The sequence below is a fragment of the Argentina anserina genome, chromosome 6, assembly GCF_933775445.1.
Source record: "Argentina anserina chromosome 6, drPotAnse1.1, whole genome shotgun sequence".
Taxonomy (NCBI): Eukaryota; Viridiplantae; Streptophyta; class Magnoliopsida; order Rosales; family Rosaceae; genus Argentina; species Argentina anserina.
This window is the reverse complement of record NC_065877.1, coordinates 32,135,681-32,207,769: the sequence shown is the minus strand read 5'-3', so window position 1 is coordinate 32,207,769 and position 72,089 is coordinate 32,135,681. Positions and strand designations below refer to the sequence as shown.

Below are 72,089 nucleotides of genomic sequence, written 5' to 3'. Positions count from 1 at the left end.
CGGTTTTGAATAGGTGGTTGGTAATTCGGTATATCAGTATTTAAATGCATGTGCCACCGGCCATCGGCAATATTTGATTTTCTTAGTACGTTCATCCGCAATGAATTTACGATGGTTCGATCTTATGCATAAACCGAACCCTTTAGGGTTGTGAGAGCAAGGTGGAGGCCGCACATCTTGCTTTGCTCCTAGTACGTCGGTAGGGACAACTCCGGTGTTGCGTTTTCAGATATAGAGACGAGGTCATCTAGCTAGCTTCTAATTATCATTCATGCGTTTCCTCAAAAGTTTGTTGTGACGGGGAGCGAGACTTTGCATTGAGCGACCTTGAGGTTCCGGCCAGTGGCGAACCTAGTCCGGGGTGGCTGGTCGCCGCCATATATACGGCTGAAGCAATCAGGGGGGTTGGATGTTCCCAGTCAGCTAGGTGATCGAACTGGATGTGGGAGAAAAGGGTTTGAGGAAGGGAGTTCGGGTCTCTGCCTTCGCTTGGTCTTGGGTCTGATTTATATCTTTTCGTGCCTCTTGGCTGGTCTTGGTTGTTCGTCGGCAATGGTCCTGCCATCGTGGAGGTGAAGATGCCTAGCTACACAATTGAATCAAGGTCTTCTGCCCTAACCTTAATTTGATGGACATGTATATACACCTTTGGGACGTCCCAAGTCTTGGAATTCGAATTTAGGGTTCCTTGACGTAGTTCGTGTAGGTTATTTGCTTGCTCGGTTGGATAAATCCTTTGTGCAGACGGTAGTTTCTTTTTTAGGTTAGTTTTTTGCTTTCGAAATCCTTATTCCACTGTGGTCTTGCAAACTGAGCATTGTACATGTAAAGATACTGGATACTCTAACAGTCTAACATGACTTTGTATGGCCGTATAATTATCATCAACAAATTCACTCCATTGTTGTTGTAGAACGAGAATCTGAAAAACAAAGAAGAATGCAGACACGTGTACAAATAAATGTAATTTATTGAATATCAAGCGCGGGGTTACAATCTTTGGCGAACTCCTCTGATTCTATCTCCGTATGTGATTTGGCTCAAGGGTGACATGCACTTGATCTTGAGGATTTGAGTTTGATTTGGATTTGATTTGGTGAAGAACGAGCGATTTGGCCGCTTGATGATTCTTCGTGGACTTGAGTTTGGATTGGATTTGGATTTGATGAAGAACGAGCGATTTGGCCGCTTGATGATTCTTCGTGGACTTGAGGTTGGATTTGGATTTGATGAAGAACGAGCGATTTGGCCGCTTGATGATTCTTCGTGGACTTGAGGTTGGATTTGGATTTGATGAAGAACGAGTGATTTGGTGGCTTGACGATTCTTCGTGGATTTGATGATCTTCGTGGACTTGAGAGACTTCGGGATTTGTCGAGAGTGATTCTTGCTCAAGTGATTTCTCTCCTCCTTCTCCGAGTCTAAAAAATCATCTTCTCTTCATGTTGAAGGGGTATATTTATAGTGTCAAGGTTTCTATTTTGTAGAATATTTTAATGACACTAAAATAATAAATTCTTTAATTGTATAATTAAATCAATATGTATTTTCCGATTAATTTAAAATTAGTTATTCTCATAACTAAATTAAACAGAAAATAATTGATTTAATTATGATCGTTAAGAAATTTATTAATTTAATCAAATGTCCGATTACCATTTCGAATCGTCAATGACATTCAATTTTCTGCTGCAATTCGGAATCACGTAGCTTCGATTGCGATCATCCGTTTATGTGCTGACACGAGTTTTATTTGGATCCGCACCAACTTTGTTGACTTTTGGCCACGTGTGCAATTTTGTCGGGCTCTTGGTCGATTTAATTATTTAACGAAGATAATTTACTTCATTAAATTTCATGTGTCTACAGTTGTGATAAACCAAAATAGGTTACATCATGAACGCAAATCATATTAGCGGGCAAACATTGAACCATACGAAAACATTTATCTTAAGCCATTTTAAAGTTGCAAGAACCTAAGATTCCTAAGATGACGCTCTCATCCAAATATTAAATGTTTGCACTTTTTTCAACAACTCAAACTTAGATTACAACCAATAAAAATTCTGTAATAAATGTTTAAGGTCAACAATATGAAATTATGAAATATATAATGGTTATGATAAATAATAAAATATAATATTTAATTGAAATAATAAATGTAAAAATCTGTAAAATAAAGAAGCTGTTGGAGTTGGAGCATAATTGTTTTTAGAGATTTTGAAGTTTGTTTCTCCATTTTAGAGAAAATATGGAAAAGATGTTGGAGATGCTCTAAGGATGCATCTCTAACAGTTCTTGTAAAACTATAATAATCTCTATTTTAGAGAAAATGAGCCTTTTCTAATAAGGATTAAGTTGTTAAGGACTTGGTGAAGACATTCAATATCAACCATAAGATTAAATGAATGGGTTTGATCTTAAAGAACAAAATAAGCTTGAAAGCACCAAATCAAACCCTCTCCCTCTGCCAAATAACTAGATAGTTATTGTTTTCTTTTTTCTCAAAAATAAAAGAAAGATAGTTACTATGTTCTTGTGATCTTTAATTATCGGTTATGTGCTCGTTGGTCTTCATCAAGTTGGAGCCTTGATTCCAATTTCCTATTTATTTAATGTTGTATTATACATGTCATATCCCGATTTTTCGAGTTTCATTTCTTGTAATGTCTCGTAAATTATTAGGTTTGGTAATTCGAGTAAATTTACATTCTACACATTCTTGTTGTTGTCTTTACAAAATGAAAGTGATTTCGGAAATGTAAGGTTGAAAAACATTATGTTTTCAGTGGCTTAAGAGTTGACTTTTAATATGTAGCTCATCTTTGAAAACTTCATTCACGAAAGTCGTAGAGCTCGTTGTTACGAGTTTGTAGACACGTGGCACGCCTTAATCAGACATTGTGTGAGAAAGTAATTAGCAACAGAAATTTGGTTTCCGATTTTGGAATGTTATAAGAAGACTTTTTTGGAAACTCAAAAAAATCAAAAATCAAAAGGGGAAAGCAGAGCGGCCGCCGCCCTGACTCCATCTCAGTCGATTTTGTCTCCTCCGGCGATCTCTGTCCTCCGGCCGCCGTGTTCGACACCACCGGTGTCATTAGAACTGTACGGCCAGGCCGCATCGACCGGTGGTGGTGGCGCCGCGCGCCTGGACTCTGATCAGCCGCAACGACGCCTTCCCATTTCGGCAAGTTTTGTCGCCGGTGTGTTCTAAGCTCAAAGTCTCTTGATATCACCCTTCTAGGATTGTTTTTCACTGATTTAGAACCCAAATCGAAGGTTTAAGCTACGAAGACGAAGCTTGGATCTGCCGGAACTTTCCGGTGACTTTCTGACCACTTCCAGGTGATCTGAGTCTTAACGCAAGTATGGTTATGTTCTCCTCCTTGTGATTTATGTTTTTGATGTTGAAAGTTTTGTGATTCAATGAAGTTTTGGGTGGAGTTTGTGGCGCGTGTGCCGCCGCCTAGAGCGGCGTGTGGGAGGAAGTGGGGCGGCAGAGAGAAGATATTAGGCCGTAGGTTTGATGCAGATGAAAAAATGGGTGGATTTGAGGGCTATGAGTGAGGTCACGCGCGGCTGTTTGTGGGGCAGCGTGTAAGCCCCACGCTTGGCCGTCTTTGGCGGCGCGTGAACAGTGTTTCGTGAATAATGTTTTCTACTGTATTTATTATTCACCTATTGTTATGCGGGTCATTTTCTAAGCACGTTGTTATGCCACTAGGTGACCGACGAAACAAGTGAGGGGATTTCTCTTGGTGTCACAGAAGTTGCACGCATGAAATAAAGTGAGTAAATCTCACTATGACAAGTCTACTCTTGACGATGACTTGCATTTATGTTAAGATACATTTAAGTTAATGAAACGATTTCTTAAAAATGAGTGAACTGTGACGTCGATATAATATACTGAGTTGTGTATGTGTACTAAAATGGTAAATACAATACATATATATGATTTGCTATATTATATAACGTTACAGTTTTTATTTAAATTATATAATTTTATTATTTCCGATTAATTGTGGCGGATGAGACCGGAATGGGAGATAATGTACCTTCTGGTATAATGGATTATTGGTGTGACTTGTTATATATTGTTGTGCATGAGTCGCTTGGTTGTAGTACTTAAACATGCGTGGATTGTTATAATGTACGTGGTTTTAACATTGAGTTTTGTTAAAACATTTTTTGGTCTTCGGACTAGGTGATGACATTTAAATCGGGAACCAAGTTTTGGCCGGGTGTTGGTTACGATCAGTTAGAGCTCTAGTCTGTCTGTCGTTGTACGACATGATGGGTAACTAGGTGGGCTGCCCGGGTCTCATGAGTACACATGTTTTAAAAATGTTATTTGTTACATTTCCCCTCTTCCGTTACTTGGATGATTACTGAGGGTTTCCCCTCTTCCGTTTTTGGTGAGGATCGAGTGAATGTTACATTTCCAATTGTTTTAATACTTGACTGTATAAATTGGTGATGTATTATTCAAGTCGACTGAGTCGTACACTCAGTTTCGATATACTGTTGTTGTAAGATAATTTTAATATATTTGAGATTATTTTAGAATTTTCATGATTTCGAATTCGAATTTTTATCATTCTAAATTTCAGAATTGTGACAATACATAACTGAGATCCTCTTGATTTTAAATTCGAATTTTTATCATTCTAAATTTCAGGATTGTGACAATACATAACTGAGATCCTCTTGTATGATTTCAACGAATTGGGAGATTAATTAATACTACTGTGTTTGCAAAACAATAGAGATGACACTAGGCTAATAAACCCTTCATATAGTAGTGCATAATTGCTATCTGATTCAAAACCTAAGTGACGTTTAAGTTTGTGCTATGTGATACACTTATACAACAGTTTTGAACTATCGTCTGAAGGCAATCACACGGCAGCATATTTTCTAACATATGTTGTTTGAGTAATTTCCAACTCTCCCAAAATGAGAGAACTCTTGTTTATATGCTGTGTGAATGCCATATACATATTATATGTGTTGTCTGAGTGATTTCCACCTCTATCAAAATAGGAAAAATCTAGTTCATCTATTTGATGGGAGCACTTTATGCGACGTTCTTAACATGTTTTTACCTCAATTTGTACTTTGCTTAACCCTTATTGTTGTACTATTGAGTTATTGAGTGGTAGTAAGAGTCTTGGGCGGTATTGGATGCATTTTTATGCTTACATGAGTTAAAAACGCATAATTGGTCTAGAGTCCTAGTTTGACTAGGAATCCTTGTTAGGTTTTGAAACTAATTATCTCTTACTTATGATTTAATTTTCTTATTTTCAGATTTTTGATTGAAGAGATAATTAAAGAAAAAGAGATTGAGCCAAGTCATACAACATTTAAATAGAAGATGATCATTAAAGGCATAAAACATGACATGTTTTTGGGAATAAAACATGGCATGTTTTAGGGATTAAAGTATGGCATGTTTTAGGGAACAAAATATGACATGATTTAAGGGATTAAAGCTTTGCATTATAATATGAGGAAAGATGCAACTACCCTCATTCTTTCCTCTATATATACATGGCTTCATCTCTTAAATAAGATCACTTCTCCTTTGCATTCAAGAGCCAAAACTCTACCAAAATACTACCTCAAACATCCTTCACAAAAACAACAAGCCATTTTCTCCCATATACAAATTCCATCTCCACCGAAATCACCATTGAAGACACACCTCCAAGGTTCCTACAACGTGTGATTCTCGCAACTCATCTCTATGGGTTTGTTCGTTTTTGATTTTTTTTACAATACTTTGTCTATAAAGATTGTAGTATGATGTTTGTGTGAGATTATTGTTTTGTATTAAGAATCAAAATTTTCAGATTGTTTTATTCGATTTTTGGATCTTTGCCGAATTGATGGTTTTATATAATTAATGGGTTTGTATTTCTATTGTTGTGTTCTAATCATCTTTCTCATACTTTTAGATAATTTTCAGATATGTGCATATGAATTTAGTGCTTGGATGTATTCCCTAAGATTGTGTTTGAGTGCTAGATTTATCAACTATATTGACACAAATCGACTCATGCCCTAAGTAGGTTCGATTTGTGTTAATTAAAAGTGGTAAAAATTCTGAAAATTTACATGTGAAACCATGGTGGGTGACGCCATACATGAAACATGTCTCTAACAAAGATTTGGTGCTTAAATGTAATCTTGTTTAATTTATACTCTAAGTGTTATTGAATTCGATTGCATGCAAATTTAGATTAGGCCCTAAGTCAATCTAAATATTAATTGAAATCTTGCACGATTAGATGATCCCCTAAGGCTCTAATTGTATTGGTGTCGAAAAAGTATGTAATTGGTCGAATTAGAATGCATGATAGGTTCGAACTTGTAATCATGTGGTGTAATTGTAAATTTAGTTTAAGTTTGTTAAAGAGAAGTCGATCATGTAAATAATAATTTAGGTTTTATTTTAGTAGTTAATAATCAATCTCAAACCCCCCATTATTTGTTAACACTAAAAATTTAGAATTCCATTCAATTCCCCGGACTGAACAATCCCTGTTTATTCTATACTAACAATGATGTTTTACAGGGTTTATTATAGACATTTTAATTAACGCTCTATCACTATTGTGTGAATGACATATACATGACATATATGTGTTGTCTGAGTGAGACTAAGACATTAATGGTTTTTTCCCCTAAATCTGAATTGGCACTATAAAAGCTCATTTAAATTTACAATAGACCTGCCATAATTAACAACACTCCATTCAAGCATCCAACAAAATCCAATTGTCATTACATTTCAACCCAAATATATTCAATCCATAGATAATTGACCATGAGCGTTAAAAAAGCATATGCCTAAACCAAAAAACTAAAAACATACAAGGTAGACAATAGATAAAGTAATTGCATGTATATAACTATTCAGTTACATGCACAAAAGCAGTTTCTAAGTCCTACTAGCTAGTCTACCATAAACACCACCTTGTCATCTTTAGAGATTGGGTGGCCTTCTCCAAAACACCATGACATGGGAAGCCCATTATTCTCAGACTTAATTAATATCATCAGCTTTGCTTGCAAGATTACAATGTTTGCTTATGAATTCCCACTGCAAGAAGCAAATCCAGCAAGTTACCAACAATGCTAATTATGAACATAAAAACAACAATAATAACATCAAAGTATATAAAATAGAAAAAAGATAGTCACGAACAACAAACAATAACAACATGGAAGTCTAAAGTCCATTCAACAAATATGAACAATAAATTGAATGGAGTTAGGAATGTTGGGAATGGTATAGTTTATGCTTTTATTAGCATATTAACCACAAAACATTAGGCATAGAGACTTATCATGGGAAAATGAGGAGCAAACAAAAAAAATAGAAATGACATCTAACTTATTACGGGAAAATAATGAACACAGTCACTGATTTTTGGAAACCAGTAAAAAAATGCATAGTTATTACTACCGCTCAAACTCTTGCACAATAAGAGAAAGAAAATGAGGCACACTTGCGTGCTCCTCAATAAGTGATGGTCTGCTGCATCTAGATGTAGTGGCTTGCCAATCAGTCTCTCTTGCGATTCTCTTTCCTTTTTCTCGGCTATCTAGTCTCCCTCTTATTTGGGCTTTGTGACTATAAAAGTCTGTTTCTGTTTGGCTTGGTCTGTGGGCTGAGCTCTATGTGCCTCTTGGCTCTTTTATGAAGTAGTTTAACGTCCAAAAAAAAAATCAGTCTCTGACTACTTGTGTTCACCAATGATCTTGTTCAATATCAACTGCAATAAACAAGCAAACCAAACATAAAAAGTAAGCTAACATGTAAAGTTTAAAATTCAAAAGGTGATCTTCCACTAGAAAATTCAACTCCATTAACTAGATCAAAATTGTGAGCTCAATGTGGCATTGACTTGTCAAACTCCCTAACAAAGAAGAAGAAAATAAGGTTTATCAATAGTACGTATTATGCTAGATAGTACCAGAACTTCGAAAGTAGAATAACAATAGTAGGCTAGTAGCCCATGAATACTTCACAAAGACAAAAATGAAATAACAATATGTTTATCAATACATTCCAAGCTAAACAATAGAAACATTAACATTCATAATATGTATATTTACCATGGGAATCTAGAACAAGAATATGTAATCATACTCACTTCTAATGAGTTGTAATCCCTGAGCCAAATTTTATTGGTTCAATTTTATTTTCTTTCTACATGCGAAACAGAAAACCATAAGAAAACAAGTCAAGTACAGAAAATTTGTAGAAAACAAAATTATAAGATACAACTGTAACAAGAAAGTCAAGATTAGCATAACTTAGATACATGGATCTAGCAACAAAACTTCTCCTACGCACCCTTTAGTATCAAGCAATCAAACTAATGCTATACACTTGTTACCTAGACACCACCTGTTACCAAACAACCTAGACACGAGAACCAAAAATTAATCATATAGCACTTTTTAGATGCTTAGAGTTAATTCATGAAGGGTTAGAAATATCATGAACCAAAATAAATCCAAAATTAGATACAATCTCACAAACCAGAATAATTTCGAAACCATCAATCATAGTAGCAAAATAACATATCTAAGAATAATCAAGGAACTAGAATTCGTAAATACCTGCCCAATATGGAAGAACCCCGCATAACAAAATGTAAAGAATGGCTCCTCCGAAACACACAAGAAAATCAAAATAAATAACCGGCAGATTCAATTTGTTGTCTTCAGTTTCACTATATTCGGATGCCTCCTCCGGTAGTTTCAACCTAACGACCTCTATCCACCTGAAACATAAAAAAAAATGAAAATTAATAACCAGTGCTTAACTGGAGCAAAGAAGAAGGCCAAGACGAAGCTTTACTGACTTTGTTGGCATCAACATACAGCCGTTTCAGGCGGCGCCACCAACGAGAGAGAGAGAGAGAGAGAGAGGTAATTGAAAAATTTAATAGTCCAGATCTGGAAATTAAGGAGAAACTCTAGGTTAGAAAGAGGAAATTTCGATAAAGAGTGTTACACCACCATCAAGCGCCTTTGATTCTTCTTTGTGGTTTTCGTGTCCTGCCATAATTTCTCGATTTCCTTGAACATTAGCTCAGCGGCGAGATCGAGTATGCATTCGTATCGTTGGGCAGCTGCAGAGGAAGATAAGTGGTGGGAGAGGGACGCAAACACATATCTCTGCATTTGGAGAGATAAGGCGAGGTCGAAGATTGAACCCCTGATTTGAAGATTGAGAGATTTTGGTTTGATGGGGGAGGCAAGTTATGGGTATTGAGCTGCTGGAGAGGGTTTGTTTTTTTATTGTGTAGGCAACGACACAGGATATTAGATACTTTGGGTTTTCAATTTTGTGAGAGTGGAGCGAAAATAATTTGTTTGTCCCGCCATTACATCTCTTATCATTCAGACAACATATATCGAAATATGTTGTCTGAACTTCTTAAAAAATTTATGTGTTATTATTCAGTCAGCACATACAAATTATATGTCGTATGAAGTTTCTCAAATTTCATAACATTTGAGAAACGTATAATCCATCCCAACTTCTTACTTTGCCAAACTTCTCAGACGACATATAATCATTAATATGCTATCTGAACAAGTTGAACAAAGTTCATACATCAGATACATATTTTTCGTTGTCTAAAAGGTGATGTCTAAAAAGATTTTGGCATATTGTGGTGAGGAATATTAATAGAAATTCATCTACCAAATTCAACCCTTTTGTTACATTCGAATTTGGAGTATGAGATGATGAAAGGTTTATTGGAAAGTTTGTATCCTTCAAATCTTTCATGCTCCTCCGTGTTTGTTCCGTGTTCCTCCTCAATTACTCATTACGGCTCTCTCTCTCTCTCTCTCTCTCTCTCTCTCTCTCTCTCTCAATCGTATGTTTTATCAGATCTTATTTTAAATTCCCTCTCTTGATTTCAATTATGATACAAAAACTCAATTCCGCCATGAATTCCAACATCAATTTTTGAATTTTCCATGGTTCATTGGTGTCCTTTTATTTTAGCCATGGTATAAAATCGGAGTGGAGTTGTGAGGCTGGGAAGATGGTTCTGAACTTCTAATGGAGGAAAGCAAGGTAAAAATGGTGATGAAGATGAGGACACAAATTTACAGAGGGGGAGGGTTTGATTGGGTGCTTTCAGCCTCATTTTTTTCTTTAAGATCTGACACATTCATTTAATTTGATGGCTAATATTGAAAGTCATCACCAAGTCCTTAACAACTTGGTTCTTATTGGAAATAGCTCCTTAAAAGGAAAAACAACATACTTTTGATCCAACATCTTACGTAAGCCATCCGAATCTGCTAAGTCCCACCTGCAAAACGATTTCCTACACCATCGAATTAGTGCACCGGGATTATAAACACAAACCCGGTAAGCTTTTAAGCCCGTATGAGTAAACCAACTGTATAAAATACATCGCAATCAAAAAGGCAATATGACAGATAACATTTAAAGACAAACGTACTCATGAGACACTGGACGACCCATCTGGTTATCCAATATTATTTAAAATATGTGTACTCATGAGACATTAGGCAATCCATCTGTTACCCAATATTATTTAAAAACATGGGTACTCATGAGACCCAAGTACCCATATGTTACCTCTCATGCAGTACACCGATAGACACTGGGCAACCCATCTGTTACCCAATATCAAACCGAAACATGGGTACTTATGAGACTCAGACAACCCATCTGTTACCCCTCATGCAGTACATCGGCAGACAGACTAGAGCTCTAACTGATCGTAACTCACACCCGGTCAAGGCTTGATTCCGATTATTGCCAACAACGTTTGAAGACCAGAAAACATTTTATCAAGACTCAATGTTAAAATCACGTACAATATAACAAACAACACATGTTTATTGTACTACAACTAAGCGACTCTTGCACGACAATATATATAGTCACCACAATATAATCTCATTTGGAAATAAAAACCGTAACATCATATAATATAGCAACCCATATATATATATATATATATCGTATTTACCATTTTTGTACACGTACACAACCCACTATATTATATAGATGTCACAGTTCACTCTTTTTAAGAAATCATAAATATAAGTCACCACCAAGGGTAGACTTGTCATCGTGAGATTTACTCACTTTATTTCCTGTGGGTGATTCCCTCACTCATTTCGTCGGCCACCTAATAGCACAACAACGTGCTTAGAAAACGATACGTAAAATCACAGGTGACGATTCATTATAGCTACATTATTGTTCATGAAACACTGTTCATGAACTACTGCACACAAAATTATGTTTATAAATTACTGTTCACGCGCCACCGCAGACGACTGCGCGTAGGTCTCACGCGCCACCCTCCGGTAGCCGCGTGTGGCGCTCACGCGCCGACCAAACAACCGAGCGTGAGCTTGTCTGTGGCCACCAATTTCACTTTATTCCCACCTGCTTCCTCCCACGGCCTAAGGCCGTGTCTCCGCCACCCCACTTCCTCCCACGGTGGCAAAATCTGCATAAATTTCAAATCACCGATCTGGCTTCAAGGCGACGAGGGGCGACATGTCGCGTTCAAGGGTTGGAGCAGCTGACTATGCGGTTGTCTTCGGACCGGCGGTGAAGGCCACGGTGGCCGGAGGTGGGAGATCGGCGATGGTGATACTGAAGAAGGAGGGTCGGGGGAGGGAGAGAGGGCTGCGGGGAGGGGGTTTCCATTTTGGGAAATTAGGTTTTTCTCCAAAAATTCCTTTTATACATTTCTAAATTCGGAAACCAATTTCCGTTGATAATAACTTTCATATACGAGGTCCGATTAAGGTGTGCCATGTGTCCACGAACTCCTATCGACAAGCTCTACAACTTGCGTGAAAGAAGTTTTCAGAGATGAGTGACAGAATAAAAGTCGACTCTCGAGCCGTAGAAAACGTAACGTTTTTGAACTTAAATTTCCGAAATCAGTTTCGTTTCGAAGACATCGACAAAAAGACGTAAAAATGCGATTTTACTCAAATTACCAAGTTTAATAGTTTCCAAGAATTATATGAATTAAACCCGAAAAATCGGGGTATTACATTCTACCCCCCTTAAAGGAATTTCGTCCCGAAATTTAAGTACTCTACTCAACAAATAACTATGGATATCTTGTCCTCGTATCTAACTCTGGCTCCCAAGAGGCATCGCCCTCATCATGGTGACTCCATAAAACTTTAACTAAATCTACCTCTTTTCTACGAAGTTTCTTTGTCGACCTATCCAAAATACGAACCGGGTCGATAACAAAGGTGGCATTCTCCCTCACCTCAATGGTGTTGTGATCAATCACATGTGATTCATCTGGTACATACTTTCTCAACATGGAAATGTGGAAGATGCTGTAACACCCGACATGCTCGTAGGTAAAGCTAGCCGATAGGCCAAATCTCATACCTTCTCAAGAATCTCAAAAGACCCAACATACCTCGGAGCTAACTTTCCCTTCTTGCCAAATATCACCACACCTTTCATAGGAGAGACCTTTAAGAACACATGGTCACCAATATCAAACTCGACATGTCTCATCTTTGAGTCTGCAAAGCTCTTCTGTCTACTCTAGGTTGTTCGGATCCTATCTCGAATAATCGAGATCTTCTCTGAGGTTTCCTGAACTACCTCAGGACTCATTAGTGCTTCATCACCAACTTTGGCCCAATAGATAGGTGATCTATATGGTCTACCGTAAAGAGCCTCATAAGGTGCCATGACGATGCTAGAATGGTAAATATTGTTGTTGGCAAACTTAATCCACCTCAGGTGATCCTCCCAACTTCTGTTAAAATCAAGAATACAAGCTCTCAAAATATCCTCCATCACCTGATTCACCCTTTCTGTTTGTCCATCAGTTTGAAGATGAAATGTTGTACTCATATCCAAGGTAGTACCCAAAGCCTTTTGTAAACTACCCCAGAACTTTGAAGTGAAACGTGCATCTTGATCAGAAAAATAGAAACATGAGCTCCATGAAGTCTCACTATCTCATCCACATATAACTTCCCTAGCACATCCACTGAGTACTTCATCGATACTAGAAGAAAGTGTGCCGACTTCGTCAATCGATCGACAATCACCCATATTGTATCGTGACCCTTCTTGGATTTAGGCAGTCTTGTCACAAAGTCCATAGAAATTTGCTCTCACTTCCAAAGAGGAATAGGCAATGGCTTGAACATGTCAACGGGTCGCTGATGCTCTGCCTTCACTTGTTGACAAGTAAGGCACTTTGATACAAACTCTGTTGGCATAGGCTTATGCCCGCCATAATCAGCACAACTATCAGCGCATTAAGGCTAGTGTATAGCACAGTCTTACAATACTAAATAGCAAGTCAGCCGCACTAGCTACGCAATGGGCCTCCCCACGGCCCAAACTGACTACGGACGCGCCCTCACGCGCATCTCAAAGAAGGCTCCAGAGAGCACCTTAATCGGACGTCGTCCCACATCGAATGGCAGGTAAACGATCTACTTCAACTCAACAATAAAAGGTCAAACTCTTGACCTTATAAGGTAAGCACACTGAACTCCCTGCTGTAACTCTGCATAACTTACCATCGCCCTAACTTAAGCGTCGGAGAGTCGAAGACCACGCCGCCGTGGTCTCTTCTTTGATGACGTGCGTTACCTGTGACAGGAAGGAAACGAGGAATACGGCGTACCATATCCACGAGGAGCACGGCGTACTAAATCAAGTGTAGTCACAGCATCAACAAACTCTGTCACGTCTTTCTTCATCCCATTACACCAGAATTCCCTACGGATGTGTCACGACCCCAAAATTTCAAGCATAAAAACTCAAATTTCGAAGTCATGAAAAACACGAAAACAATCTCAATGAATCGAAATCATTTTAAATGCCACAGCGGATCATCTCTGAGTTCAAAATACAACTCAGTCAACCGATTATTACAAACCAAATTTATAATTCGACATTATAACAAATGGAAAATGTATAATCCTCACAAAATCCTCACAATTAAAACCACACAAATTTCTCACCACAAGATGGAAATAAATAACTTCAAGTCCTCTGAGCGATCCGTCGATTTCCGCTAATCCATACCTGCGAAGTTATCCCATACACCATCAAATTGGTGCACCGGGATTGTAAACACAAACCCGGTAAGCTTTACAGCTCGTATGAGTAAAAACAACAATAAAACTCGCATATCAATATATACAAAAATCGACAAATCAACAAATATAAATGCACTCATGACTCATTAGACGGCCCATCTGGTTGTCTAATAATGTGAAAATATATGTGCTCATGTGAATTGGGCAACCCCTCTTTTTACCCAAATGCATTTATAATACGGGTACTCATGAGCGCTGGTACACCTCTGTTACCCCTCATGTAGTACACCGCCGACATTGGACAAAACCACGTAAAATATTCATCATGTCATATTGTACAAATCAAATCACATGCTCGATATATAAATCTCATCATCAAAATGACATATTCACAACGAAATCATAACAGTATATAATATAGCAAACTATATATATGTACCTATTTACAATTTATACAAATTTATATATTCCACTATATCATATACATGTCATTTTCATTCTTTAAAATTTTGCAGAATCTAGAATCTTCGCAAGGGTAGATTCGTAAATATGTGACATTTTTACTCACCTTATAATCTCGCACGTAATTCCATGATTCCGAAAGTAATTCATTTTCTTAAATTATCGATCACCTTGAAAAGATAAGAAAAGAATTAGAATCGTTACGTAAACCTTAAATGTCGAAACAGTAATAATAAGTTACTGTTAAGCAATTTCTGGTTTTACTATTCACGTATTACTGTATAAATACACATCCATTACGTATTCATGTACGAGTACATACTGTTTACGTATTTCTGTACGTATGCATACTATTCAAATGTAAATACTATCTAAGTAAATAATAATTACTAATTTACCCTCCCGAAATTACTCTTACATTTACTGGACGTAATTTACATTTACCGTACGTAAAATAAATTTTACAAATTTACTGTTTTCGAAACAATGTTCACGCGCCGCTGCATGCGGCAGCGCGTGGGGTACACGCGCTACCTCCGGCGACCGTGCGTGGCGCTCACGCGCCACTCAATGTGGCAGCGCGTGGGGCCCACGCGCCGAGCCTAAGGCTCGCGCGTAGCACGCCACCACCGCCCAAAACCCTTCCTTTCATCCTCCTCCACCCTCCTACGGTCTCAGACCACCCCTAGGCTACCACACGCACCCACACGAGCCGCCTAGAGGCGGAGGTATCCACCCTCCTCCTCCGATCTCCGATCTCCTCCAAATCCAAATCAAAAGAACCACAAATCACAACCAAGCATCACAACAATCTAATTATGCTATCCCTCACCTCAATCGAGCCTTTGGATCATCGGATCGTCGCCGAAGATGCGCCTAGGACAGAGGCGGTTTCTACCGAATCTTGGGGTTGCTGGTGGAGCTCCAGCGTGGGGTGGGACGGTGCGACGCTTCCTAGGCCAGCGGTGAGGGTCACGTCGCCTAGAGGTGGGAGATCGCCGGAAATGAAATTTTCGGAGGGAGAGAGAGAAAAATCGGGGAGAGAGAAGATAGGGAGGCAAATGAGAGGAGAGGGAAGAGGGGTTTCCAAAAATGGAAACCCTAAACTGAAGAATTCCCTTTTTATACTCGTTTCCAAAATCGGAAATTAACTTCCGACGTTAATAACTTTCATGTCCGACGTCCGATTCGAACGCGTAACGTGTTCACGAACTCGTATCGACGAGCTCTACAACTTCCATGAAGGAAGTTTTCGCAAATGAGTGACTGAATAAAAGTCGAATCTCACGTCGCGGAAATGTAACGTTTTTCTAAATAAACGTTCCAATAACGTTTCCGTTTTCGATTTCCAAACCTCACAAAGTGAACAAACACGATTTATGAATTTGTCACAAATTTTAGAAATTTAAAGCAATCTAAAATCGTCTCGAAAAATCGGGTTATTACAGGATGTCTTATACATCTTGGTGCTTGTTGGGTGTACTGTATAACAAGATCGGTGTGTTGTAGGAAGGACCTCCTCCTAGAGAACTGCACAATCTGGAACACACAATCTTGTCCCAAACCTCAAACTTCCATCGGATCCAACTCTCAACTCGGATGGACATTCATCAAGCGAATCTACCACAAGATCTGCCAACTTAGCTCATGCGAATCTATCTTGTGCCTGATCCTGAATGATCCTTGTGATTAGTGTAAGCTGCATTGAGACACTACCAAGAAAGGTCGTTATTTCTCTTCCTGATTGCACAAGATCGAACTCAGATGCGGTCTCGAGCATAAGCCATTCTTGAATCATAAGAGAAGCTATCATACCCCTTGGTTTCCTACTCAGTGCATCAGCAACCACATTTGCTTTTCCAGGATGATACTCCAAGGTGAAGTCATAATCCTTAAGGAGTTTCATCCGTCTCCTCTGCCTCATGTTCAACTCCTTCTGAGAGAACATATACTTCAAACTTTTATGATCAGAAAAGAGTTAAAATTTCTCACCATACAAGTAATGTCTCCAAATCTTTAAGCTAAAAACAACTGCAGCGAGCTCTAGATCGTGAGTGGGGTAGTTCTTCTCATGAACCTTTAACTGTCTAGAGCCAAAGCAACCACACCTCCATGCTGCATCAACACACACCCTAAGCCTTGATGCGAAACATCACTATAGTCAATCTAGTCTTTAGTTTGTTGAAGGCATCCTCACATGTTTCTGTCCACAACAAACTGAACATCATTCTTGGTCAACTTGGTTAAAAGTGATGCTGTAACGACCCTAAAATTTCGAGCCTAAAAACTCAAAATTTCAAAGTCGTTAGAACACCAAAAACAATCTCAAAGAAATCGAAATCATTTAAGTGCACAGCGGATCATCACTGAGTTATCAATACAACTCAGAAAACCAATTATTACAGCCCAAATTTATAATTTACATTACGTAAGTTGGAATGTAATAATCCTCACAATCTCTCACAAAATAGTCACACAAAATCCTCACACAGGCTGGAGGTAAATCACTTCAAGTCCTCTGAGCGGTCCGTCAATTCCCGCTAATCTACACATGCGCAGTCATCCACTACACCATCGAATTGGTGCACCGGGATTGTAAACACAAACCCGGTAAGCTTTACAGCTCGTATGAGTAAAATGAAAACATATAACTCGCATATCAATATATACGAAAATCCACAAAACAAACAAATATAAATGCACTCATGAGTCAGTGGACGGCCCATCTGGTTGTCCCAAAGAAAAAGAAGCGCTCATGAGAAATTAAGTAACCCTTCTGGTTACCCAAATGCATTTATAATACGGGTACCAAGAACGCTGGTACACATCTGTTACCCCTCTCGTAATACACCGCTGATATTGGATAGCCACCCGCTACCCAACATCCAAAATAAACTGAGTACCCATGAGCAGATAACCACCCGTTACCTCACATGTAATACTAAGGCAGACAGACTAGAGCTCTAACTGTATCGTAACTTTCGCCCGGCCAAAGGCTAGGTTCCGACTTGCCACACACGTACAATAATCTCACATCATATTGTACCAATCACGTCCGAAGACAAATCAACATTTTAACAATCTCAATGTTAAAAATCACGTACAATAATCTCACATCATATTGTACCAAAAATCATGTCCGAAGACAAATCAACATTTTAACAATCTCAATGTTAAAATCACGTACAATAATCTCACATCATATTGTACCAAAAATCATGTCCGAAGACAAATCAACATTTTAACAATCTCAATGTTAAAATCACGTACAATAATCTCACATCATATTGTACAAATCAAAATCACATGCTTGATATTTAAATCTCGTCACCGAAATGACATAAATCACGATAAAATCATAACAGTATATTATATAGCAAACTATATATATATGTACATATTTACCATTTATACAATATATATATAATCCATTATATCGTATACATGTCATATTTCATAAACACGTCCGAAGACAAAAACTCGTCCGAAGACAAAACTCGTCCGAAGACAAAACATTTTAACAAACTCATGTTAAAACCACGTACAATAATCACACCTCATATTGTACAAAAATCACATCACATGCTCAACATTTAATTCTCGTCATTCGAAATGACCAATTCTAATGAATTCATAACAGTATATAATATAGCAAATTATATATATATGTACTTATTACCATTTATACGATATATATATAATCCACTATATTGTATACGTGTCGTAATTCAATATTAAAAACTCTTGCAAAATCTTGAATCACCGCAAGGGTAGATTCGTAATTAAGTGAGATTTTACTCACCTTAACGACTCGAGCGTAATTCCACAATTCCCGATGATAATACTTTTCCTCGATTTAATGATCACCTTGAAAAGATATGAAAAGAATTTAGAATTATTTCGTAAACCTTTAAATGCCGAAACAGTAATAATCGGTTACTGTTCAGCAATTTTCGGTTTTACGAAATTACTGTTCAGTGTTACTGTTCACTGTTACTATTCCCGGTTACTGTACAAATATACGATTTATACGTATTTCTGTACGTATAAATATTATATACGTATTTCTGTATGTATAAATACTATATACGCATTTCTGTACGTATAAATATTACATACATATTTCTGTATGTATAAATATTATATACGTATTTCTATATGTATAGATACTATATACGTATTTCTGTATGTATAAATATTAATACGTATTTCTGTACGTATAAATATTAATACGTATTTCTGTACGTATAAATATTAATACGTATTTATGTGCGTATAAATATTAATACGTATTTCTGTATGTATAAATATTAATACGTATTTCTGTACGTATACGTACGATTTAAATGTAAATACAAATTCAGTAAATAAAATTTACTAAATTACCCTTTTACAAAATTACTTTTTACATTTACCGAAAGTAATTTATAATTACATTTACCGAAGGTAAAATTTAATTACATTTACTGTAGTAAATAAAAATTACATTTACATTTACCGTACACAGTAAATTACCAAAATACCCTTCTGTCAAAACTGTTCCCACCGCCGCACGTGGCGGCGTGTGTGGCACACGCGCCACCTCCGGCGGGCCGCGCGTGGGGCCCACGCGCCGAGGCTAACCACGGCGCGTATCACGCCACCGCCGCCTCCAAAACCACCCTCTTCCTTCCCTCTGCCTTCCCACGGCCTCACACCGTGCCTAGCCCCCTCTACTCGCCCACACGCGCCGCCTAAGGCGGCGGCATCTCTCTCCAAAATCTTCCTTCTCCGATCTCCTCAAACATGAGTTCAAACACCACAAAAATCACACCCAAACATCTAAACCACCTAATTAGGCTAACCCTCACCTCAATTCGTTGATGGAGAGCTCGCCTTGAGCACGGTGATGGCGAGGAGGATCGGCGTTGCGATTGCAGAGGCTGTGGCAACGTCGGGGGGTCCTCACGGGGCGAAACGAGTGCTGGCGGGCTGGAGGGTGACTGCCTAGGTCCTTGCGGCGTCGATGGACTGGGCGGTGCAGGCCACGGACGCGTGGTGGTGGAGATCGGAAAGGGAGAGTGAAGGTTTCGGGAGAGAGGAAGAGAGGGAGAGAGAGAGAGAGAGGGAGAGAGGGAGGCGGGCTGAATGGGAGAGAGAGGGTTTCCAATTATGGAAACCCTAGTAAGAAAAATTTCCTTTTTATACTAGTTTCCAAATCGGAAACTAACTTCCGACGTGAATAACTTTTACGTACGATGTCCGTTTCGAACGCGTCACATACTCACGAACTCGTATCGACGAGCTCTACAACTTTCGTGAAGGAAGTTTTCACAACCGAGCGACGGAATAAAAGTCGATAAATTCGTTCGGAAACGTAACGTTTTCATTAAACGTTCTCGGAACGTTTCCGTTTCCGTTTCGTAACGTTTGCAAACAAATCAAATTCAATTTAAATGAATTTCAAAACTTTATATAATTTACTTCAAATCAAATATCGTTTTGAAAAATTGGGGTTATTACAATCTACCCCCCTTAAAGGAATTTCGTCCCGAAATTCAAGCTCACTCAACAAACAACTGTGGATATCTGGTCATCATGTCTGACTCTAGCTCCCAAGATGCATCACCCTCATCATGGTGACTCCACAACACCTTGACTAGCCCAACTTCTCTCCTCCAAAGCTCCTTTGTGGATCCATCCAAATTACCAACCGGCTTAATAACAAAAGTAGCATTTTCCTTCACCTCAATGATGCTATGATCGATCACATGCAACTCATTTGGTACCTACTTTCTTAACAAGAGTTGTGAACGTCCGACATGTTAGTAGGCAAGGCTAGTCGATATGTTAGTTCTCCTACCTTCTTGAGACTTTCAAAGGCCCAAGAGATAGGTGATCGACACTGTTTACCATAGAGAGTCTCATAAGGTGCCATGTCGATAATAGAATGGTAACAGTTGTTGTAAGCACTCAATCGATCCTCAAATGATTTTCCCAGTTACCTATAATATCCAGCATATATGCTCTCAGCATGTCCTCCATTGCCTCAACTCTCCTCTAAACACCCGATCTGTCACGTGTTCTAACATTAACAGCCACATGTGAGTCACCAAAATATAATGGTGGTCTCGGTAGAGATGTCAACATAACCCCTTTGTCTAATTCACCCCTCCCTTGCGGTTATCAAACAATTCTCCCGTCATGAGCTTGCCCACCCACTATGCATGGTCAAGACTCTCAATATCTAACACGAGTCAAAATAAATATTTAACACATACCTACTACTTGCATCACACACATCGGTTTCCAAGGAAATCGTACTTATATCCACAACAGTACCGTTATGATTTCACCTCAACCCATCACTAGAACCATGAATCTACTATTCCTTCTAATCTACAAACAATCTCCGTTCATGATTATCTTTTATAAATCATCAAAGGTTGTTGTGCATGTTACTCATCCAGCACCTCCTTTGTAATGGTAACTTGATAAGGGTCTTAACTCATTGAGTCCACGACCACAACATAACCCTACCTTTGACTAAGAATTACTCTCGAACAGTTCACCAGAGATTTGACTAATATTCTCACAAGCCAGTAGAGAATCACTGCCGTTACCACAAGAGCGACGCATCATGCATTCTATCACCCTCACCAAAACTTACCGTCGAAAATTAATTACAGCTTCCTGTTCCCATGAGTGGTACGCCACAATTTACGAGTCAGATAAAGAAGGTCCTTATCCCCCAACAGTGGAACGTGAAAATTAGGTGAACTTACGGTGCAAAAATCCAACATGACTACAACTGAGATATATTTTACCCCCTGGTTCATACATGTCTCAAATGCATGACATACGGTCCCACACAAACGACCCAGTGGCATCATCTAAAGTATTAGTTTTCTCACCATTGTAGTACTGAAAATCAGTTCTGTAATCACTTCAACAACAGAATCCTGATATTGGGTCTACCATTTCTTTACCAGTTGGAGGGTGCTTGTCACGAAAAATTCGTTAAAACACCATTAAGCTAAGGTCATCTCGTACCCCTTCAATAGGGTTACTTCACCGCCATTGCGTCTCTTTGGACCAGTGGCATTGTGAAGTTCCAATCCCCAACACCAAAATAAATAAATCATGAAAGACCAGCGTTCTCATTTAAATGCTCATCTAGCAAATAATTAATTCATATCGCCACATTGAGATTTCTCCATCACCTTATATTTCTTGCTGAGCCAAGAACAATGCGTAACATTAATTGTCTATAACCGAACCAAAACAAGTTTGGAATGTCACGTCGACAAAATGTGAATCTCAATTCAATAATTGTATTACCATTTAATGGACGTATCATACGCCCTACCACTCTGTTACCAATAGCGTTAGAGATGCTAGTCACGAAAATTTTTGTTAACCACCTCCAACCTATGGTCTACACATCTCTTACCTGAACATAATATCTCAACCTTGTTAGGCTTCAACTAAGATTAGTTGCATAACTAAAATCTAGTCCTTAACATTTAAACGCTGAACATCCCTCAATATAGGGTCAACGCTCTCTATCAAGACTCCTTGATAGTTCTCTGCCCTGATAGGAAACTATATACTCAAACCTGGTAGCATTCCAGTATTTGGATCGCATGTCAAACTCAGAGAGTATTGTAGCCTCTCTAAGCTGATCGCACTAGTCATTAAGTCTTTGAATTCATTTGTCCCATCCATACGGCGTCTTCGTTATAGGGGCTATAACACAGTATCTCCTGAGACGTTTCACTTTACTCTGATATCACAACGATGTCTGTGATAGCTACTTCAGATCCACATACTCAACATATGCCATGACTCAAACTCTCATGACATTATCCGCCTCGAGTCAAGATACGAAACTCTGGTTTCCTGGGTCTACGAATGAACCCACCATGTCAAAACAATCAATCACCGTGTACTGCGTACTCAACCAATCAATTCATATGATCACATCATAGGTGTGATCCGGAATCACGATCAAATAAGCAGAGAACTCTCCACTTCCAATCACAATAGGACAAACCTTTCATTGTCTCAAATTCGAGGAACACTCCAAATGCGAAGTGACACATAAAGAGTTTCTCATAGATGTAGGAGTCAATCCTACCATCTCCTCTACCGAACTATCATTAATAAGTGTCGATATCATCTTCATCTCTCTCAGGGTACTCAATCATCTCAAAATAGATTATGATGCCCTCGATCCAGTGGTCTACTACCATATGATCCAAGCCTCTACGAAATAAGACGTTGACAGACGATTAAAGTCCTTGATCAACTTAACACACGACTATCGTCGTCTCTAACGACAGCAGCAGAATCAACCTGTTCTGCCTGTGGAGCAGCCTCCTCCTAAAGGTTCTCCACATTGCGGACTCTGCCTGCAACCCTACCTCGGCTGCGACCTCTCGTCCGTCCTCGGCTGCGACCTCTCGTCCGTCCTCGGCCATGTTCACGGCCCTTTTTCCAAATTCATCACCATTCAACAATTAACACTTAGTCATACATGTGAAGTCTCAAATTCGACAAAATAGATCCAACCAATATCAATCATGAAATTTCAGAAGAATGTCCATCATCGGAGTATCGTCACAATACTCTCTACAGGACCAAACCATAAGGTATGGCTCCTAACACTCTCGCGTACCCGACGACATATCAATACCGAGGAGCATGTGATGGGTGCCCGCCTGCAGTCGGATCATCGCTCCCGGATGATATTGATAATCGCCAAATACACACTTAGGCTCTGATACCAACTGTAACGACCCTAAAACTTCGAGCCTAAAAACTCAAAATTTCAAAGTCGTTAGAACACCAAAAACAATCTCAAAGAAATCGAAATCATTTAAGTGCACAGTGGATCATCACTGAGTTATCAATACAACTCAGAAAACCAATTATTACAGCCTAAATTTATAATTTACATTACGTAAGTTGGAATGTAATAATCCTCACAATCTCTCACAAAATAGTCACACAAAATCCTCACACAGGCTGGAGGTAAATCACTTCAAGTCCTCTGAGCGGTCCGTCAATTCCCGCTAATCTACACCTGCGGAGTCATCCACTACACCATCGAATTGGTGCACCGGGATTGTAAACACCAACCCGGTAAGCTTTACAGCTCGTATGAGTAAAATGAAAACATATAACTCGCATATCAATATATACGAAAATCCACAAAACAAACAAATATAAATGCACTCATGAGTCAGTGGACGGCCCATCTGGTTGTCCCAAAGAAAAAGAAGCGCTCATGAGAAATTAAGTAACCCTTCTGGTTACCCAAATGCATTTATAATACGGGTACCAAGAACGCTGGTACACATCTGTTACCCCTCTCGTAATACACCGCTGATATTGGATAGCCACCCGCTACCCAACATCCAAAATAAACTGAGTACCCATGAGCAGATAACCACCCGTTACCTCACATGTAATACTAAGGCAGACAGACTAGAGCTCTAACTGTATCGTAACTTTCGCCCGGCCAAAGGCTATGTTCCGACTTGCCACACACGTACAATAATCTCACATCATATTGTACCAATCACGTCCGAAGACAAATCAACATTTTAACAATCTCAATGTTAAAAATCACGTACAATAATCTCACATCATATTGTACCAAAAATCATGTCCGAAGACAAATCAACATTTTAACAATCTCAATGTTAAAATCACGTACAATAATCTCACATCATATTGTACCAAAAATCATGTCCGAAGACAAATCAACATTTTAACAATCTCAATGTTAAAATCACGTACAATAATCTCACATCATATTGTACAAATCAAAATCACATGCTTGATATTTAAATCTCGTCATCGAAATGACATAAATCACGATAAAATCATAACAGTATATTATATAGCAAACTATATATATATGTACATATTTACCATTTATACAATATATATATAATCCATTATATCGTATACATGTCATATTTCATAAACACGTCCGAAGACAAAAACTCGTCCGAAGACAAAACTCGTCCGAAGACAAAACATTTTAACAAACTCATGTTAAAACCACGTACAATAATCACACCTCATATTGTACAAAAATCACATCACATGCTCAACATTTAATTCTCGTCATTCGAAATGATCAATTCTAATGAATTCATAACAGTATATAATATAGCAAATTATATATATATGTACTTATTACCATTTATACGATATATATATAATCCACTATATTGTATACGTGTCGTAATTCAATATTAAAAACTCTTGCAAAATCTTGAATCACCGCAAGGGTAGATTCGTAATTAAGTGAGATTTTACTCACCTTAACGACTCGAGCGTAATTCCACAATTCCCGATGATAATACTTTTCCTCGATTTAATGATCACCTTGAAAAGATTTGAAAAGAATTTAGAATCGTTTCGTAAACCTTTAAATGCCGAAACAGTAATAATCGGTTACTGTTCAGCAATTTTCGGTTTTACGAAATTACTGTTCAGTGTTACTGTTCACTGTTACTATTCCCGGTTACTGTACAAATATATGATTTATACGTATTTCTGTACGTATAAATATTATATACGTATTTCTGTACGTATAAATACTATATACGTATTTCTGTACGTATAAATATTAATACGTATTTCTGTACGTATAAATATTAATACGTATTTCTGTGCGTATAAATATTAATACGTATTTCTGTGCGTATAAATATTAATACGTATTTCTGTACGTATACGTACGATTTAAATGTAAATACAAATTCAGTAAATAAAATTTACTAAATTACCCTTTTACAAAATTACTTTTTACATTTACCGAAAGTAATTTATAATTACATTTACCGAATGTAAAATTTAATTACATTTACCGTAGTAAATAAAAATTACATTTACATTTACCGTACACAGTAAATTACCAAAATACCCTTCTGTCAAAACTGTTCCCACCGCCGCACGTGGCGGCGCGTGTGGCACACGCGCCACCTGTGGCGGGCCGCGCGTGGGGCCCACGCGCCGAGGCTAACCACGGCGCGTATCACGCCACCGCCGCCTCCAAAACCACCCTCTTCCTTCCCTCTGCCTTCCCACGGCCTCACACCGTGCCTAGCCCCCTCTACTCGCCCACACGCGCCGCCTAAGGCGGCGGCATCTCTCTCCAAAATCTTCCTTCTCCGATCTTCTCAAACATGAGTTCAAACACCACAAAAATCACACCCAAACATCTAAACCACCTAATTAGGCTAACCCTCACCTCAATTCGTTGATGGAGAGCTCGCCTTGAGCACGGTGATGGCGAGGAGGATCGGCGTTGCGATTGCAGAGGCTGTGGCAACGTCGGGGGGTCCTCACGGGGCGAAACGAGTGCTGGCGGGCTGGAGGGTGACTGCCTAGGTCCTTGCGGCGTCGATGGACTGGGCGGTGCAGGCCACGGACGCGCGGTGGTGGAGATCGGAAAGGGAGAGTGAAGGTTTCGGGAGAGAGGAAGAGAGGGAGAGAGAGAGAGAGGGAGAGAGGGAGGCGGGCTGAATGGGAGAGAGAGGGTTTCCAATTATGGAAACCCTAGTAAGAAAAATTTACTTTTTATACTAGTTTCCAAATCGGAAACTAACTTCCGACGTGAATAACTTTTACGTACGATGTCCGTTTCGAACGCGTCACATACTCACGAACTCGTATCGACGAGCTCTAGAACTTTCGTGAAGGAAGTTTTCACAACCGAGCGACGGAATAAAAGTCGATAAATTCGTTCGGAAACGTAACGTTTTCATTAAACGTTCTCGGAACGTTTCCGTTTCCGTTTCGTAACGTTTGCAAACAAATCAAATTCAATTTAAATGAATTTCAAAACTTTATAGAATTTACTTCAAATCAAATATCGTTTTGAAAAATTGGGGTTATTACAGATGCAATACTAGAAAACCCTTCAATGAATCTCCGGTAGTAACCTGCCAACCGAAGGAAACTACGAATCTTTGTAGGAGTCTTTGGACGACTCCAACTCTTCACTGCCTCCACCTTTGATGGGTCCACTAACACGTCATCCTTTGAGACTACATAACCAAAGAACTTAATTTCTTCCTTCCAAAAATCACACTTCCCAAGCTTGACATACAATTTTACTTCCTTTAGACTTTGAAGCATAATCCAGATGTACCACATGCTCCTTTTGGGACTTGGAGTATATTAGGATGTCATCAACAAACACTACTACGAACTCATCCAACTATGGCTAAAGATTTGGTTCATTAAACTCATAAAAACGGCAGGTGCATTTGTTAGACTAAATGACATGACAACAAACTCATAGTGTCCATACCTGATCCTGAAAGCAGTCTTTGAGATATCTTCCTCCTTCACCCTGAGTTGATGGTAACCGATCTCAGATCAATCTTAGAGAATACCGTAGCCCTTCTAAGATGATCGAACAAATCATCAATCCTAAGGAAAGAATACCTATTCTTGATGGTCACCTTATCCAATTCCCTATAGTCCACACACAACCGCAATGAACCTTTTTTTTTTTCACGAACAACACCGGCGCACCCCAAGGTGAGACACTAGGTCTAATGAACCCTTGGTCCAATAGCCCATCTATTTGCACTTTCAACTCTTTAAGCTCGTTCTGCCCCATCCTATAAGGCGCCTTCGACACCGGTGTTGTACCGGGTACAACATCAATGCAGAAATCAACAACTCTCGAGGAGGTAAACCCGGTATCTCTTGAAACACCTCACTATACTCGGATACCACAACAATGTGCAATAGCTACTTCCTCATCCACAGACTCCACATGTGCCAAGACTCCTACTCTTATGGCATTATCTGACTTGAGGCAACGATAATGAAAAACTGGTTCCCTGAGACGATGGAAAAACACTACCATGTCAAAGCAATCGATCAAAGCATGTTGTGGCCTCAACCAGTCAATTCCTAAGATCACAACATAGGTGTGGTCCGGAATCACTATCAAAGAAGTAGAGAATTCTCTACCTCTGATCATAATAGGACAAGTCTTGCAGATTGTCTCAAGCTCGAGAGTGTAACGACCCTAAAATTTCAAATTAAAAAAAAACTCAAAATTTCAAAGTCGTTAAACAATAAACAATTTCAATGAAATCGAAATCATTTAAAATGCACAGCGGATCATTACTGAGTTCTCAATACAACTCAGAAAACCAATTATTACAACCCAAATTTATAATTCAACATTACATAAGATGGAAATGTAATAATCCTCACAATCTCTCACAAAACTCACAAATAAATCCACACCAATTCTCACACACAAATCCACGCTAGAAACCTCACCGCAAGCAGGATACGAACGACTTCGCGTCTCCGGAGTCGTCACTCAATCTCCACTAATCAACACCTGCGGAATTATCCCCTACACCATCGAATTGGTGCACCGGGATTGTAAACACAAACCCGGTAAGCTTATAGCTCGTATGAGTAAAATGAAAATATAATTCGCATATCAATATATACGAAAAATCACAAATCAAGAAATATAAATGCCCTCATGAGTCAATGGACGGCCCATCTGGTTGTCCCAAAAAATATATGAAATGAAAGTGCTCATGAGAAATCGGGCAACCCTTCTGATTACCCAAAATCATTTATAATACGGGTACTAATGAACGCTGGTACACATCCGTTACCCCTCACGTAGTACGCCGCTGATATTAGGTAACCACCCGCTACCCAACATCCAAAACAATCTGAGTACTCATGAGCCGATAACCACATGTTACCTCATATGCAGTACTCCGGCAGAAAGACTAGAGCTCTAACTGTATCGTAACTTTCACCCGGCCAAAGGCTAGGTTCCGACTTGCCAAACACGTACAATAATCTCATATCATATTGTACAAAAATCAAGTCCGAAGACAAATCAACATTTTAACAATCTCCATGTTAAAATTCACGTACAATAATCTCACATCATATTGTACAAATCAAAATCACATGTTCGTCATATAATTCTCATCATTGAAATGACCAATTCCAATGAATTCATAACAGTATATAATCTAGCAAACTATATATATAAGTACTTATTTACCATTTATACGAATAGATATATTCCACTATATCATATACATGTCATATTTCAGTATTTAAAACTTTTGCAAAAATCTTGAATTCACCGCAAGGGTAGATTCGTAAATATGTGAGATTTTACTCACCTTATCGACTCGAGCGTAATTTCACAATTTCCGAAGATAATTCTTTTCCTTGATTTATCGATCACCTTGAAAAGATAAGAAAATAATTTAGAAACGTTTCGTAAACCTTTAAATGCTGTAACAGTAATAATCGGTTACTGTTAAGCAATTTTCGGTTTTACGAATTTACTGTTCACTGAGTACTAGTCACTGTTTAATATTCACTTTTACTGTTCACTGTTTTACTATTCACGTATTTACTATTCATGAATTACTGTATAAAAACACATCCAATACGTATCTCTGTACGCGTACATACTGTTTACGTATTTCTCTACGTATAAATACTATTCAAATGTACGTACTGTCTCAGTAAATAATAATTACCGAATTACCCTTCTAAAATTACTTTTTACCTTTACTAAAAGTAATTTACATTTACATTTACCGTACGTAAATCACTTTTTTACATTTACCGTACGTAAAAATAAATTACAAAATTACCCTTTTCGGAAACAGTGTTCACACCGCCGCACGTGGCGGCGCGTGGGGTGCACGCGCCACCTCCGGCAGGCCGCGCGTGGCGCTCACGCTCCGACACCAATCACGGCGCGTATCACGCCACCGCCGAGCCCATTCTCTTCTCCTTCCTCCCCTCTTCCTTCCCACGGCATCACACCGTGGCTAGGCACCACCATGCGTTCACACGCGCCGCCTAAGGCGGCGGCATCTCCTCCAAAACCCTCCTCCTCCAATCTCTTCCAAATCGCAACCAAACAACCACAAATCGACAATCAAGCATCACAACAACCTAGTCATGCTAACCCTCACCTCAATCAAGCTTGGATACCACCAGAGTTTGGCTTTGACACGGCGGAGGAAACGCATCAACTTGGAGATGTTGGTGGAGCTCCGGCACGGCGCGAGAGGGTGCGTCCTCCTTGGGGTTGCCTGTGGGGGGTGGTGCGATGCCTCCTAGGCCGGCGGTGAGGACCACGTCTCCCTGAGATGGGAGATCGGTGGTGAAGCCGAGAGGGAAGAGGGAGAATCGGGTGAGAGGGAGAGAGAGAGGCGGAGAGAGAGGAGAGAGAGTGTGGTTTCCAGAAATGGAAACCCTAATCACAAAAATGTCATTTTTATACTCGTTTCCAAAATCGGAAACTAACGTCTGACGTTAATAACTTCCACGTCCGATGTCCGATTAGAACGCGTCACTTACTCACGAACTCGTATCGACGACCTCTACAACTTTCGTGAAGAAAGTTTTCGCAACCGAACAACGGAATAAAAGTCGATATATAGGTTGCGGTAACGTCACGTTTTTCGAATTAAACGTTCCGAGAACGTTTCCGTTTTTAGTTTCGTAACGTCGCAAACAATCACATTCATTCTAATTAAATTTCACAACTTGATAGATTCCAAATCAAACCAAATATTGTTCGAAAACTAGGGTTATTACAGAGAGACACTCCAAGAGGTGAAGTGACACATAAAAAGCTTCCAAGAGATGTAGGAATCAAACCTAACACCTCCACTACCGAACTAGCAATAAAAGAGTGTGATGCTCCTGTATCAAACAATACTCTAGCAATGTAGTCAAAAATAGATAAGGTACATTCCACTCTTGTGTCCCGCTGACCCACTGCAAACACTCTAGCTTGGCCCGCACCTAACTGTCTTTGCTGATGTTCTTGTCTACCCTGTTGAGGTCGGGTGCAGTCTCTAGCCATATGTCCCGCTTGCCCACACCTGAAACAGCCCGCCTTCCTTGGCTTCGGGCAAGTTGTGGCGTAGTGACCTATTTCGCCGCAAACGAAACACTTAACTAATGTCAACTGCCTGACATGTGCAGCCCTAACAGATGGAGATGCCGCCTTAGCTGGAGTCTCGTAATATGTCCTCGGTCTCTTCCAAGATCCACTTTTCGGTCCCGGAAACCCACTGCCTGAACTGATTGTCTTCCCTTTTCCTCGAGCATCCCTAGCCTCCACATCGCCTCCTCGAGTCTTATTCGCCTGTTCCATATTCGGGGCACTTTCATACATCAGCTCCTTGGTAGATAAAGAAAATTCGGGGTATTACACGAATGATATCTACAAAGAAAATTCTAAGAAGAGTTTCAGTCAGTGACTAAAATGTTGGATTATAATTCCAATAATGTAATTAACACTAAACTAAACCCTGGAAACCAACTAATAGATCTGGTCATGATCTGGACACTCACTGAAATTATTTTTATACCTTCATCGTTAAAGATGTCAATTTTGCTTCTTAATGATAGATTGATGTTAATTTTGCTCATTGATAAACCACTATGAAAAAAAATTGATCCAACAATCTTGATACACTGTTGGTAGAGGAATATAAGAGAACTTTAGAAGATGAAACCGAACCAATGCAAAGATTCCAAAACCATGATCGTTCTTAATGAAAAATGAAATTTTCCTATAATTTTTTATCTATAATTTTAGGGTTAAATGTTAGAGGAATATCATTAGATTCGAGACTGAAGCAATATTCTGAGAAAGATGTTTTATGAACAAACCATGAATAAAAAACGTGAGTTTGAAGATGCAAAGGACACTAGATTTGTTGACAAAGTCAATTGTCTCAAAGAAAAATTGAGAGGTCCAACTACATATTTTGGAATTATGAATAAAAGTTCCATATAGAAAATTTATGCAAGAGCCCCCGTTGAAGATGCTCTAAGAGGGTAAGAGGTAGTCCAGGACCATAATCAAACAATGCCGCCAACAACTGCTCATGCTTTGATGCAGGGGCGGATCCAGCCCCGGCTTGACTGGGCTGGAGCCCAGGTGAGATTTCAGTACAGAAAAAAAACAAACCCTCTATTTAAAAATAAAAAGGAATTAAACCAATTGATTGCACGGGGTCTCTCTCAGTCTCTCTCATACATCTTTTTTCTGTTCTTTAGCTCTTCCTCTATTCGACTACTCTTCTTCCAAATCGTTCAAGCCTGTCACCGCCACTCCATGCCGCTGCGCTTCCGAAGGCCCGAAGCTCTCTCTGCTCTCATCTACACTTCTACTATTCTATTGTAGAACCCACAAGTTTAGCTTTTCTCTAGTTCTCCTTTAAGTTCTTTTAAAATTGAATCAGATACTGATTAAAATTATTAGATACTGATTATGAAATGATTAGATACTGAAATTTAGTGGGTATATGAGTTTGTTCACTTTATTGGTTAAAAAAATCTTATTGAAAATTTAGAATATGATTATATGAAAATTGGGAATTAGTGTTGGTATATGAGTTTGTTAGTTAAACTATCAATTTAGAATGATTGGAAATTTGGTAGTATGTTAGAGAATGGTCGAATGAGAGATTGAGTATTTGCATATTTTAGTTTGTTTGTTAGTTAAGAACTTACGATTATAGAGAATTAGGGAATTGTAGGAATATTTAGATTTAATTGACTTTTAATTATATGAACTTCATACACTCTATGTTGTAAACATGAAATTTTTTTTTGCTTTCGGCCAATGTTATAGTCCACCCCATAAAATCCTAGATCCGCTCTTGAAATTAGCCCAAATAACATTTTTATCCTAAATCCGCCACTGCTTTGATGATCAAACTACCTAGACCTCCAAGAAACAAATTCAAAAAAAAAAAAACCTCCAAGAACCAATGAACACGAAATCAGATTACGCATTGGATGGTCTCTGGGAATTTTAATACATTCACTTTGAACACCATCCCGACTTTATAAATATGATGACAAGGACACCGTGCGCCAGTACTAATCGTTATAGAGAATTTGATGGCAACGCATACAAGGAATAGCTATATATATGGACTAGCTAAATATAACTGTGACTTGGCCGGCCATATCCTAATTAAATTATAAAAGTGACATTATTGATGAAAAATATATATATGTGTGTGTGAAATAGAATTATGGAAATGTACCTTCTCAATCAAATCAGCATTGCTCGTTAGAATGAAATTCATGACGAAGAAGAGGTCAATAATTGAAATAGAACATATGGATACTATTGAATGACGTCAAATTTATTAAATCAACATCAGGCCAAATTATAATTATAATTAATTCAATATCAATGTCGTGAATTTCTTGGATACAAAATAAATAACTTTATAAATCAGAACTCAGTAGAGTTATTACAAAGTTGTCTACACATTCATAACACTATCCGGAGCTTCAATCATGAGAAAAGGAGAAACTTTTGCCTGTATGACATTCGAGACGAACAAAGATTGCATATAACTAGCGGGTTAGGAAGTTGCTTGGGCAATAAACAAGCTTCGTTTCCGTTATCAATCATCCACATTCCCTTAATTTATATCAATTCACTACATACCTCGAGCTTTTGTTGTTTGATCCCTAAACAGTATTTTGGAATGAAATGGAATTCTAAAATAGATGTTCGGGCCGTTAGACCATCTGTTTGGTTGTTTATATTTACCAACCACATGCTGTAACGATCCTAAAATTTCGAGTATAAAAACTCAAAATTTCAAAGTCGTTAAACACCAAACAATCTCAATGAAATCGAAATCATTTAAAATGCCACAGCGGATCATCTCTGAGTTCAAAATACAACTCAGTCAAACCGATTATTACAAACCAAATTATAATTCAACATTATAACAAATGGAAATGTATAATCCTCACAACAACCTCACAAGATAGTCACACCAAATCCTCACACAAGTTGGAGATAAATAACTTCAAGTCCTCTGAGCGGTCCGTTAATTCCCGCTAATCCACACCTGCGGAGTTATCCACTACACCATCGAATTGGTGCACCGGGATTGTAAACACAAACCCGGTAAGCTTTACAGCTCGTATGAGTAAAATGAAAATATAACTCGCATAACAATATATACGAAAATCCACAAATCAAACAAAGATAAATGCACTCATGAGTCAATGGACAGCCCATCTGGTTGTCCCAAAAAAATATGAAATGAAGCGCTCACGAGAAATTAAGCAACCATTCTGGTTACCCAAATGCATTTATAATACGGGTACTAAAGAACGCTGGTACACATCTATTACCCCTCTCGTAGTACACCGCCGATATTGGGCAACCACCCGCTGCCCAACATCCAAAAATATGAGTACTCATGAGCAAATAACCACCCGTTACCTCACATGCAGTACTCCGGCAAACAGACTAGAGCTCTAACTGTATCGTAACTTTCGCCCGGCCAAATGTTAGGTTCCGACTTGCCAAACACGTACAATAATCTCACATCATATTGTACAAAAATCAAGTCGGAAGACAAATCAACATTTTAACAATCTCCATGTTAAAATCACGTACAATAATCACACCTCATATTGTACAAATCAAAATCACATGCTCGATATATAAATCTCGTCATTAAAATGACATAATCACGATAAAATCATAACAGTATATTATTTAGAAAACCATATATATATGTACCTATTTACCATTTATACAATATATTTATATATATAATCCACTATATCATATACATGTCTTATTTCATAAACACGTCCGAAGACAAAAACTCATTCGAAGACAAAACTCGTCCGAAGACAAAACGTTTTCATAAACTCCATGTTAAAATCACGTACAATAATCACACCTCACATTGTTCAAAAATCAAGTCCAAAAAACAAATCAACATTTTAACAATCTCCATGTTAAAATCACGTACAATAATCACACCTCATATTGTACAAAACAAAATCACGTACAATAATCACACCTCATATTGTACAAATCAAAATCACATTCTCGATATATAAATCTCGTCATCAAAATGACGTAATCACGATAAAATCATAACAGTATATTATATAGCAAACTATATATATATATATATACTTATTTACCATTTTATACAATATATATATAATCCACTATATCATATACATGTCATATTCCATTCTTTAATATTTTGCAAAATCTTGAATCACCGCAAGGGTAGATTGGTAAATAAGTGAGATTTTACTCACATTCTTTCCTGCGTGCAACTTCCACGACACTGAAAATAATTTCTTCACTCGTTTCGTCAGTCACCTAATAGCATGATAAATGCTTAGAAAATGATACCTAAAATATCAGGTGACGATTTCAGTACAACTAAATGTTGTTCATAAAACATTGTTCACAGAACACTGTTCATGATTTACTAAGCACAGTCTTTACTAAAACACTATTCACAGTTACTGTTCAGAACACTATTCACAGTACTATTCAAGCGGCATCACTGTTCACCGACCGCCACCAATCATCACCAAATTTCACCACCACAACCTAAACAACATGTCCAACAACTTTCTAGTTGACAACAAGGTCTAAATCCGAGCCTAAACAGTCCAAACAACAAAGAACATAAATTTGACACTATTCACAAACCCTAGAAATTGAAATTTTTGATTCGGGTACTTACACTTCGATTTGGCTCGATTTCTTTTGTGGGAATGTTGCTGGGACTGAGACAAGCAAAACCCCTCAAGAATCTCGAGCTATGGTGGTCGGAGGAGGCGGCGCCGACACAGCAGCAACTTCCGGCCGGAAGTTGCTGCACCATGTGTGGTTGTCGCCGGAGTGCAAGGCGTAGCCCAAAAGATGGAGATCGTCGAGCCCGTCAGTTTGATAGGTGGCACGACACGAGGCGACGTCCGATGGTGGAGAAATCGGCCGGAGAAGATTTTTGGGTCGGGTGAACAGTACCCGAGCTCGGGTGAACAGTAACCGACCTGATTTTTGAAAAAAAAAAAACTGATTTTCTGATTTCTAATCTCCTCTCCTTCCTTTTATACTATTTCCAAAATCAGAAACGAACTTCCGACGTTAATAACTTTTACGTCCGATGTCCGATTCGAACGCGTCACACGTCCACACACTCGTATCGACGAGCTCTACGACTTTCGTGAAGAAAGTTTTCACAAACGATCGCGGAGTAAAAGTCGATGTTCACGTCTCGAAAACGTAATGTTTTTCTAAATAAACGTTCCGTTTTCAATTTCCGACTTCGCAAGGCAGCACAAACACGTTTAATGAATTTCACATACTTTATAAATTCAAAAGTGATCTAAAAATCATTCCAAAAAATCGGGTTATTACATATGCACCCTAATATTTTAGAAGGAGACGGGGTGGAGCAAGTATGAAAAAAGAAAACAGAAATTGATTAATCTGAAGGGGACAGGCTTAACAGTAGACCTGCTTATATTTAAGTTCTTAAGTCGAAAAGGGAATGGAACAACAATATTAACTATTAAATATCAACTATATATCATCGGGAACCAGATGATGTTAGGATGGGAATGTTAATTATAAAGATGTCACTATCCCATGATAAGATGCGATGGAATGTGACGTTGATTGGTTCAATTTGTCAAAAACCCTAATTGACGTCGTCCTCAATCTCTGTCTAATACTTGTATAGTAGTAGCGATTAGTTTTGCCGACTTTGATATATACAGTATGTATGAAAATACTGATCTGATATATAAGAAGATAATTATAATTCGTCCAATACGTACATACATAGCTTATCTTACGAAAACGAAGAACGCTCTGGTAAGAGTCGGTGTTTTCCAAATTCCGATGATTTCCACTGTACAAAGTTTAAGGGTTTTGACTTGCAATTGCGTCAAGTATGAGGTATGAAAACACTCTCAACATTGGGACCCGCCTAAGCTTCATCTTCCAGTCCCCAAAGTATGGTCAGTTGGTGCGACTGGCCTCTACGCAAAGCAGGGTTTCTAATTTTGTTTCGAATGGAACGCAGCGATTGACTTTGTTCGGTTCAAACTTCGCTTAAACCTGGTAAGATCACAAAGAAAAAAAAATTACCAGGACTGGGAATTATTGATGGAGGAGCTAGCTAGATGGCTAGAAGACAGATCATATATGCTCCATGATGGTATGTTATGGAAGATTGCATGCTTGCATTTGGTAAATCATAATGTGAAATCCATGGGGGGTATGCGAGGCAGGCATGAATGCAGTAAATGGTTCTCGCCATGCAGCGCCTGCGTGGCTCCGTTCCATTTATTTCGGACGGAAAAGAGTGCAGCAGAGAGAGAGAGAGAGAGAGAGAATTACAGTGCCACCAACCTTCACAACAATGGAGGAGGTCGTAGGAGTCTCACAGGCCACACACGCATGCAAACAAAACCTAGCTATTTCATCCATAAGGCGCATCAATGATCTTCAAAACTTCAAATCCTCGCTAATACGTACATGTATTTTTCTCAAAAAACAAGCCGGTACATATTAATGCATTTGATGTACTTTAACTTTGAGCACTGTACTACCTATATATTAATATTACATAGTCATTTACTGAAATCATTATCATTTTTTGTCCACAGTAATCACTGATATTATAAGTAGGGTTCCGAGTGGAGAATTTATGTCCACCACCGATGATATATGGATCTCGATCATGTTGAGTTGTCTGTATATTAACTCTATTTATGTTTGAACTGATTGTTAATTAGCTCATGACTATATGATTTTTCTGGCGTGAAAGATTAGATTTTACAGCGACATTGTTACGTACAATTAATCATTCATTCGGACGCCATCGATAACACACTCCTGGATGCATATCTTGTTTATCTCTGTAACCTTCTCCAAATTAATACCCACATTATGCATTGGAACACATTCATGGAGGTACAGTATCTTCTAATGTTGTATCTGTTTACTTCCTTAGCCATCACTGACAACAATTTTGTAAACGCACAATCCATGAGCTAGGTGTAACTCGATCAACGTATACGTCTCTGAAGTTTTGTGCCCAAATAAACAAATAGAATCCAACTTAATTGGTTACAAGGGTAAAACATCCGCCATATTGTTCTAGCTAGAGAAATTTAGATAAAGGTTCGATTCATTCAGAATAAACAACAGTTAATCATTCGAATACTTGATAGATTTATTAATGTCGAAATGTTTGGAAGGTCCAAAATCCTTTCGCAGCTTCAATGTAAACATCAATATTCAAGACATCAAAGCGGCCTTATTTCTTTGTTCACCTCATTTACTTCTTTTTTCATTTACATTTTATTTTAAGCTTCCAATTAATATCAAAGCAGTACTATCAAAGTACATATACATGTTAATTGATCTCGATCTCTAGCTAGTACGTACATTGCTACGTACGTACTGGAAAAATCGTACCCTCGATCAAGTAGCGTTCAGTGTTTAATTTTGTGCTAGGGAGACTAGGATGTTTTGCAATATGGCATCCTCTTTGCATGTGACTAAATACAAAGTGAATGCTAACGATAAAAATTCCATGCGATTAATTACCTTTATATCTCGTCATCAACCTAAAAAACCTAATCTAACGTGAAAATAGATTTGTGTGTTGATGCATATATATTGTAGTGGGATTCACATGTATATACATATTGCATGTTTGCGATTGACAATATCGATCGATATTTGTATGTCAATATATATGCCTCCGTATAGAAGAGCGATCATATCTCGTACGTTATAACGAACATGCATGAAAATATCAGTTTAATGTGGTCGATCTTCAATTCCGATTTTACTACATCAATCATCTATCCATCTGAGTGAAAATTTCCTTTTAATTATTACGTGGCGTGCATGATTATCATAACGAATGTATAATACTGACTAATATACAAGATACAATGAATTATGGTTGTGTTCCGGATCGGGATTACTTCCCGGAATCCGTTTTTACTAATAGAAAGTTAAATTGAAATGTGCTGTATAACTTTGGGTGGTAAGAGATTCATAGATTACAGCAAATAGATTGGAGGAGAAGAAAACATAGAGTTTGGTAGCCGTCATCCATTGCACCATACACTCTCCTAGAGGAAGAATTAAACCCCCATAAAAATGATATCTTTTCTTTCTCACTCATCCCTATCTCTCTCTCATCGCAATTACACCTCCCAGTCTCTCTCTCCCACCATTAAATGCATTTGCACCCTCTCAATACGCTCTGCAATTACTCCCCGCTGCCATACTTTTCTCCATCTTCCTCCTCTTTCTCCTTCCTTTGAACCCGTCTACTGCTCTTTTGCCTCTTCTTCTTCTTCTTCTTCTTCATCATCCGTTTTTTCTCTTATTTTTCAACTTCAAGTTCAAACCTATATATTATTCCTTGCGTAAAACCTTAGTAACACACCGAAGCCCTACGCCGGAAAACCACTTCCGCGACACCAATCAGCGGTTTCCCGGAAGCTAGTCACTCCCAAGTCAGATCTGTAACACGTCTCCCGCCCAAAGCTTAATTTTGCGGGGAAGTATCCAAGGAAGAAGATCATAGATATATAGTGGTATTTCAAAATTTCTATTTTTTCTTCAACTTTTTTTTGTTTTTTGTTTATACCTTCATGGCTGATGGGCTAATTGCAGAATAAGTTTCCTCTTTGCTGCCCGGTCAGGCTTCTTCGATTTATTTATTTGTAATATATATATTTTTTAACCGATTATTTTGTTCGTTTTAGGTTACTGCAGCTTATAAGGACATACTTGGGTGTCAAAACAACCAGATATTCGTTGGCGTTATGAATCTCGGTCCATTTGGTTCGGATTGAAATCGCTCTGTCAAGAAATCGTCATCGACTCAACCCTATATGTCTGCTCCTTTCGACACTCTCTACCTCACCGAGTACAAAAACCAGATAGATTTATAAGAGTGTGAGATCCTCCGGCCTTTTCAAAAACAAAACCATTTTGTCTGCTCTCTGTCTCTTGTTAACCCGTGAAATTTCCCATTTTCTCAACACCGCTGTCAGAGAATCAAATCTAGCTCAAACCCTTAAACCCTCATATATATCTAGGTAGCCCTATACGAAATAATCCCCCCAAAAATGCAACAGTAGCTCCAAGGGAGTTTAGGGTTTCTGATTGTTGAAATATGCCTGCCGGTATTATGATTCCAGCGAGAAATATGCCTTCGATGATGGGAAGCAATGGGAATCTCAGTGGGTATGGATCATCTTCAGGCCTTACTCTTGGTCAGGTCAGTGCCATATATGCTTCTAGATCTAGTCTTTCTAATTATTTGCTTACTTGTCTGAAACAATTTTTTTGGATGAAAAATTAATGGGTACGTTTTATCCACTATTTTCCTGATTTCGCTCTCCTCATTTTCATTTTCATCTTAAAATTTTAATTTTGACCGCAGTTCTTAACACGAAAAAAAATATTCATTTACGTTGATGGGCTTTTGACCTAAGGTAGACCAAAGTTTCCTTTTGAAGCAAATCCGTCTCGATATAAGAAAAAAGTTTTATAGATGTTTTCCACACAACACAGAGAGCCACAGAGAGGGGCAAAAAGACAGAGATCTTAGTAAATTCAACGCGTCTTTTGTTTAGCTTTCAAATAGTTTTTTAAGACTACTGTACTATACTACTCTCCCAGAACCATGTTTTTGAGTGCCCATTTTTTTGTTTTGTTTTTCATTTCCGTTTGATTAGATTTCAAAACAATAAAAAGCCTCTTGCTTGCTTGCGGAAAATCTTAAAGAGCTAGCTATGGATTTGTTCCAGCCAAACATGATGGAAGCTGGAGGTCATTTCGGAAACCCTCTGGAGATGATGGCCACTCATAACACTTCTGAAAGCGAGCTGAATGCACGTCTTGGTGATGATTTCGACAGTGCTACAAAATCTGGCAGCGAAAACCTGGAAGGAGGTGGCTCCGGCGATGATGGACAAGACCCTCGCCCTAACAAGAAGAAGAGATATCACCGCCACACCCAGCATCAGATCCAAGAAATGGAAGCGTAATTATTTTAAGTCAAGGCTTTGTTAATACTTGCTTAAGAGATTCATTATCATTTGCCGATAATGTTAATTATTACCTCTAAAAATTTGCTTGTTTTTATTTTTCGAGATTTTAGTTTCTTCAAGGAGTGTCCACACCCTGATGACAAGCAAAGGAAGGAACTAAGTCGAGAATTAGGCTTGGAACCATTACAGGTTAAGTTCTGGTTTCAAAACAAGCGCACCCAAATGAAGGTATATAAATTCCATAACATTAAGTTATTTCATTCATTAATATATGGGATACTACTCCTCAACACTGGTCACAATTTAATTTCTGAGGTGAATTCTGTTTTATAATTTTTCAATTAATTTTACTGTATTAATGTTGTTTGTTCATTGTGTTGTCTTGCAGACGCAGCATGAGAGGCATGAGAACACAAGCCTTCGTAATGAAAATGAAAAGCTTCGAGCTGATAACATGAGATATAGAGAGGCGCTGAGCAATGCATCATGTCCTAATTGTGGAGGCCCTACGGCTATCGGAGAGATGTCATTCGATGAACATCACTTAAGACTTGAAAATGCTAGATTAAGAGAAGAGGTAAGCAAGTTTAGAAAAATTTGTTAACAAAAAAAATTAACCAGCTCACAAAGACAACCGTTTATCACAGACTTTCATTGCATCAAACGGATTCTTCGGCCTAGTGCCTCATAAAGGAAGGATTTTTTTCAGTATATCAAAATTATTGAATTTGGTATATATAGGGTTGAATTTGGACTACATTTTCTAACAAGGGGATATTTACCTATTTTGTATTTTCAAAATCATATTATGCATGCATATTAGTGTAATGATAATTAAGCTTATTTATCTTCATTTCCTAATTAACTAACTACTTTCCTTTTCTTTCCAGATTGATAGAATATCAGCAATTGCTGCTAAATACGTCGGGAAGCCAGTGGGGAACTACTCTCATATATCTTCACCAGTTCCACCTCACCGCAATCCAATTGATCCTGGAGTGGGAAGCTTGGGCTCTAGCCCTCACCATAGCTTCTTCCAAAACTCAGACGTGTATAATTCTGGAGACATTATGCGGTCAATTGGTGCACCAAGTGAGGCAGATAAGCCCATGATTATTGAGCTTGCAGTTGCAGCTATGGAGGAGCTGATTCAAATGGCTCAAATTGGTGAACCTCTGTGGATGAATAGCATCGATGGATCAACCTCTGTGCTCAATGAGGATGAGTACATTCGAACATTTCCACGAGGAATTGTTCCAAAACAATCTGGATTCAAATGTGAAGCTTCACGGGAGAGTGCTGTCGTCATTATGAATCACAATAACCTTGTTGAGATTCTCATGGATGTGGTAAGCTTAATTACTGATTCAATTGAACTATCTGTATATGTTTGGATTATACTCTTCAGTTTCTATTTAATGATGTTAAATTTTGATATATCCACACGTTGAAACAACATTATAGATGTATGCATATTTAGGGTTTAGAAACGCTGATTGATATTCTTGGATTGATCAATGCTTTGTTGTAGCTAGCACATGTTATATTCTTTGATACATATACTGTAATCTGATTCAGATCGATGATGTGGTCTACAAGTATCAGGATTTATTGTCATAAATATACTTAGATTGATATAAAGTTTCAAAATCATATCATTTTAACTTTACTAGTTAACACATGTTTTATAGTTAATTAGATTTAGATTGATCAATATTGATCTAAATCAAGTGAGGTTATTTAGACATTTGAAATCAATCTAAATGAGATAGCATATATTTTCATAAGAATATGACACAAAAGAATAAATTTAATATGAATCTATTGTTTAACAAACAGATTAATGCCTTAGAAATGGAGTCCCTTGAACCCTAATACATTTTCCTCGTGTTTCTACTATTTAGAATCAATGGTCAACTGTATTTTCGGGGATTGTATCAAGAGCTATGACTCTGGATGTGCTATCAACGGGAGTAGCAGGAAACTACAATGGAGCTTTGCAAGTGGTAAGCATAATGCTGACTGCGGAGATAGCTGTACAGTATATGATTCAAGAGAGTTCTCCAGTATGAATAATGTACTGTATTGTCATTTGGCAGATGACAGCAGAATTCCAAGTACCATCACCATTAGTTCCAACTCGTGAGAGTTATTTTGTGAGGTACTGTAAGCAGCATGTCGATGGCACATGGGCAGTGGTTGATGTCTCCTTAGACAATCAACGCGGCTATACTTCTACTCTGAAATCATGTCAAAGAAGACCTTCTGGATGTCTCATCCAAGAAATGCCAAATGGATACTCAAAGGTAGTTAAATTAGATTAAGAACTCTGTATATCAGTATTTCAACGAATTTATGCATCAAAATTGAGTTAGTTTTTAAACGTTGGTGCCTGCATTAGGTTACTTGGGTTGAGCATGTTGAAGGGGACGAAAGAGGTGTTCACAATCTCTACAAACAACTGGTTAACTCTGGCCATGCATTTGGTGCTAAACGATGGGTGGCAACCTTAGACCGCCAATGTGAGCGTCTTGCCAGCGCTTTGGCGACAAACATCCCTACCGGTGATGTTGGTGGTATGTAGTCTATTTGTCACTCTTTACAGATTAGTATGATACGCAGTTGTTAGATATATACTAGTTATTAAGAACCACTAGTTTAATTTGGTTTGATGGTTTGGTTAAACGATATTATTGCATGGTTAATCAGTGATAACAACTCAAGAAGGGAGGAAGAGCATGTTGAAGCTGGCTGAGAGAATGGTTATAAGTTTCTGTGCTGGAGTGAGTGCATCTACCACTCATACATGGACAACATTGTCTGGGACAGGGGCTGATGATGTTCGTGTAATGACCCGAAAGAGTGTTGATGATCCAGGAAGGCCTCCAGGTATTGTGCTCAGCGCTGCAACCTCATTCTGGCTTCCTGTCCCCCCTAAAAGGGTCTTTGAATTTCTTCGTGATGAGAACTCCCGAAATGAGGTATGTGAATTACATTTCAATAATGTTGGGTTACCCACATTTTAAGAAATTGTACCCAAAGGGACAACAATTTTTTTATTTATTTATCACATTTCACCTAATCTTGGCTGGGCGATAATTCAAGACCCCAGATATTGAAACTCATCTGCATAACCTGAAACATTAATGAAGAAGTAAATTAAACCGAGTTTCATCACCCCAAGCGTAGTATTCCATGAAGTACATTAAACCGAGTTTCATTATCGTGTTTGATGCAGTGGGATATCCTCTCCAATGGTGGCGTTGTGCAAGAAATGGCACACATAGCCAATGGGCGTGACACTGGGAATTGCGTGTCACTACTTCGAGTAAATGTACATTCATATCTTCCTTCTTATTGTTGATGTTGTCTTACTAACAATAGTTCTATTTACCCTGATGAACTTAAATTTTACCTTGCAGAGTGCCAATTCGAGTCAGAGCAACATGCTCATACTGCAGGAGAGCTGCACCGACTCTACGGCATCATATGTCATCTATGCCCCTGTGGACATAGTTGCTATGAATGTTGTGCTGAATGGCAGCGACCCCGACTATGTTGCGCTGCTGCCATCTGGGTTTGCTATACTCCCAGATGGAACCAGCGGGAGCAACAATGGTGAAGCTGAATCTGGAGGGTCATTATTGACAGTTGCCTTCCAGATCCTAGTGGATTCAGTTCCAACTGCAAAGCTGTCCTTGGGGTCTGTGGCAACAGTCAATAACCTCATAGCATGCACAGTGGAGAGGATCAAGGCTTCTTTGTCCTTGGACAATGAAGCCTGATCAGCTCTCTTGCTGCTCCAGTTTTTAGGGAGTTGAAGGGAAAGAAAGGAAAGGAGCAACAATGCTGGTGAGGAATTCAGCTTAAACAAGAGTGGAGAAGTCAAGAGCGCACCCTATATGATCATTTTCAAATGAAAGGATTAGAGGGGTTCGGGAATTGACTTCCTCGATCATATCATAGACAAAAATTAAGCTACTAGACTCTGTTTTGTTTATTTCTGAGTTGTATCTCTTTTCTTTTCACCTTCACTAACTTTGTACCCAGGATCCAATAGAGTGGGGTTTTAGCTCTTTTGAAATGAATATTCCAACTATCGTGTTATGCCTTTTTCTTCAGAAGGAAAGGTAATGAAAATTGGTTTCATAATTACCTGGGTTTTTGTTGGCTTGATCTGTGATCTATATCTCTGTTTTGGTCCCAGTTACATATGGATTCCATGGATGAACAATAAATACCATAGATGCTTACAGTAGCTAGAATGGTGCTGGGTAGTTGAGCAGATGATGTCAGAGCTAGCATGATGTGAATTCTGAGCAATATGGTTACATTTAATGTATCAACTACAGCCTGCCATCATAGTAATGTCATTTCTGCATTCAATTGCAAGCTTGCAAGTCCAGAAAAAATAATTAAAAAATCATGTTCAATTTATTTACCCAAAGAAAATTGGATAATTATAGAATACACATGAGTAATGTGGCGCCAAAAACACTGTTAAGATCGAGGGGTATAGTTGTAAGTTCGAATGAGTTGGTGAGACTAATTTTTACTAAGGTTGATTGAAGGGTAATAATGAACACTTTAATCCACTCAGGGTCCGACCCAGTTGGCCCAAATAAAAAGAACAAACCATCAACACAGTGATGGCAGGGTGGACTGTCGAATAGGAATCACTCTTTTAGTTTACCCTATTGGTGGTATTGTTGTTGGAGTGATTTCACTTATGTTGTGGTCCGAATCTCGAGCTCCCAACACCTGAGCTCCATCTTTAGATCGGCACAGATGGCTGCTAGGTTGTTTTCTCTCGGGTTATTGGCCGGAAAAATGCATGATCAACTCTTGTAATAATGTTCCATGCACATAGATTCAAAAATCTACGATACAATTGTGCATTATGTTTATAAATACAACAAATGAAAAACCCCGGCCAAAATTTAGATACATGACATTCTTCATGGATTCCATCATATATTTGGGTTTTCTTTGAAAACAAGGCAGAGAATGAGGATTGAGGAAGAGAGTTTGCCGTGAACTGTAACTCAAAAGACCTGAGGTGGGTCTTGGATCTTGGCATCATTCTATATACTCTATGTTAGCTCGCAACATTGTTTCATTCAACACAGCTACAATAGTAGAAGCAGCAAATCTGGACTCTACATGACAAGATCTCTACTGCATTTATGTAGTTGGTTTCTATGACTTACAAATTCTAAGTTTCATACATAGCTTTACTATTGTATTTCTCATTCACACTTAGCTATAGATTAATTGTACTACTATAAATTTCCTTCAATTCAGAGAAGAATACATTTGTGAATAGACATGTTTTTAAGAGTATCACACACCATTCTGGTTTCATTCTCTCTTAATCTCATAGTTTAACATGATATCAGAGCAAAGATCTGAAATGACTTTGTCTCTTGTCTCTCTTTTCTAATTTCCTGGAGTTTGAGAAACCCAGTCATTAGAATTCATCATCATCACATGTTGGAGTCCATCAATGTCGTATTCTGTTACTAGATCGATGGTCCACTCTTTCAAAGTCCCTGACGCCATCATCAGAGTGCCCTACGACCGACGTCTCTCTTTGCTCCAACCGACGTCGCTAATCTTAGCCTCATTGTTGTCATTGCATCAATCCAGTGTAGTTCCCCGATCAGCTACATATGTGTTCTCTGGTCTAGGTAGCATCTCAAGCTTGACTTCTTTAGTCCAGCGTCATCTTCAACAACCCGACCCGTGTCGGCCAGTCATCCTCAGCCTGACGTTGCTCTGCTATCAATCCAATATCATATGCAAATCGACCTGCTTTGGCCATTAAGTCCAACAAAAATCCGTCGAGTGTAGCTAAAGTGCTAGATTGTTTATGTTGACTGTGCAAATACACCGACAGTGAAGGTTTACTCAAGACATAGAAGATTCACCGATAGTAGAAATACATATGAGGCTTATTCTTATTGTTAGTTTTATTTCCGCTGCATAACTACTGATTTACTAATTATTTAGTATACCACCATAATGAAACTGCCTTTTTTTTTAATCGGATAGGATTTATGCGGATGGCCTGATAAGCAGGCAATGGTTGCTTTGCTTCCTCGATCTATTCTAAAAAAAGAAGGCCATTTAAAGCTCCTTGTATCTTTCTAGAGAAGGAAGGGCTGAAACAACAGTTTTATGCACTCTCATAACTAAAATGAATCCGGGAAAAGAAGGTTTTACAATGAGCGATGGAATTGAAAACTTCAAAGCCAATGAGGTCCAGAAGTTTGAAGTATCTGTCAAAAATTCTAAAAGTGTTCCGTTGGGGGAGCCAACTCAATGGAACCAATGTCCGTAATTGGAAGAGAATCATGACAGCTCATCTCCAAGGATTGCACAAGATGGGGTATGTAACTGGGGCAATTAAGGCCCATAGTGAAGACGATGTTGACGCCTACACTAAGTGGGAAGATGATGATGGTATTGTAATGTCAGTCTTGTACAAAACCATGAATGAGGAGATAGTAGACCGTGTGGAGTAATGTGATACTGCACGGACAGTTTGGAAGACATTGGAAGACATATACACTAATGAGTCTGATTTTATACATGTTCATGAGTTAATGTGCACAGCTTCAGCAACGCAACAAAATGGGCAGCCAGTGGCTCAGTATTTCACCAAACTGAAGAATATTTGGGCTGAGATTGATATGAAGCGTCCTTGCAAGATCACAGAAGATTATTGTTTGGTACCAAAAGGAAAAAGAACTTGATCGATTCGCTATTTTTTTAAAGGTCTTGATGCAAAGCATAACAGTGCTAAAAAAGAGCTGCTTAGAATGACATAACCCCCTAGCCTGACTATAGCTTTAACATATATCCGTAAGGATGAGTCTCAGCAGGAAAGTCTCGATCAAGCACAAGTTGAAGTTTATAGCCTTAATGTTCAAGCGAGATCTCTAGCACCACTTCTTCAGCAATCAAATTCAGTTCTAATTCATTAGCAAGGACCACCACATAGCTTTGGGAATCGTCCTCGTCCTCACTGCTCTTACTGTGATGATTCTGATCATTTTCGAGAGACTTGTTGGAAGCTGCACCCGTATCTCAAACCAAAGAAGCATGGTTGTTGTCTTAAGGCGAAAGCAGCTATTCAGTTGGTCCAAGAACCAGATTTTATGGTGTAACTGGTCAAGATCATCATACAGTAGGTGGAGCTACTTCTACAGCCTCTATAGCTGATCATGGTAAGATTGGTATGGCTTTAAAATATATCTAACTTTGTTGGTTCTGATACATGGATTATTGATTCTGGTGCTTCAGACCATATGACTTATGATAAATCTTATTTTGCTAAATTATCTCATCCATCAGTATCCTATGTTACTAATGCTAATGGTGAGGCCTTTCCAGTTTTAGGAAAAGGGGGTCAGGCCGTATCACTCCCACAATAGAGCTTTATAATGTGTTATATGTGTCGAACTTGTCTCATCATTGATATCTGTTCCACAGTTGAATACTGAGTCTAAATGCTTTGTGAACTTTTTGTCCCACGTATGTGGTATTTCATGATCTTCTCACCAGGGAGTTAATTGGTCAGGGTTATCTGAGAGGCAGGTAATTCCATCTGGATCAAACATACGCAGGGGAGAAACCAAGAACACAATCTTGTGCGGCCATGACCTTGACATCTGATAAGCTAAGTGAAGTTTGGGTATGACATCATCGTTTAGGGCATCAATCTTTTAGTCATATGAAGAAATTCATGCATACTTTGTTTATTGGTGTGGATGAGTCAGTTTTACGCTGTGAAACATGTGTTTTGGCCAAAAGTATCGTACCATTTACTCTCCTAGTATTTCCAATAAAAGTGTCATTCATTTTGAGCTTATTAATTCTAATGTTTGGGGACGCTCTAGAGAACCTACTGTGTCGTGTATGAGATATTTTGTTGTTTATTGATGATTGTACGAGATTACCATGGGTTGTCCTTCTTAAAACCAAAGATGAAGTTTTTTCAGCTTTTGTTGTTTTTCGTACTCTTGTTAAAACACAGTATAACAGTACCATTAAAGTTGTTTGTTCGAACAAAGGGGGAGAATATGCTAATCATGTTTTCTAAAAGTTTTTTAAATCACATAGGATAGTTCATCAAACTACATGTCCGCAAAAACCTGAACAAAATAGAGTGTCAAAGAGGAAAAACCATTATTTGCTTGATATGGCTCGCTCTCTTCTCTTTAGTGCTCATATGCCTAAATATATTTGAGGCGATGTTGTCTTAGCCTCTTCCCACCTCATCAGTCGTCTTCCATCTAGTGTCATGTCAGGAAAAATCCCCTTTGAGGTACTTGCATTCCATGTTACCTTACCGTCATTTCACAATCTTCATGCACATGTCTTTAGTTGTGTTAATTTTGTTCATGTACCTAAAAATCAAAGATCTAAGTTGGATGCTCGGGCACTCGTGTGTGTTTGTTGGATATGGAGGACATCATAAAGGGTACAAGTGTTATCATCCTCCTACTAGAAAGTACAATGTCACTATGGATTTTATTTTCTTTGAGGATATGAGCTATTTTACCTTTTCTGATACAACTCTTCAGGGGGAGCATTCATATTTCGAAGAGCTATATCACGAAGAGGGGGAGGAATTAGAAGAAGTCATTTATGAGAGTGAAACTTTGACGAATCCAGTTGAAATTATCAACTCATCAACTCCTGAAGCACATTCAAATAACAAGCCTCCAAACATCCAGGTACCAGAACTGGCCCCTCCTATCATCGCTCCTACCCCTGACTCATATCTCCCTTGTACTGAAGATCATACTCCAGAGGTTAGTCCATCTACATATACCAATAGTAGTGAGTCCAGTAGTGGTCAATATGTGTTACCAAATAGGTCTACTCGTGGTCAGACAACCAAAAGATATGAACCTACTCTACAAGCCAAATTTAAGTATGCAGTAGCCAATTATATGTCCACTAGAAGATTATCCAAGTTATATGAATCATTTACTGTATTAGTACCTAAAACAGTGCAGGATGCATTGGATGACCCAAAATAGAGGAAAGCAATAGAGGAAGAGATGGAAGCTTTGCAGAAGAACAATACATGTGAACTTGTTCCTCCACATGATGAAAAGAAGGTTGTAGGTTATCGCTAGGTGTTTACAGTAAAATATAAAGCAAATGGATCAGTGAGTCAGTATAAAGTATGACTTGTAGCAAAGGGTTTACTTAAACATATGGTATAGACTATGATGAGACTTTTTCTCTCGTTGCTAAAATGAACACTATTCAGGTCCTACTCTCATTGGCTGCAAGTTTAAACTGGCCACTTTGGCAATTTGATGTCAAGAACGCATTTGTTCATGGAGAGTTAATGAGAAAGTATACATGAGTCTTCCACCTGGATATGTAGCTGCATCACCTGGTAACTTTGTGTGCAAATTAAGAAAATATATACATGGTCTCAAACAGTCACCTCATGTTTGGTTTGGAAGATTCTCACAGTTCATGCGGAGGGTTGGTTACAAGCAGAGTAATTCAGACCACACTTTGTTTCTCAAACATCAACAAGGAAAGATCACAGCCTTGATTATCTATGTTGATAATATGATAATCACTGGCAATGACACTATGGAGATGAATATATCACAGAAGTAACTAGCCTCTGAGTTTGAGATGAAAAACCTGGGTGAGCTCAAGTACTTCTTAGGCATTGAGATAGCCAGGGGAGAGAAGGAATCTACTATGTCAAAGAAAGTACATCCTCGATCTACTAAGAGAGACAAGTATGTTAGATTGCACACCTGTTGACACCCCTATTGAGCAAAATTATCATTTAGCACAATATCCAGATCATGTTACTACTGATCGAGCTCGTTATCAGAGGCTAGTTGGGCGCTTGATTTACTTGACTCATACTAAACCAAATGTTATTTTATGCGGTAAGTGTGGTAAGTCAGTTCATGCATAATACAAGTGAGAATCACATGAATGATGTTGTGAGAATTAAAGTACTTGAAATCAGCTCCAAGGAGAGGAGTGATGTTCTCTAAACACAATAATATTCTTGAAGTTCGTGGCTTCACTGATGCAAAGTGGGCTGGAAATATCACAAAAAGAAGGTTGACATCAGGTTATTTTACCTTTGTGGGAGGTAATTTGGTTACATGGAAGAGTAAGAAACAGAAAGTAATGACACGATCTAGTGTGGAAGCTGAGTACATAGGTATAGCTCATGGTCTGTGTCAGTTGCTATGGTTGAGAAACTTGCTACGTGATTTGGGTGACAAACTAAAAACTACTATTGTATTGTGACAACCGGGCAGCAATTGATATTTCACAGAATCCAGTGCAACATGATCGCACTAAACATGTAGAGGTTGATCGTCACTTCATAAAAGAAATGTTTGATGACAATCTTATCAGCTTTCCTTTTGTTCCTACATAATAGCAACTTGCAGATATATTAACCACGTGTTTCTAGAAAGGCCTTTTACGACTTGCTTAGCAAGTTGGGCATGGTTGATGTGTATGCACCAACTTGAGGGGGAGTGTTAGCTCGCAACATTGTTTCATTCAACACAGCTACAGTATTAGAAGCAGCAAATCTGGACTCTACCTAACAAGATCTCTACTGCATTTATGTAGTTGGTTTCTATGACTTACAAATTCTAAGTTTCATACATAACTCTATTATTGTATTTCTCTTTCACACTTACCTTGTAGAGATCTCATTACTCATGCAACATCAAGAAAAATACAATGTAGAATACTTGCTTGTTGAAGAACTCAACTCTATACTACATTTCCTTCTCTGTCATCCACAAAATTTGCACACAATTATATGAGAAGATGAGTGTAGCAAAAAGATATATGCCCATTATCTGAAGTCTTGAACCATGTTGTCACCTAGTAAACTCTCAGGAAAACCTATCTTACATTATGATCAGACACTCATCACTGATCAGGAAAAACATATGCAAAAATTGATTGCACTCAAGTTCAAAGAAAGACGGGTCACAAATACGTAGCTACTGAATACTCCACTACAATATACCTAAACTGTCTCTAAATCCTGCATTTGGCCACCCTCAAATTACTTGGAAGCATAGTAATAAGTGACATGCATCAGATAATTTCTTTAATTATATATTTTTATACTTAAGATGCATTTACAGACATTTCATCATCGTGAGCAAAAGAAGGCAATTCATTTTCAAATTTTTATGGTTTAAGATGTCAAATTTGTGAGACAAATTAAGTAAATAATTTACTTTTCTAATATGTCTAAATTACTTAGCTTTATGCCTCAGATGCCAGATATGTTGAACTAGTTTGGCTGGTGTACATGGGATGCTTTTTCTACACTAATGTCACTTCAGAGGGTCTAAAGCAAGGGTTATAGAGCTATTGACTTACACCATAGACATTAATTAAGATCATGATTAATTTTAGCATTGCATAGATAGTAAAAGGCCTTTTATTTTGAAGAATTGAGGAAGTGCCTCTAAAGTTTGTTGTTATTAATGATGGATGGCAGTCAGTTAGTATGGATGCCACTGGCGTTATCTTCTTAGCTGATAACACAGCGAAGTGAGCACTTGATGTTTCAGTTTGTTTTCAAGGCATTACCCTATAGTTGATTTGCTAACAATTTTTGTAACATTCATAAAATCTTGTAAAATCTTGTGAGTGTTTTAGCTTTGAAACAGACTGACAAATATAAAACAGAATTTCAAAAATATGGTAAAGAGGGTCATAGGGGATCCAACTTTGGGCCTTCGCCACATTGTATCTGAAATTAAGGAGAAACATGCTTTGAAGTGAGTTCTCGTCACTTCTGAGACTAAATTGTCTTTGATTCACCTACCAGACTCTTATGTATACCATGTTGGCAAAGATATGTTCAAAATTAGATCCAAATCGGAACAACTCCAAACTCAGAGATGACAAAAACCCATAAATTAGGTGATGACGGAGGTGGAAATAAATGATTCAAATATGATACTGATTTTTCTTTTATACAGAAACTTACCGAGCGTATATAGTTCTTGAGTCCGATAAAAAATCTCGTGTTGGGTAAAAGAGACCATGTTGTTCTTCGGTTCGGTTGAAGGTCTTGAGTTTGAGGCGAAGAACGAGCTTGAGGAGATCGTAGAGACAGAAAGAGAACATTGTCGGACATAACAAAATTGAGAAACAAAGGTTCGTATTACGCGGACGTTTTGCCCTCCTTCAAAACCTTTGGACAATTTTGCCCTTTGTAAACAGTATAGCACAAATTCCAAAACTCACCAAATATTAGATAGTATAAATGGCAGGCACGTAAATCACCTGAAAAGAATGGATTCTCTGCCCAAGCTCTTATGAACAGTACCGACCTATATCGCGTCTAATATATAATAAATATTGAATCTAATACCTAAAAATGTCATGGATGACGTGGCATTTTTAGCCAACACCCCCCCCCCCCCTCCTCTCTAACCTCCATACTCCAGATGGCATAAGCTTCTTTAATTATTATCATAAAGGTTCGAACTTTAAAGGTTTCATTAATCCATTCAAATGTTCAACTTGTTAATGGATTCTTGTTGCTTGGCTGGTTTGATCAAGAGAGATCGAAGCCGGAGACGACTTCTTCTAAGGCTAGAAGACGGGTCTTCCTCTAATAACTCTTCCGCCGTGGTCATTAGGGACTGATTACAATTCCATCGACTAAGTTGCTTACCAGTATCTTCCCAAGTGTAATTGGGTTTGACGTAAATGTTCTTAAGTTTTACCATAACAAAATTCTTTTACTATAACGGCAGTTATCTTGTGTATTTACTCTGTTGCCCTTAAAATTTAAATCGTGCGGACAACGTTTTGCCACGTGGTTGGACCCACTGAGGGCGTGAATTGACGCCGGTGTATTCCATCCGTTTCTAAGAAAAATAAAGATAAAAGTAAAAGGTTTTCCATGATGGTGGTTGGTCGTTGGTGATTGTAAGCCAATAATGACATTGTTGAATAAAATATTATTCAGAGGGAGGATTTGAATTCAGAGTACTTATTCAAAGGAAGGAATATATCTGAAGGACATGAATACTTATCACAAAGAGGAAAATGCATGATGTAATTGACATTCTGTGAATCTGAGTATATGTCATACTTTAAGACCCAATACTTACGTACACAAAAAGAAATTAATGAGAATGAAATCAAAGGGGAACAATAATGAGTAATACTTAGTGGGTATGTATGAACATGTTAATAGAAGCTGGCATCAAATGGTGTCAGATCTTAATTTTAAATTCCTTACTGAGAAATTGACAGCAAGAACAACTGGAAATGAAAAAGTATACTACTGCACTACTACAGCATCATCAGTGCTTCCCATCATGTGTTCTAAATATATTAGTAAGACGAATGTCAAAACAAGTTCCCTGGAAGGGCATGAATATTTCATCTCTCCAAGCTGATTCCATGTCTTGTCTATAACCTACTTTGTAAGGATCATAACTGCCAGCAAAGGTGACTTAAAAAATGCAGATCTGATGAGGAGCTCAATATGAGAGTCATGGCAATTAATATAATTGTAAAAGAGATCTGATCTGTTGTTTACAAATCCTACCTGTCTTAAATTTTTTTTAAATCTCTGAGGAATATCTAGATATAAGGGATGTTAAGGATGAACACAGCTTACCAGAGTATATATACAGTTTCTATAGAGTTGAGCATTAAAGCAGATATCAGATTCTGGATACATGGCACTACCAATGACATTTGTAAAAATATTTCATTCATTCATAAGATTAGTTTCATCAATATATTGAGGTCACATACAACGAGCAAATTGATTGGATTCTGGAAACCAATAAATCCATTTCTAGAAATCTTTCATTCATATAAATAGTTCCATCAACAGAGTGAGATCACAGACACAACAAGAATTTTGATTAGAAATATGACCAAATACGAAATTCTCAAAATGACAATAGAATTACAAAGTCTGAGTCAGTGAGTTGTGTAACTCAAACCTTCTTTTTCCTGCCCAGCATAGGTCTCTTGCCGATTATTGAAGTAGTAGTCCTGGAAGGTGTCACAAGCCCACGCAATATGGCCAAAACCCCCAACCCCAGGAAAGGGATGTACATAAACAACAGCTTATCAGAAGCCTTGCCGGACAGAATCATTTCCGACAGTATAGTCACCTATTTCACAAAAACAAAGTATATTAAACAAAAGAAAGTTGCAGAAATAGGCAGTCCAATATGAAACAGAATCCCAATATTTCAGACTTCTAAAAAAAAACCGAAGATCACCCCTCAAATCCCCAATTATAAAATTATCATCGCCATAAGTAAATATTGAGGGCAAGTTTATGGTTTTGATATATTTCTGCACCAGAAATCTTGTTCTGTTTCTAATCCAATGCCTACTTAAAATGATGTTTAAACATAAAATCCAATAAATGCTCCAAGTTCTTAGCCAATATTGGCTAAAAGTTCCATCAGACTGAGCTGACGACTTTTACACCATTTCGTTATTACAATTTAAACTTAAAGCTAACAGCAGGTATAATTAAGCAGCATAAGTTGACAGATTCAACCAATATGTAATCTTTAGACATTTGCATGAATCTAACAACTCCAAAACACCCAAACACAGTAAAAAAATACTGACTTTGCAAGATCCAGAACACAAACTATTAAACTCGGGAAGGATCTGGGTACTTGCATAGTCTCACAGCATGAGTTCAAATAAGTTACAAGCATCACAAATGTGTAATGCCTAGCTACACATTGCATAAATCCAAACACAGTAAGGTACCTAACACAGTCATACACCCAACACAATTGTATGAATCTAAACAACTCCAAATTATCCAAACACAGTAGACAGTTACTAACTTTGCAAGATCCAGAACACAAACTAGTAAAAATCAACAAAACAAGGAACTGGGTACTTGTAACAAAAGAAAGATTTGAAAACTTTACCATGGAAGTCATAACAGAGACGCCATAGATCAAGCAGGTGGTGTTAAACCAAGACTTGGAGGCCAAAATTCCATAGAGATTAGCAAGAGCAAGAGGCCACTGAAACAGTAGCTCAAGCCAGACGATCCCAACGAAGAAATGAGGCTTCTGGGTGACAAGATAGTCGCCGTACTCACGCGCGTACCAGCTCTTGAGCTCAACTATGAAGCTTGGGAAGAGGCTCTGAGGCAGACACGTCTGCGCGTCGATCAGCGGCGCCGCCACCGCGATTACGATGAAGAAGAGGAAGAGTACGGCGTCCACGAGCTTTAACAGGGCACCCATTTTTAGGGGTATGAAAGTAATTGCGTTTGAAACTGGGTGCACGAGGGAGGAGATGATGCATGATATGGTGCGTGAGCAGATTAGATTACCATTGGATTGATCCTGGATCAATTAATTGATAAATTTATTTAATATTTTTTTTAAGTAATTTTTTTCTGAAGAAGTATTTTAAAGAAATTTTATTCACTTAACCAGATACTTAGTAGTTAATACACATACCCAAAAATACACTCAACCTACAAAAATACATACCCAAAAATAGAAAGAAAAAAAAATATGCCCCACTTTATTAAAGAGCGAGTTTGGCCCCGAAGTGAGTTTTTAATAATCAACTTCAGCTGAGCTGACTGTGAGAATAATCAGTTATGAGTACTTAAAGTATTTGATGAATATTGGTATAAAAATATGGTGAGTTTAGATAAAAATTAAAAAAGACATGAAATTAAATAATATTACTTACCTTATAATAAATTTACTCTTTATATATATTACAAGTATGTGCATGTATCTCTACATATATACATCTATTAGTGTCTTTGAGTTATGAAATAACGATTTCCATTAATTAAAAGGAAGATATATAGCTAATACAAACTTGTACATCTTATTTATACATTGCAAATAAATAAAGAACAAACATAGTCCATCTGATGTTTTCAAAATACAACCCTTCACCACATCACTTTCTCTTCCCTCACCGAAAGTACATAGATAAAAAGTTCCATCTCCAATAGAAAGGAGAGAAGCAAAAGGACCAATAATCACTCTCATTTCTTGATCGACAAACAAACTGGTAAGGTGGAAGCGTTCTTGACGTACACCACAGCGGCATGCATATGGATGTCCTTTACGGGGAGCCTGCATTCATTAAACTTGCAGCAATATCATTTCTCACTACATCAATTTCTCGTGTCCCGAGATGACCTTGTGCATTTTCCTCTAACCCCATCTCATTTCGAACATTATATTTACGGTTGAAATGAATATCACCTCGACCATGCCTTCTTATATAGTTATGTATTGCCATAGTTACAATAACTATTTTAACTTGTGTAATGAAAGGAACAGTAGGCATGTCTTTTAAAATCTTAAATTTCTTTTTCCATACTCCAAGAGTACGTTCAATGACACTTCTAAGAGATGAGTGACTGTGGTTAAATACCTCTTTAGAACCAGTAGGGGGTGGGTTGCCAAATTGAAAATTGTGGAAGATGATACCTCACACCACCTGTATAAGGTCCTAGATAACCGGCATCCACAAGATAATATTTTCCTACAAAAAATAAACATTTATGGTACCAAAGATTCAATTTCTAATTCAAAAATTGCATAATTGAGACAAAACCGTTGGGAGGTTTCGGAAACTTCAAAGTCTCATTCCTTATAAATGAGTGAAATAATTTTAAATATCCTTGCATCGTGTGTGCAGTTCCTTCCCACCCGCATATGCGAATATGAATTGCATGTCGAAATTACAAATAGCCATTACATTTTGAGTTGGTATCCCTTTCCTACCAATGTAAGGTATTTGTTTCCGAGGAGATATTGAGGCATACACATGTACACCATCGATAGCCCCTATACAATTATGCACATGATATTTGATCAAAGTCATATAATATGGAAAATAGCAAGACAACAATAAATAGGAACAAGAATTAACCTTACAATTACCTTAAAATGAGGCATATATCTTGCATCTATTGATATTTCTTCAAGAATTTCCTTGAACTCAGGATCCGGGGGCCTTATGACATCAGTGGCCAATCGACATACACTATCTAAGACACTACCAAAGTATCTACTCACAGTCTCTCCCGAACGTTGGAATCACTCTTGCGCTAACCTATTTCCAACACCATGCCCCAACATGTGCACAAACATTCCCAATATCTCAGCTACACATATGTTCTTGGAACCTCTAAATCCATAGTTATCATGTAAATCATGGAAAAATCTGTTGTGCGCGTGCATACAACAAAACACAGTTTACTCTCACACACATCTCATCGTGCATTTCACGTGCTCCTCTAATTAATGCATGCAAAACCTGTTATATGCTATACATGCATATACAACAGACGAACCCGTAAATCATTACATAATCTTAGAAAAACATGTTTTTCCACTATGAACATTCTATAACAACGAGTTTCATGTCCTGCCATTAATTCCATAATCCATCTATTTCCTGTTTGGTAAGAATCCATACAAGGAACCTTAACAAGATATGTACCATGATAATATTCAATTGTGCGTAGCAACAAACATACACCTTGATAGAAGTAAAACTCTTCCTCATCTTCAATGTCCATGTTCTGGGAATAGAACCTACAAAATATCTATTCAATCTATTTATAATATGCGAAAGTTTTCTTCTGTGTCAAAATTGATCACACGACACCAGAAACATTAACATCCATATTTCAACATATCACAATAGATTGAACAATTGAAATTAACAACTTGCCTATTGTGTATACCTTAGTTAGGTCTGATCTTCTTCAAATTCCAACAGAGTAGTTCAACTTCTTTGAATTAGTTACCCGTGTGATCATAGCTAACATCAAAACATCTACCACAATCTCTGTTTTGAAGTTCTAATCTGAAACCCTAATTTCAAATGGAGCCCCATAATAATATGATTATCATCTAGACAAGAATCCCACATATATAGAATGTAAAACCCCAAATCTTATTGAAGGAAGAATCACCCACGCTTTGTTAGGGTATTGATGAAAACAAATCTGTCAAATTCAAGCAAGCTCAATTTCTTAAACAACCCTATGACACAAATAACAATATAACCTTGCCAAATAAGCTTGTGATGGATTGATAAACAGGAGACCTTAGAGATTAAGAGGTATAGAGCTTTGACGTCGATCGCTTTTCCACTGAAACTCCATTGTGCAGTCGTGCGTGTGTGGTTTTAAGAGAGATAAAGCTGAGGGTAAAAATGTAATAGACAAAATAAAATCTGCTTCCAAAATCTGAAGTTGAGATTTGTATCTTCTAGATTACGCATTGGGACTTGTGAAATTCAATTATAATTTGCAACGATTTAGGTTTGTCAAACAGCTGGGGCAGCTTATTTGATAATTTAAACAGTATAAGCTGCTCTACCGCAGAGCCAAACTCCCCCTAAGACATTTATATAGATTTATAATGTATAAGTACCCCCAATCCCTTCATAAAAGTCACTCAGGAATCGAGAACTTGAGCACGTATAGATAAATTGAGCCGATATATGTTGTAAATTGCAATTCCCCTAGCGCCTCTCAACTTTTCAGTACCTCCTACAATCGAAAGCTCGCTAGGTCCACTGGAAACTATGTCTAATGTTCCTTGTGTTTGTATCGTGCTGCCATTATATCTTCCGTTTGTGAGCATAGCAGAGGCATAAAAAAATTGTAACGCCCGTCTTTTGATGCCACTACTACCATACCTCAGACTCGGCCAATCCTTCGCGAGTATGGGCTATAGGGTTCAATGCATTATCAAATTACAATAAGTTTCCACTGAATGCATGATATCTATGAGGTCGCCGGCCAATATGGAAGTTTTAATTTGATAATGCATTGAACCCTATGTCTATAGCCTCAAACTAAAATCTAACATCATTACAGATTTACAGTTAAGATAATAAGTTGAGCATAGAGAAGTCATAAGTTTTACCATTGTGGTGAAGAAAGAGGCACCATGAACCAAGCAGGCGGTGTTGTACCAGTTCTTGGAACCCAACATCGCGTACAAGATGGCAAGGGCGAGAGGCCACTGGAACACAAGCTCGACCAAAACCAGACCAATAAAGAAATCAGGCTTCTCGACATAGAAGTAGTCATCGAACTCGCGCATGTACCAGTTCTTCTGCTCCAGCATCCACTCTGGGAAGAGGCTCAGAGGAAGAACAAACTGCGCGTGCACCATAGGAGACACGGCCATTATGATGAAACAAACACAGTACAGCGTCTACTAGCTTCATTATAACACCCATTTTCCTCACAATTGGATCTGTTTGGTTATTATGGTGTTTTTTTCTGTCTCACTGGAATGGAGAGTTTGGGATCTTGGAGATAATAGCTGCCATATTCTTTGAAAGTTAGATGGGCAAGACTACAATCCATTATTATATGCAGTTGGCCTCCATTTGTTTAATCATCCACATCCGAACAATTAACAAAGCAAAAACCATTTATTAAGAAATGCACCAGGCACGTTTACATAATTATACATTATTTTGTACATGCTAGAGGCATGCATTTGTTAAAGAATGAGAAACGATAGTTGATCTAGATCCTTTTCTTCCTTGAGACCTTGTTTGAAGTAGATGACGATGGGCGGAGCAGCCCACGCAGCATGGCCAAGACACTGAATGTCATGACCTTGAAATTTCAAGTGTTGAACTTAAAATCGATGTTACGATCCCGAAATTTCGAGTATGAAACTCAAAACCGAAACCATGAAAAACTTTAAAACAATCTTAATAAATCGAAATCATCTTATCGTCACAGCGGATCATTACTGAGTTCATAATACAACTCAGTCGAACTGATTATTACAAACCAAATTTATAATTCAAGCATTATATCAAATGGAAAATGTAAAAATCATCTTAATCCTCACCACAAAATAAAATAAGGCAAATTCGAAGTCTTCGGAGTTGTCCGTCGATTCTGTTAATCCACACATGCGGAACTATCCCCTACACCATCGAATAGGTGCACCGGGATTGCAAAACACAAACCCGGTAGACTTTGCAGCTCGTATGAGTAAAACAACAAGATACATGCATAGTAATACGAGAATAAATATTGAAACATTCAATTATAAAATTACTCATGAGTCAAGGACGGCTCATCTGGTTGTCCAATAATATCTGAAGATATAAGTGCTCATGAGAAATCAGGTAACTCATCTGTTTACCCAATTACATTTATAATACGGGTACTCATGAGACCCAGGTACTCATCTGTTACCCCTTATGCAGTACACCGCCGGGCATTGGACAACCCATCTACCACCCACAAATCCCAAAAATATGGGTACTCATAAGCTGGTAATCCATATGTTACCCTTCATGCAGTACACTGGAAGACAGACTAGAGCTTTAACTGTATCGTAACTGTCGCCCGGCCAAGGCTAGGTTCCGACATGCCAACACGTCCGAAGACAACAAAAACGTTTTAACATAACTCAAGTTAAAACCATATACAAAACAATCATCACATATTATTGTACAAATCAAAGTGACATGCTCAAATAAATAAATATCAACACTATAAATGAACTTATTCGCAACATAATTATGACAGTATATAATATAGCAAATCATATATATGTACCGATTTTACCAATTATACACATACACAACCCACTATATCATATACATATTATAGTTCATTCTTTTTAATCAAGTGAAATTATGAATCTCCGCTAAGGGTAGATTCGTCACTGTGATATTTTACTCACTTTATTTTCCTGAGCGTAATTTCCGCAACTCCGAAAGCAAGTCCTTACTTGTTTTGTCGATCACCTAGATTGCATAAGATGTGATTAGAAACGTTGCGTAAAACCTCAAATGCCGAAACAGTACTAATGTTTTACTGTTCAACAATTTTCGGTTTTTATGAAATTACTGTTCATGTATATACTATTCACATATTACTATACAATTACATACTATTTACGTATTCTTGTACGAGTAGATACTATTTACGTATTCATGTACAACCATGTACTATTTCATCGTAAATATTGTCTCAGTAAATATTAAATACCGATTTACCCTACAGAAATTATTTTTATAATTACTCTACGTAAAATAATTTTACATTCACCGTACGTAAAATAATTTTACAAAAAATATTGTTTGAAAATTTATTGTTCACGCGCCGCCGCCGCACGTGGCGGCACGTGGGGTTCACGCGCCCCTCCGGCGACCGCGCGTGGCGCTCACGCGCCACTCGAACCGCCACGCGTGGCTTGCCCACCGCCGCCCAAAACCCCTCCTTTCCTTCCTCTCTTCCCCTCCACGGCCCAAGGCCGCCTCCTACCCTCCTCACGCTCCCTCACGCGCCGCCTAATGCGGCGGTGCTCACTTTCCTTCTCCTCCTCCGATTCTCCTCCAATTCCTCCACAAATTTCCATCAATTCAACAACAATCAATTCCAACAATCAATCAACCAAACCCTTACCTTGATAGGGCTTCAAAATCACCGGGAACTCATCGGAAAGGCTTGGACCGACCGTGCTCGATTTCTCGGTGAGGAGCGGTGCGATCTCGAGTCCCCCCCTCTGATCGCATGTGGCACCGAGGGTGAAGAGCGGTGGAGGAGCGCTTGCCTTGTGCCCTAGCTTCGTCAGAGGAGAGCTTGGATGGCGGCGAGTTGCTGCAGGAATCGCTAGTAGTCAGCGTGGCTTTGGGCGGCGAGGGAGGTCGCGCCTTGTTCGGAGGAGGGTGGAGTCGAGTTGGTGAGGGCCTAGGGGCCGGCGGTGAGGTCCACGCCACTCGGAGGTGAGAGATCGGCGACGAGGTTTCTTGGAGAGGGAGAGAGAGATCGTGGAGAGAGAGAAAGAGAGGGAGGCGGGTGAGGGGTTTCCGAAAATGGAAACCCTAATCCCTAAAATTCCCTTTTTATACCCACTTCTAAAATCGGAAACTAACTTCCGTCGTTAATAACTTTCACGCACGACGTCCGATTAGGACGCGTGACGTGCCCACGAACTCGTATCGACGCGCTCTACAACTTTCGTGAAGGAAGTTTTCGGAAACGAGCGACGGAATAAAAGTCGACTCCCGCGTCACGGAAACGTAACGTTTTTCTGATTTAGATTTCTAAAGACGGTTTCGTTTTCGATTTTTACGACGTCGCGAAGTGAAACAAATGCAGTTTAAGAAATTTACACACTTTATTAAAGTCTAAGAATTCAAATAATTTGATTCCGAAAAATCGGGACATTACAATAGAAGTCATGAAAAACTCTAAAATAATCTTAATGAATCGAAATCATCTTATCGTCACAACGTATCGTTACTGAGTTCATAAAACATCTCAGTCGAATTAATTATTACAAAACCAATTTATAATTCAAGCATTATATCAAATGGAATGTAATATCCCCTCAATCCTCACCACAAAATAGAATAATAAAAACTACGAAATCTTCAGAGTAGTCCTCTAATTCTGCTAATCCACACATGCAGAACTATCCCCTATACCATCGAATAGGTGCATCGGGATTGTAAACAGAAACCCGGTAAGCTTTGCAGCTCGTATGAGTAAAACAACAGTGTAACATGCATAGTAATAGGTGAGAAGAATACTGAAAATATTTAATTATAAATGTATTCATCAGTCACAGGACGGCCCATCTGGTTGTTTACTAATATCTGAAAATATAAGTGCTCATGAGAAATCGGGCAACCCAAATACATTTATAATACGGGTACTCATGAGACCCAGAGACTCATCTGTTACCCCTCATGCAGTACGCCGTCAGACATTGGGCAACCTATTTGTCACCAAATATCCAAACATATGTGTACTCATAAGCCGGTAACCCATATGTTACCCTCATGCAGTACACCGGCAGACAGACTATAGCTCTAACTGAATCGTAACTGTCGCCCGGCCAAGGCTACGTTCCAACATGCCAACACGTCCGAAGATAGGTCGAAGACAGAAAACGTTTTAACATAACTCAAGTTAAAACCACGTACAAAACAATCCTCACATGTTATTGTACAAAAACCAAGTGACTCATGCTCAAATAAAATAAATATCAATGCTATAAATAAACTCATTTGGAAACGGGAATATGATAGTATATAATATAGCAACCCATATATATGTATCGATTTTACCATTTATACACATACACAACCCACTATATCATATACATATCATAGTTCAATATTTTAAAATAAGCGTAATTATGAACACCGCTAAGGGTAGATTCGTCACTGTGAAGTTTTACTCACCTTATTTTCCTGAGCATAATTTCCACAATATTGAAAACAAATCATTTACTTAAAACCTAGATGTATAAAAATTGGTTAGAAACGTTACGTAAAACCTCAAATGCCGAATCAGTATTACTGTTTTACTATTAAGCAATTTATAGTTTTTACGTAATTACTATTCATGCAAATACTATTTACGTATTACTGTACATGTACATACTCTTTACGTATTCTTGTACACTAATGTACTGTTCCATCGTAAATACTAATAACTGATTTACCTTTCAGAAATTTACTTTTATAATTAATGTACGTAAATTACTTTTACAATTACTATACGTAAATTACTTTTACAATTACTGTATAGAATTACCTTTTTACATTTACCGTACAGAAATCACTTTTTACAAAAATTTACTGTCCGGAAAATACTGTTCATGCGCCGCCGCACGTGGAGGCGCGTGGGGTTCACGCGCCACCTCCAGCAGCCACGCGTGGCGCTCACGCGATTCCAAAACCGGCGCGTAGTTCACCCACTATCGCCCAAAACTCTCCCTTTTCTTCCCCTCTACCCTCCCAAGGCCTAAGACCGTCTCCGTGCACCCCCACAACCACCCACGCACCGCCACAGTCGGCAACACGCGCCACTCCAACTGCTCCGCCATAACTCCACAAAATCACACAAATTCAACATGAAAGATGGAGAACAAGCAGAGGCGATCTCAGCCATACCTTCGTTGAACCCAGATCGCCAGGGTTTGGCCGAAAAGTCGCCGGGAAGTTCCGGAAATCTCAAGTTCTCCTCCGACGTTAAAACCTCTAATTCGAGCTCCAATTTCGTGCTATACTCCACCCAAACATCGATTAGAGAAGATCTATGGCTCCATACACCGGCGGCGAGATTGTTGCAGGAATCGCCGCTTGTCGGCGAGGCTTCTCGGCAGCGAGCGAGGACGCGTCTTGCCCGGGAGAGGGAGAAGTCGAGCTTGCGAAGGCCTAGGGACCAGCGGTGAAAGTCACACTGCCCGGAGGCGAGATATCGGGCCGAGGGGGAGGCCTGCAAGGAGAGAAGAGAGAGAGAGAGAGAGAGAGAGAAAAAATGAGGGTTTCCGTTTTTAGAAACCCTAACTTAAAAAAAAACCTTTTTATACATTTTTTTCAAAATCGAAAACTAACTTCCGTCGCTTATAACTTTCACATATGACGTCCAATTAGAACACATGACATGTCCACGAAATTGTATCGACGAGCTCTACAATTTTCGTGAAGGAAGTTTTCGAAAACGAGTGACGGAGTAAAAATCGAGTCCCGCGTCACGGAAACGTAACGTTTTTTCAATTTAAATTTCTGAAGACGGTTCCGTTTTCGATTAGACATCGTCGTGAAACGAAAAATGTGATTTATTAAAATTCTCCAAGTTTAATAATTCTAAAAATTCATACAATTTGAATATGAGAAATCGGGTTATTACACTGAACCCTAAAAACGGGTAGTTCAATAGCAACAGCTTATCTGATGCCTTTCCGGACCCGATGAGTTCTGTCAATACTGTGACCTGCAGCATTATCAAACAAGAAGCCAAAGATGTAGACGAGCAATTCAGACATCAAAACTCTAAGTCATATGCTTGACGTCATATCCATATACCAATAAATATATATATGCGGCAACGTATTCTTAAGCCTTAAATAATGAAACCACCGAAAATATTAAGTTTAAACCTATGTTCAATAAGACATGATGAAATGATATTATAAATCTCTACTATCAAATTCTCAATGATCCACCAACTACTACTCTAGTTGTTTTAGTATCACAGTGCCATGCTAGAAAGATAACTTGTGAACTTTGGAATATATACTAATAAAGAATGTAGATACTTTTAAAGAAACAATTTACATATCAAATTAACAACGCCTAATCACGGTAACTGAATGTAACTGAGTACATATCATTTATCAATTAACCAGCCCTACTTCCACAAACATATATCCAAGTCCGATGAGTACGTGATCAAGAATCAGTTAGTAATGAAGGAAACAAAATTAATTTTACCATGGTGGTGAACATAGAGGCGCCATAGACCAAGCAGGTGGTGTTGTACCACGACTTTCCGGCTAACATCCCGTACAAGTTAGCAAGGGCAAGAGGCCACTGGAATACAAGTTCAACCAAGATGAGACCAACGAAGAGATGAGGCTTCTTTACATAGCAATAGTCGTGAACGCGCCGACGTACCAGTTCTTGTACTCCACCATCCACTCCGGAAAGAAGCTCAGAGGCAGAATAAGCTGCGCGTCGACCATCGCCGCCGTAGCCATTATGATGAAGAAGAAAAAGAGTATAGCATCAATAAGCATCAGAAAAGCACCCATTTCTTGAGCTCGTTCAGAATCGGCTGCTTGGTTTGCTTGAGTTGACTTGCTGCTCTTGTGCTCAGTCTGATAGCAAACTGGGACTTGGAGATGACAACTATATATAGTCCAGGTTCTCTGATCGATCCGATCCTTGGAAACTAATCCAGTCGTTTATGGTGTGCGGTTCATTTGCTGTAATCCATGCTTGTTTAATCCTCCATTAGTCGTCATCAATTGATCATTGACTCATTGTATTCTCCTCATTTCCTCTATGTTTTAAAATTACTTGTACTAGTACAGTGCACTTGTTTTCTTTTCAGAAATTTTCATCGAGCAATGCATTTTGTATATTGCTGGACTCGGTTTTTGTGAGTGCAGCTAGAAAGTAGAATACCAGTACCCGGCAGCAATGCGTCTTCAACATTATGTTGGGGGTGAATTCCTTAATATTTTTATGTTACATACTTGGTAATGGGAAATAGAGTATGTTTCTACGTACATTGCTATTTCACGTACCAAGCATAGATCAAATAGAGTATAATAAATTCTCATACCGACTACATCGTCTTTTGTCGGCAAGATATACCACTTGATCTACATAATGGACACTAGTTCCTGAATCATTTTTCCTCTAGATGTAACAATTAAATCAACTCTTAACTAGGCAAGATCCCCGGAAATGGAAATCACGTACAATGGAGGAAATGCAAATGCTCTCTGGATGATTACAAACTTCGGGTTACTTAATTGGGTCGCAAGGTAATGGTTAAACTCTCTTCTTCCTACCCGAGGCTGGTCTCTTGCCAATGGTTGCAGAAGAGAACTTGGTTGCTGATGAGTTGGGAAGCAATCCACGAAGTATGGCAAGAACACCCAAACTTAAGAACGTATAGTACACCGTCAATAACTTTTCCGGTGCCCTTCCTGATCCTGTGAGTTCTACAAATATAGGAACCTGAAAATGCACGTAATGATGTATCAAATAAAGGTACAACATTTCACAAACCCGCCGGTACATCCAAACGTCTCAAACCATGTTAAGAATATTAAGATCAGAATTGTTATGTTGGGGGGGGGGGGGGGGGGGCGGGGGCTCTTCAATTGCCTACATGAAGAGTAAATAAAATTGTAACTATGAAATGGTAGTGGATAAGAATTGATACCATGCCGGTGAATAGAGAAATGCCATAACTCAAGCACGTAGTGTTGAACCAGTGCGTCCCAGCCACAATGCCATAAAGATTCACAAGCACCAGAGGCCATTGTAAAAGAAGCTCAACCCACATGATCCCAACGTAGAAATCCGGCGTCTCCGTCATGAGGTAGTCACCAACCTCTCCGGCATACCAGCTCCGGAGTTCGACGAGAAAATCCGGGTAGATGGTGATTGGGAGACATGCTTGCCCTTTAATCAAAGGGATTTTGAAAGCGATCGCAAGGAGCAAGACGAAGAGCAAAGCATCAATAAGCTTCACAAGAGCGCCCATTTTTGTTGCTTAATTTCAATTTGCAAGAGGAATGGAAAATTGCCTAGAGAGGATTGGTAGCAAAAACAGGATCTTGGAAGTTTAGAACCTTTGGAACTGACACATGGTGCAATTTATGTGGGATGATTTGACTCGCTCACACAAGTCTCTTTTTCTATTTATAAAAATGGATGATGTGTAACGACCCCAAAATTTCAAGCTTAAAAACTCAAAATTTCAAAGTCGTTAAACACCAAACAATTTCAACGAATCGAAATCATTTAAAATGCCACAGCGGATCATCTCTGAGTTCAAAATACAACTCAGTTAAACCGATTATTACAACCCAAATTATAATTCAATATTATAACAAATGGAATTGTAATAACCCTCGTTTTCAAACAATATTTGAATTGAATTAAATTCTATTAAGTTGTGAAGTTTGATTTAAACCGAATATGATTGTTTGCAAACGTTACGAAACGGGAACGGAAACGTTCCGAGAACGTTTAATAAGAAAACGTTCGTTTCCGAACGAATTTATCGACTTTTATTTCGTCGCTCGGTTGTGAAAACTTTCTTCACGGAATTTGTAGAGCTCGTCGATACGAGTTCGTGGATATGTGACGCGTTCGAATCGAACGTCGGAGGTAAAAGTTATTAACGTCGGAAGTTAGTTTCCGATTTGGAAACTAGTATAAATAGGTAATTATAGGATTAGGGTTTCCTTAATCAGAAACCCTCATCTCACTTCTCTCTCTCTTTCCGCCGCTCTCTCGGCTCTCTCTCTCTCTCTTCTCGAGCTTCTCCCTCTCCCTCTCGACCCCGAGCTCTCTCCCTCTCTCGGTTCACTCTCTCCCCTATCGTGCCTCTACCCGAGTCTCTCCCACTCACCGGTTCACTTCCTCTCTCTCTCACACACCGATTTGCTCACTCGCTCCTCCTCTCGGCTCACCTACGATCCGCCGCCCTCCGAGTACGGTGCTCCTCACCGACGACAGCTGTGACTTCACCACCACGATGCGACCACCCCACAAGCAAGGCGCAGTCCCGGCGACACCGTGAAGCTCGGCGTGGCTCTCGGGATCCAAACACAGTCGATCCGATCCAATCAACGAATCAAATCGTGTTTTAGGTATGGGTTGGTTAAATTCGATTGTTGGAATTGTTGGTTGTGTATTTGTGATTGTATTGGGAAGGTTTTGAAGTAGATCGGAGGTGGTTAGAATAGATGGTTACCGCCGCCTAGAGGCGGCGCGTGGGAGTGCGTGGGCTAGTTTAGGAGGGGTCTGTGGTGGTGGGAGGGAAGAGGAGGAGGAGGAGGAGAGAATCACGGCGGCGGTGGCATCACACGCGCCTTGGTTGGCGTCGGCGCGTGGGCCCCACGCGCTGCCGGCCAGAGGTGGCGCGTGTGCCACACGCGCCGCCGTGTGAGGCGGTGTGATTAGTTTTGATTGAAAGGGGTATTTTGGTAATTTACTTAAATGTAAATGTAAATTTTATTTACTACGGTAAATGTAATTAAATTTTACCTTCGGTAAATGTAATTATAAATTACTTTAAGTAAATGTAAAAAGTAATTTTGTAAAAGGGTAAATTAGTAAATTTTATTTACTGAATTTGTATTTACATTTAAATCGTACGTATACGTACAGAAATACGTATTAATACTTATACGTACAGAAATACGTATTAATATTTATACGTACAGAAATACGTATATAATATTATACGTACAGAAATACGTATTAATATTTATACGTACAGAAATACGTATTAATATTTATACGTACAGAAATACGTATATAATATTTATACGTACAGAAATACTTATTAATATTTATACGTACAGAAATACGTATATAATATTTATACGTACAGAAATACGTATATACTATTTATACGTACAGAAATACGTATAAATCGTATATTTGTACAGTGAACAGTAATTTCGTAAAACCGAAAATTGCTGAACAGTAACCGATTATTACTGTTTCGGCATTTAAAGGTTTACGAAACGATTCTAAATGCTTGTCTTATCTTTTTAAGGTGATCGCTAAATCGAGGAAAGGAATTATCATCGGAAATTGTGGAATTACGCTCAAGTCAATAAGGTGAGTAAAATCTCACTTATTTACGAATCTACCCTTGCGGTGATTCCAAGATTTTTGCAAGAGTTTTTAATATTGAATTACGACACGTATACAATATAGTGGATTACGTATATATCGTATAAATGGTAATAAGTACATATATATATAGTTTGCTATATTATATACTGTTATGAATTCGTTGGAATTGGTCATTTCGAATGACGAGAATTAAATGTTGAGCATGTGATGTGATTTTTGTACAATATGAGGTGTGATTATTGTACGTGGTTTTAACATGAGTTTGTTAAAATGTTTTGTCTTCGGACGAGTTTTGTCTTCGAACGAGTTTTTGTCTTCGGACGTGTTTATGAAATATGACATGTATACGATATAATGGATTATATATATATTGTATAAATGGTAAATATGTACATATATATATAGTTTGCTATATAATATACTGTTATGATTTTATCGTGATTTATGTCATTTCGATGACGAGATTTAAATATCGAGCATGTGATTTTGATTTGTACAATATGATGTGAGATTATTGTACGTGATTTTAACATTGAGTTTGTTAAAATGTTGATTTGTCTTCGGACATGATTTTTAGTACAATATGATGTGAGATTATTGTACGTGATTTTAACATTGAGATTGTTAAAATGTTGATTTGTCTTCGGACATGATTTTTGGTACAATATGATCTGAGATTATTGTACGTGATTTTTAACATTGAGATTGTTAAAATGTTGATTTGTCTTCGGACATGATTTTTAGTACAATATGATGTGAGATTATTGTACGTGATTTTAACATTGAGATTGTTAAAATGTTGATTTGTCTTCGGACATGATTTTTGGTACAATATGATCTGAGATTATTGTACGTGATTTTTAACATTGAGATTGTTAAAATGTTGATTTGTCTTCGGACGTGATTGGTAAAATATGATGTGAGATTATTGTACGTGTTTGGCAAGTCGGAACCTAGCCTTTGGCCGGGCGAAAGTTACGATACAGTTAGAGCTCTAGTCTGTCTGCCTTAGTACTGCATGCGAGGTAACGGGTGGTTATCTGCTCATGGGTACTCGGTGTATTTTGGATGTTGGGTAGCGGGTGGCTATCCAATATCAACGGTGTATTACGAGAGGGGTAACAGATGTGTACCAGCGTTCTTGGTACCCGTATTATAAATGCTTTGGGTAACCAGAAGGGTTACTTAATTTCCTCATGAACGTTTTATTTCATATTTCTTTGGGTCAACCAGATGGGCTGACGAGTGACTCATGAGGGCATTTATATTTGTTGTTTTGTGATCTTTCGTATATTTTGATATGCGAATTATATTTTGATTTTACTCATACGAGCTGTAAAGCTTACCGGGTTTGTGTTTACAATCCCGGTGCACCAATTCGATGGTGTAGTGGATGACTCCGCAGGTGTAGATTAGCGGGAATTGACGGACCGCTCAGAGAACTTGAAGTGATTTACCTCCAGCTTGTGTGAGGATTTTGTGTGACTATTTTGTGAGAGATTGTGAGGATTATTACATTCCAACTTACGTAATGTAAATTATAAATTTGGGTTGTAATAATTGGTTTTCTGAGTTGTATTGATAACTCAGTGATGATCCGCTGTGCACTTAAATGATTTCGATTTTATTGAGATTATTTTGTGTTTAACGACTTTAGAATTTTGAGTTTTTAAGCTTGAAATTTCGGGATCGTTACAGTTGGTATCAGAGCCTAAGTGCGTATTTGGCGATTATCAATACCATCCGGGAGCGATGATCCGACTGCAGGCGGGCTCCCATCACATGCTCCTCGGTATTGATATGTCGTCGGGTACGCGGGAGTGTTAGGAGCCACACCTTATGGTTTGGTCCTGTAGAGAGTATTGTGACGATACTCCGATGATTCACCTTCTTCTGAAATTTCATGATTGATATTGGTTGGATCTATTTTATTGAATTCGAGACTTCACATGTTTGACCGAGTGTTAATTGTTGAATGGTGATGAATTTAGAAAATGGACGTGGTCAGGGTCGATGACGGATGAGAGGTCGAGGCCGAGTTAGGGCTGCAGGCCGAGTCCGCAATGTGGAGAACCTTTATGAGGAGGTTGCTCCACTGGAAAGACGAGTTGATCTTGTTGCTATCGTTAGAAACGATAGTCGTGGGTTGAGGTTGATCAAGGACATGAGTGAGCTGCTAGTGCTGTCATTTCATGACGCTTGGATCATGTGGTAGCGGACCATTGGATCGAGAGTATTGGGACTTACTTGGTAATGATTGAGTACTCTGAGTTAGAGAGGACGATGATAGCCACATTCATTTATTGATAGTTGGCAGTGGGGGGGTTAGGATTGATTCCTAC

General features: G+C 38.5%; 4 protein-coding genes across 5 annotated transcripts; 1 reads left to right on the top strand and 3 right to left on the bottom strand.

Moving 5' to 3' along the window:
- Positions 1-27,328: 27,328 nt before the first annotated feature.
- On the bottom strand, positions 27,329-30,787 carry LOC126797319 (uncharacterized). The gene is made up of 2 exons (XM_050523962.1): positions 30,302-30,787; positions 27,329-27,643 (listed from the first exon to the last, which is right to left on the bottom strand). Exons 1-2 carry the CDS (start codon positions 30,785-30,787, stop codon positions 27,329-27,331), a joined length of 801 nt encoding a protein of 266 aa, XP_050379919.1.
- Positions 30,788-38,773: 7,986 nt separating this feature from the next.
- On the top strand, positions 38,774-44,621 carry LOC126797963 (homeobox-leucine zipper protein HDG2). 2 transcript variants are annotated; one of them, XM_050524753.1, is made up of 12 exons: positions 38,774-39,066; positions 39,238-39,755; positions 40,288-40,523; positions 40,641-40,758; positions 40,919-41,107; positions 41,421-41,879; positions 42,435-42,536; positions 42,630-42,836; positions 42,932-43,106; positions 43,240-43,511; positions 43,769-43,864; positions 43,953-44,621. In XM_050524753.1, exons 2-12 carry the CDS (start codon positions 39,651-39,653, stop codon positions 44,313-44,315), a joined length of 2,322 nt encoding a protein of 773 aa, XP_050380710.1. In that variant the 5' UTR covers positions 38,774-39,066; positions 39,238-39,650; the 3' UTR covers positions 44,316-44,621. The 2 variants fall into 2 exon arrangements, with proteins under 2 accessions (XP_050380710.1, XP_050380712.1); XM_050524755.1 differs by having other exon boundaries at positions 40,216-40,523.
- A 9,726-nt stretch (positions 44,622-54,347) lies between these two features.
- LOC126799667 (uncharacterized) lies at positions 54,348-55,868 on the bottom strand. The gene is made up of 2 exons (XM_050526913.1): positions 55,506-55,868; positions 54,348-54,719 (listed from the first exon to the last, which is right to left on the bottom strand). Exons 1-2 carry the CDS (start codon positions 55,827-55,829, stop codon positions 54,540-54,542), a joined length of 504 nt encoding a protein of 167 aa, XP_050382870.1. The 5' UTR covers positions 55,830-55,868; the 3' UTR covers positions 54,348-54,539.
- An 11,034-nt stretch (positions 55,869-66,902) lies between these two features.
- On the bottom strand, positions 66,903-67,713 carry LOC126800052 (uncharacterized). The gene is made up of 2 exons (XM_050527336.1): positions 67,313-67,713; positions 66,903-67,104 (listed from the first exon to the last, which is right to left on the bottom strand). Exons 1-2 carry the CDS (start codon positions 67,634-67,636, stop codon positions 66,916-66,918), a joined length of 513 nt encoding a protein of 170 aa, XP_050383293.1. The 5' UTR covers positions 67,637-67,713; the 3' UTR covers positions 66,903-66,915.
- Positions 67,714-72,089: the final 4,376 nt, after the last annotated feature.

Coding starts and splice junctions, on each gene's coding strand:
- LOC126799667 (XM_050526913.1), bottom strand. CDS start 55,829: ATGGGTGCCCTGTTAAAGCTCGTGGACGCCGTACTCTTCCTCTTCTTC. Junction 54,720..55,505: donor TCTCTGTTATGACTTCCATG/GTAAAGTTTTCA, acceptor TTTGTGAAATAG/GTGACTATACTGTCGGAAAT.
- LOC126797963 (XM_050524753.1), top strand. CDS start 39,651: ATGCCTGCCGGTATTATGATTCCAGCGAGAAATATGCCTTCGATGATG. Junction 41,108..41,420: donor ATGCTAGATTAAGAGAAGAG/GTAAGCAAGTTT, acceptor TTTTCTTTCCAG/ATTGATAGAATATCAGCAAT. Junction 43,512..43,768: donor ATGAGAACTCCCGAAATGAG/GTATGTGAATTA, acceptor TGTTTGATGCAG/TGGGATATCCTCTCCAATGG.
- LOC126800052 (XM_050527336.1), bottom strand. CDS start 67,636: ATGGGCGCTCTTGTGAAGCTTATTGATGCTTTGCTCTTCGTCTTGCTC. Junction 67,105..67,312: donor TTTCTCTATTCACCGGCATG/GTATCAATTCTT, acceptor GTGCATTTTCAG/GTTCCTATATTTGTAGAACT.
- LOC126797319 (XM_050523962.1), bottom strand. CDS start 30,787: ATGGAACAGGCGAATAAGACTCGAGGAGGCGATGTGGAGGCTAGGGAT. Junction 27,644..30,301: donor ACTCTTTTATTGCTAGTTCG/GTAGTGGAGGTG, acceptor TTGAAATTTTAG/GGTCGTTACACTCTCGAGCT.